Source organism: Gopherus evgoodei, chromosome 3 (assembly GCF_007399415.2).
Source record: "Gopherus evgoodei ecotype Sinaloan lineage chromosome 3, rGopEvg1_v1.p, whole genome shotgun sequence".
Taxonomy (NCBI): Eukaryota; Metazoa; Chordata; order Testudines; family Testudinidae; genus Gopherus; species Gopherus evgoodei.
Genome location: NC_044324.1, coordinates 156,254,741 through 156,326,829, shown reverse-complemented (window position 1 = coordinate 156,326,829; position 72,089 = coordinate 156,254,741).

Genomic DNA, 72,089 nt, shown 5'->3' with positions numbered 1-72,089 from the left:
GGCCCTGGCCCTTAACACCCTGTGTGGGCTTCTCCTCCCCACATTCCCACCCAGGCTGGGCGGGGGGGGTGGGTAAAAACTCTGCAGATAAACTTTTGAACTCTGGGGTGGCACTGACCAGAGACTTTCGGGTTGTTGGACTTTGGGGTGATTGGACTTAAGACTCTAAGGGGGAAAGGACATTGCCAGATGTACTTGGAGGTGGGTTTTTTTTTTTGCTTATGGTTTGTGTTATAATCCTGTTTGTGGTATTTCTCCAATGTGATGCTACATTGTTTCCCTCCTTTATTAAAAGGATTTTGCTACATCAGACTTCGTGCTTGCGAGTGGGGAAGTATTGCCTCCTAGAGGCGCCCGTGGGGGGGTGGTAGTATGTAAGTGTCCCAGGTCACTGGGTGGGGGCTCGAGCTGGTTATGCATTGTGTTATTGAAACAGAACCTCTGGATACTGAACCCAGCCCTTGTTGCTGCCAACTCAGAGGGGCAGAAGGGTTACACACACAGATTCAGTGCTTACAAGTGGGGAAGTATCACTTCTTAGAGGTGCCTAGGGTGGTGGTTAGTTTTCCCAGATTGAGTGGGGGCTCGAGCCAGTTCGGTTTTGTAATGTTAAGAGGAACTTCTGAATATTGAACCTGGCCTTTGTTGCTGATACTACCTGGCAGAAGAGTTGCATCTACAAGGAGTTACCCTCTCATAAGACCCAATTTTATAAGTGTGCAGAATGCAGCTAGCTAAATTCTATCCTGAGCCAAGGTCCCAGTCTCCACCTAGACTGATGTCCTAGAGGCTGGAGACTAGCTGTATAGTTACTTGACTCCTTCATTTTGCTTCAGTCAGCAAGCCCCCTTCACATTTTCATACTGCATTCCTAGCATTAGATGGTGCTATATTAGGGTATAAATAGAAGCAATCAGAGGCACCATCACATGACCAGAATGGAGTGCCACTTAGTTTTGAAACAAAAACAAGCCTCTCCCCTACCTTAAAAGTTCCCAGGTCTCTGCTGTTGGAAAGAAAAACACAGCGCTGTATCCTGTACGCTGCAGTTGGCTTCTTCTCTATTTTTGCTCTTGAGGCTTTATATAGAGTTGCAGAAATTTTTTAAAAATATAGTCAGAATATCTCTTAATGGGTTAACATCAACAGATCTTCCCCTTGCACCCTCATTCTCCAGTAAGGGCTTGGCCAGGTGCAGAAAGACCAGTGAGAAATATGGAATTTATTCATAGACCTGTGTATAGCATCTATCACTATAATATCAGCTCACCTGGAATTTGCTTTTATCTTCTCTAAAAAGGAGAAGCCTAACAGATGTATTTATGCAACAGTGGTTAGTGAAGAAAGGGAGAAAAGACAATCATCATATGTGGCTCCATGGAAAGCTATAACGAGTAGAGAGAGCAGTCTTCTTCATTGGTCAACAGACCAAAATGTAAAGGGCTAAGTCTGTGGCAAATTAGGTTAAATATCAAGAAAAATGGAGTATAAATATTAGTCATGCAGGGGATATTGCAGAATCAACATCACTGTGACTATTCAAGTTTAGTCTTCATAACCACCTACTGAGGATGATTAAGGATTAATTAAATTACTCCTATCACACTGTAGGCAGATGGACTGGAGAATTCTTGAGGGGCTCAGAACTTCTCACAATCAGGTGAGAGAAGACCCACCGAGCTCAAATCACCTTCTTATTCTGCCTAGTGCCCAAGTCAAATGAATGTAAGCCAACTGCAAAGTGAGAGTCCAGTGGTGAAGGCAAGAAAAACAAAGCAAAAAAACCCAGCCCCAGCAACATGCTTTAGCCCAGGGGTTCTTAAGCCTGTTTTTGCTAGGACCCCCTTTGAAAATATTTCAGGCTGTGATGACATCCCCTACCACCATGCCACCCTTACTTCTACGCTGCTGCTGGTGGCAGTGCCTTCAGAGCTGGGTGCCCAGCCAGCAGCTGCTGCTCTCCAGCCACCCAGCTCTGAAGGCCACACAGAAGAATAGGTTTGTGATCCCCTTTTGGATCAGGACCCCCGTTTGAAAAACACTGCTTTAGCCCATTACATTTATATTTATTAATTTACATTTATCTAATTCATGAGTGTAAAACCTGTGTAAATGAGAGGTGAATCAGGCCTCTGGAGCCCTGAAATTCCACTTGACTTGCAGCAAGAGAGGTATTTTTAACTTAGTGGTATTCAATAAAATTCACACTAAAAGAAATGAAGTCTCCTGCAAGACAGTGGAAATGTATGGCTTAAGGACTATAGGTTTCAAAAGGGAATCTCCCCAAGAAAGCCTTTTGAAGTGAAGCCAGAGGATAATTAGCAACGTCTCTCATACCCCTGTTGGAATGCAGCAATCTTCTACTTCCAAAACCTTCAAACACTACTACAACGACTGCTTTATTTGGGATGAGCTGCAGAACTCACTCACAGCTTCACCATGTTTGTAAGCTGGCCATCTAGAAAAGCCTTTATGCCATCTATATTTTTGTTACAGTGAATATATAAAGAGTGGTACTTTCACTCAAGAAAAAAAAAGAAATTTGGTTTGAATTCGTACACTGCTCTTCAGTGGTAGAGATAGAACAATAAGAAGCATAAAGCAATGTTATGTTAGTGCAAGGGTGTCCTCCAGTGGTGACAGTGTTATGTAACTCAAAGGATGCTATGGAAGGATCCAACATGGCTGCCTCCTGAATGTAACATGGGTCATGCCTGTCACAATGGAGAGGCTGAATGAATATAAAGTACAGGGTCTGATTCTTCATTGCATTTTGTGTAGTCATTTTCTCCTATGCAAAGTGAGCTCAAATTGGATATAAACCACCATCATTTTCATTTTGTGGTATTGTATATCTATTTTACATTAACTTTTCAGAGGGGTAATTTCCTACACAAACAACAAAGCAATAGAGAATAACATCTATATTTTTACTAATTGACTTAAAAAAATCTCTTATCTGTGCTTCACTTCTGAGGGGGATGCAAATAGAATTTTGCAAAAAAACAACTGCAGTCTGTAGAACACAATATCCAAATCTCTACTGGCCTGCTGGTCCTTTCTGGAGCTCTCACAGCTGTGCACCGATGGGACACCCACAAAGCCAAGAATCTCTCTACCTGTAATGTTGAATGGGGTACAAAGAATAATCTATGGGGAAAGATTTTTCTCTCTTCTCCTCACCCTCCATTTCCCTTTCACTGTCATTTAACTTTGTGGATGATGGGAGTTTCCCTTTTAAAATGTTACAAAGGCTGCCAAAACTTACAATTCTCTTAATCGCCAGCTGGCTTCTTGTGCCAAACCACAGCTTTCCACCTCTTTCCCCACTCTCCTCTTTCCTAAATTCACAAGAGTGAAACCAGATCCCTAAATCAGCTCCTTAATTCAGGTCCAGTTTAGATTTATTGTTCCCAATTGTGAAAAAACCCACCAACAGCAGCCAGGGTAAAGGAAAACTATGAGGTTCTCTTCTGTCAGGGGGAAGTTCAGGGTTTGGCCTGCCCTTCACTTGTGTTTAAGGTGTCCTCATCTGCTTTCAGGCAACTGTTTGCTTTTAGGAGCTCAAGTAAAAGAGGAGTCTTTAATATACTGGGAGTCTGACTTTAGGGATGCTATGTTAGCCATGAACAGCTATATTGAAGTAGCTTCTGGGTCCTGCTTTAAGTGTTAGGGTTTCACACAGGGAATGTGGGATATGGAAGTGTAAAGTAAAGTCAAAGTAAACAAGAAAATTGATGGTTTTGGTCTGTTTGCCCACTGACAGTCAGCTGAGGGTTCTGAGTCTGTACAATTACCTCATTCAAGTTTAAGCGTATTTGCCTGTAGTAAAAGCAATGTTATCCAGATGACTGAAGGAGATATTGATAAAATTGCATTAAGCTCTTCTCTTGTTTTGCCCAGTTATCTTGAATTTGACAATCTAGGTCATTCTGGTTATCTCATAAATGTCTCAATTTTGTGACTGAAGACTTACTTGCAGGAGCCACCATCTATCAAGGGAAAAGATGCTTTTATTGTGATATGCAGGTCCTCAGCAGGTGTAAATTGTCTTGAAGTCAATGGAACTATGACAGTTGACTGTTTATACTGAAATATACCTATGATGTTCATGTGAGCTTATCAGGAGGCATTTTCTGGCTTTCAAACTAGGTTTAGATAAATTCCAAGGTTTATTTTGATAAAGTAAATGACTTTAAATGTGTCACAGAACCATAGAATATCAGGGTTGGAAGGGACCTCAGGAGGTCATCTAGTCCAACCCCCTGCTCAAAGCAGGACCAATCCCCAACTAAGTCATCCCAGCCAGTGCTTTGTCAAGCCTGACCTTAAAAACCCTTAAGCATGGAGATTCTACCACCTCCCTAGGTAACCCATTCCAGTGCTTCACCACCCTCCTAGTGAAATAGTGTTTCCTAATATCCAACCTAAACCTCCCCCACTGCAACTTGAGACCATTACTCCTTGTTCTGTCATCTGGTACCAATGAGAACAGTCTAGATCCATCCTCTTTGGAACCCCCTTTCAGGTAGTTGAAAGCAGCTATAAAATGCCCTCTCATTCTTCTCTTCTGCAGACTAAACAATCCCAGTTCCCTCAGCCTCTCCTCATAAATCATGTGCTCCAGCCCCCTAATCATTTTCGTTGCCTTCCGCTGGACTCTTTCCAGTTTTTCCACATCCTCCTTGTAGTGTGGGGCCCAAAACTGGACACAGTACTCCAGATGAGGCCTCATCAATGTCGAATAGAGGGGAATGATCATGTCCCTTGATCTGCTGGCAAAGCTTCTACTTATACAGCCCCAAATACCGTTAGCCTTCTCAGCAACAAGGGCACACTGTTGACTCATATCCAGCTTATCATCCACTGTAACCCCTAGGTCCTTTTCTGCAGAACTGCTGCCTAGCCATTCAGTCCCTAGCATGTAGCAGTGCATGGGATTCCTCTGTCCTAAGGGCAGGACTCTGCACTTGTCTTTGTTGAACCTCATAAGATTTCTTTTGGCCCAATCCTCTATTTGTCTAGGTCCCTCTATATCCTATCCCTATCCTCCAGCATATCTACCACTCCTCCTAGTTTAGTGTCATCTGCAAACTTGCTGAGGGTGCAGTCCACACCATCCTCCAGATTGATCTGGAGGGTCATTTCCGCTTTCATTACATATTTTAGATGCATCAGAACCAATCTAATAAAATGGGCTAGATTCTCTGAAGGCTGCAAGAACAAGGAGGGTCAGCAAAAATGGGATATATTAATAATGATTATTAATGTGTAACATCACATTTTTAGCATTGAGTTAAACTGCATACTCTTTCAACCAGTTTTGGGAACACCTAAAATGCATATTAGAGTAACAAGTTATTATTTAAAATAGGAAAGTGAAACTGTTCCATTGACTTTGATACAGAACCATGCTAGACACTATCTGTTGAACCAAGACATAGACCCCAAAATTAACCAAACAATTTGCTGGAATAATAGACATTAACCAAATGATTTACTGGAATACGTAATTGGGAATATTAGGATGGGCTTCTGAAGATGTTTATCATGTCTAGCCCCAGAAATGTTACAGATGCTCATCAGGGCTGGCCTTAGCATGAGGCAAACTGAGGCAGCCACCTCAGGTGCCAGACTGTGGGAAGAGGGGTGCCACTAGGACCCAGAGTGTAGAAAATTGTGTCTGCTGCTGGTGCATATGTATTCTCTCTGCTCTAGATGCACAGAGATGGTGGAGTGCTGTGCTGGAGGAAGGAGGGCATAAGAGACATAACAGGCAGACAGGAGAAAAAGTGAGAGGGAATAACAGAAAGCAGCAGGAGCTACAGGGAGGGAGAGGAGGAGGAGCCTCTTATGTACCTCTCTAGCACCCCCAGGAGCCTGGACTGATTAACAGCAGCTTCTCAGGGAGCTTCCTGTTTGCTGCTGCTTCCCTGAACCCACTTGAGGAGAACAGGCAGTCAAGTGAAAGTAGAAGGAGCCAACTAGGCCCTTAAGATACTGATATCTTCCCTCACTCAGGCCCTGCTACCAGCCTGCTTATTTGTCCCCTTCAAGACACTGAGCCACTATAGATGGCACAGAACAGCAGTCATAAGTAAAAGAAGAAAACGCCCCTGTGGGGCAGCATTCAGAAAAAGAAAGAAAGCAAAGAAAGCTTTTCTATCTAAGCAGGAAGGAGCACTCCTGAGATACATAGACACAAATGTTCACGGTGAGCCTTCCGGCCCCAGTGAGGATGTGAGTGGTGAGGAGATGCCTGATCTTCCAGTTAGTCAGAGTGAAGGTGACCTGGCAGCTACTGCAGCATCCTTATCTCCATCTCAAATGGATGTAACCATGCACATTCCTGAAGAAAAGTGTAGATCAGAGAAGAGTGTGGTGGAGGCACAAGAAACAGCTGCTGCTGAGTTTAGTTCCTTAAATCTAGATGATTCAGGACTGTGGACCCACTTGAGCAGTAGCCTGAGGAAATTCCTTGTACTTCATGGGCCAGAGCAAGTGAAAAACTTCATGTTCCCCAAAGACAATGAAAATAGAAGTTTCCATCCAACACTTTACTGGTGTGAAATCCCCAGTGGTGACAAAGTGGAGAGGCCATGGCTTATGTACTCAAAAACCCAGAATGCTGCATACTGTTTTTGTTGCAAACTCTTCCAGTCTAATGTTCCAGCCACATTGGGTTCTACAGGAATAAAAGACTGGAAAAATCTGGCTAGAAATCTGGCATGCCATGAGAAGGCAGCAAATCACCAGAGAGCATTCCATAGGTGGAAAGAGCTTGAGATGAGACTAAGGTTAAAGGTCACCATAGATGATCAGCATCAAAAGAAGATTGCATCAGAGTCTCTTTACTGGCAAAATGTTCTGAAAAGGCTCATTGCTGTTGTGAGAGTGCTTGCTACCCAAAACCGAGCACTATGTGGCACTTCAGATCAGCTCTATGTGCCAAACAATGGAAACTTCCTTAAAATTGTGGCACTGATGGCTGAGTTTGATGCTGTACTCCATGAGCATCAAAGAAGAGTCACCACCCTCAAGAAATGTATACACACCACTTCCTTGGAAAAACAATTCAAAATGAGATCATACAGTTACTGGCAACAAAAGTCAAACAGAAGATTGTGGCAGATCTGAAGTCAGCAAGATATTACTCTGTTATTCTGGACTGCACACCTGGACATCAGCCATACGGAACAAATGACTTTTAATGGTGCGTTTTGTAACAACAGAAGCTAGTGAAAATGTCCCTGCAATAGTGACTGTCAGAGAGCATTTTCTAGAATTTATTGACATTGATGATACTACAGGAGCTGGTATGGCAAATATGCATCTTAAAAAGCTGGAAGATGCGGGAATTGTGATAGCTGACATGAGAGATCAGGGCTATGATAATGTGCGAACATGAGAGGAAAGAACAGAGGGCCACACGATTGGAAAGTTTAGTGGAGGCGATAAAGCCTACCAAACACCAAATTGGGAAGATAGATGATGCCACAGTTGCCATTATGGAGGATAATGCTTTGACAGGAACTGTTCATGAGAGAACAGTGGCAGAGGGAAACGGAACCACCAAAAACATAGATAACTTCAAATTTCTGTGTGGCTTAGTGTTGTGACATGACATACTGTTTGAAATAAATGTTGTAAGCAAGAGACTTCAAGGTGTTGACCTTGATCTATCTGGATCAATAGAACAACTGGACAAAGCAAAGTCATACCTACAGTCTTACCAGTCAGAGGAGGGATTTCAAAAGGTTCTGAAGAGTGCACAGAAGTTGGCAGAAGAACTTCACACTGAAGCTATTTCCCCATCCATTCAAGAATACAAGAGTAATGGAAGAAGACAACATTTTGATTACAAGGCATGGGATAATCTCCAAAGAGACCCCAAACAACAGTTCAAAGTTGAATTCTTTAACCAGGTGCTAGATTGTGCAATACAGTCAGTTGAAGAACGTTTCATGCAGCTCAAAAAACACAGCAGTATATTTGGGATGTGGTATGCTATTCCAAAATTCCTCACTATACCTGAAGAAGACCTACAGCAGCAATACAGGGCACTAGAGAGAGTGTTGACACATGATGACATGCACGATATTGATGTGAGTGATTTAGGTGATGAACAGAAAGCACTTTCAAGATCCAAGTCAGCAGAATCAACTCCAGAGGCTGCTCTGGAATATATGTTCGCAAATAAGATGACCACCCTCTTTTCAAATGCTTTAGTTGCTCTGTGCATACTTCTAACACTTCCTGTATCAGCTGCCAGTGGAGAATGCAGTTTCTCCAAGCTGAAGTTAATAAAAACACATCTACACTCCACAATGACACAGGAGAGGCTGGTCGGCCTTGCAAATATCTCAACAGAGCATCAGCTGGCCTAGACTGTGGATCTTCAGGAAGCAGTTCAAATCTTTGCAACCAAGAAGGCACGGAAAGCACCACTTTGATTATTCAAACAGAAAAAAATGCCAGTGTTTACTGTGCAGACAAGAAAAGTTACATTTGCTTTTCAGGCCTTTAAAAGTTAAGTGTTACTTAAAATTTTTGAACAAGGCATTTTAAGTTGTTAGTTCTCCTTTATTGGGGCAGGTAGCAGAGGAGTACCATGAGAGGAGTAGAACAGGAAGAAGGCAGAATTGAGACCTTTCAAAGTTTTGGCTCAAGCGAAGGGATATGGGGGCATCATTTGAACTCCATGCCTCAGGTGCCAAAAATGTTGTGGGCCGGCCCTGATGCTCATGACTGGTGAAATATTGAGATGTACTCTCTGGGCCTGCCAATCAGGGAGACCCATAACTGTTAGTAAAATAGGCTGAGTTTGATGGTGTCAAATGGCTTGAAGTTGAGCTCAATGTTTATTCATCGAGGGACCCTGTAGGAGGTGCAAGTGGGAGAAGCAACAGATCTTCACTGAGAATGACTGACTGCTTCCATCCCCCAAAACATTGCATCTGAAACCAGAATTCTAGGATCTGGTGGACAGCCACACTAGTACTTATGAGCCAAATAACACTTGAGTTTGAGAGGAAGAAATTGGAGATAGGATATAAAAGTCTGGCCAACTTGTAAGGACAAAACAATCTATGAAGCGTTTAACATTCCATCTTTCAGAGGTCTGTTTCAAGAGAACTCCCCCTGCCAAGATCCAGGAACAACAAAACAGCACCACAGAGTTATACATATCACTGTGGAAGAAACCTGAACTGTCCTTCCCTATCTGAAGACCTAGTCACTGCCAGCTGTGAAATCCAACTCCGTGAGACATCTACCTAATAAGTACAAGGGACTTTAATTCATTTTCTTTTGAGTAATGGCTCAATTAATTGAAGTTAATTGAAGTTTTCCAGATGTATTCCTGTGCATATTTATAGGAAAGATTTATTTAGATTACCAATGCCATAATTAGACTTTGGTGTGTGATAAGTGCCAGCAATGACTATTGTACTCTGTAAGAGGGAGTTTTGAATTGAATGGGTATCTTCAGTAAATAAGTTATTGGCTGGAGACCTCAGTTCTTCAACTTGTTGCTTGTGGGCAGACTATGGAGCCCACATGGAGCTGGACTGACGTCAATGGGGCACAGGTCAGCCCATGTGCACCAAATTGCAGAATTGAGACCTAAGCTTCTTTGAAGTTATTCGGCTGATTTGGCGCAATAAGACCCATAGCTTGGAACTGGCATATTAAACTGGAGTGGCAAATTAGAAAAGTACTTGTAATAAGGATTCATCATTTTATATTGATATTGACATTATTTACCTGAATAGTTAAGTTTTAGCTGGGATAAGGCACTGCTATCTCAAAAGATTTGTGATAAAATGTTTATGGAATTGTCATAAACAGAGAGTTAAGGGTTTATGTCTCTTTTACCTGTAAAGGGTTAACAAGCTCAGTGACCCTGGCTGACACCTGACCAGAGGACCAACGGGGGGACAAGATACTTTCAAATCTTGGTGGAGGAAAGTCTTTGTTTGTGCTGTTTGTTTTGTTCTTTGTTTGCTCTTGGGGCTAAGAGGGGCCAGACGTGCAACCAGGTCTTTCTCCAATCTTTCTGAAACAGTCTCTCATGTTCAAAATAGTAAGTACTAGCTAGAAAAGGCGGATTAGTCTTATGTTTGTTTTCTTAACTTGCAAATGTGTATTTTGCTGGAAGTATTTTTACCTCTGTTTGCTGTAACTTGAATCAGGCTGGGCGGGAGTGGAGGGAAGTCCCTCTAGTCTATATGAGCTGAATACCCTGTAAACATTTTCCAACCTAATTTTACAGAGATAATTTTTACTTTTTTCTTTCTTTAATTAAAAGTTTCTTTTTTAAGAACCTGATTGATTCCCCCCCCCACCCCGTTTAAGACCCAAGAGGATTGGGTCTGAACTCACCAGGAATTGGTGGGGGGGGATAGGAGGAGGGGAAGGTTAATTCCTCTCTGTTTTAAGATCCAAGGAGTTTGGATCAGTGTAGTCTCTCAGGGTAGCCCAGAGAGGGGAAAGTCTGGGAGGGGGGATGGTTTATTTCTCCTTGTTTTAAGACCCAAGGGGTTTGGGTCTTGGGTTCCCTAGGGAAGGTTTTGGGAGAACAGAAATTGTGTCAAACTCTATATTTTGGCTGGTGGTGGCGCTATCAGGTCTAAGCTAGGAATTAAGCTTAGAAGAGTACATGCAGGTCCCCACTTTTGGACGCTAAAGTTCAAACTGGGGAAAAAATACTTTGACATCGTGTACAGTGGTGGGATTTCTAGGACCAAAAGCCAGTGAGTTTTTTTCCCTCTCTCCTTTCTGGCTGCTTGAAAGCAGGCTGAGAGGATTGGGATTTAAAAATCAAAGCTAGTGAGTTTTTTTTTCTCTACTTTCTGGCTGCTCGGATAGCAGCCTGAGGGCAGAGGTGTTAAGTTTTTTTAACAAGGGTCTTTGTTAAAAAGGAGGATCAAGCTGTGAGCCAGCAGACACCAGCAAAAGGCATTTACAAGTGAATTGGTTTTTTTCTTTCTAACTCTTGGGCATAGCTAGTTAGAAAATCTCTGTTAACCAACCAGCCCTGAGGAAGCAGCCTGAGCTGCAGCATTCCAGTCAGTAAGCTGTAGAGGGGGCAGCCAGCACAAGAAAGCAGGAACCATGAATTCCAAGGAAGCCATTAAACAGGAACGGGCAAGGCTGGAAGCCATAGAGAAAGACAACGAACATAGGAGACGGATGGAACAAATTAATGCAGAAATAGCCAAGGAAGAGGTGGCCCACAAAAGAGAAGAACAAGCCAAAGAGGCTGCCCACAGGAAAGAGATAGAGATGAAACAAAAAGAGCTGGAGCTCCAAAGGGAGGCCCACCAGCAGGCCATGGAATTAGCAAAGGCTAAGCAGAATGACACAGCCAACCCTAACAACCCTTCTTCAGGTATTGTTCCCCATCCCAGGAAATTTCCCACCTACAAGGCAGGTGATGACACTGAGGCCTTCCTAGGAAATTTTGAAAGGACCTGCCATGGGTACAACATCTCTGCAGACCAGTACATGATAGAGCTGAGGCCACAGCTCTGTGGACCCTTAGCAGAGGTGGCGTCTGAAATGCCTAAGGAACACATGAACGATTATAAACTTTTTCAAACCAAGACCAGAATCAGAAAGGGGCTAACACTTTGAGCATACCCGTCGGCGGTTCAGAGCCCTAAGGTGGAGACCAGAGGTGTCATTTACCCGACACGCCTACCACATTGGAAAGAATTATGATGCCTGGATATCAGGAGCCAATGTTAAATCTCTGCCAGAGCTGTCCCTCCTCATGCAAATGGAGCAGTTCTTAGAGGGTGTTACTGAGGAAATAGAAAGGTACATTCTAAATGGGAAGCCCAAAACTGTAACCGAGGCGGGGGAGATTGGAGCCAGATGGGTGGAAGTGGCAGAAAAGAAAAAAGCTACTAGCAAGGGGAGTGAATATCACAGGGGGCAAACAGAAAATAAACCCTATCACCGGGGGCAACCCAAGACCCCGCCTACAACCCAAGGAAAGCCCTAGACTCCCAATTGTCCCACTTCACCAGTCTCCAGCAACCCACCTCGGCCCAGTGACCAATGAGTGGGGCCCTGCTTTAAATGTAATGAACTGGGACATATAAAGGCCAACTGCCCCAAGAACCCCAACCGAGTGCAGTTCATTACACCGCCATCACACCAAAGATCCCCAGGCCCAGATGCCTTTCAAATACTCTCGGAGCGAAGGGAAACTTTGAGAGAGGGTGGAAAGAAGATTATCACATGGAGAGACACGGGGGCACAAGTATCAGCTATCCACCAATCCTTAGTGGACCCCAAATTCATCAACCCAAAGGCCCAAGTGAAAATTTACCCCTTCATGTCAAAATCTGTAGACTTACCTACAGCTGAACTGCCTGTCCAGTACAAAGGCTGGTCAGGAATGTGAACTTTTGCAGTCTATGACAATTATCCCATCCCCATGCTACTGGGGGAAGACTTGGCCAAGCAGGTAAAGCGGGCCAAGAGGGTGGGAATGGTTACACGCAGCCAAGCCAGGCAAGCTTCCAGACCCATCCCTGTTACTGAGCCATCCACAAGGGCCCCGTCTGTGTTACCAGAAAGCCAGACAGAGGTGGTGGATCCGGATCCCCTGCCAACGACTGCAACAGCCACAGTGCATCCAATCCCAGAACCTGAACTGGAAAAGCAACCAGCACCAGAACCATTGCCAGCATTGATGCCAGCGCTTGCAAACCCATCTCCAGCCCCAAGGCCAGAGGGTGTCAGAGGGCCTGAACTGGCAGAAGCAGCAGATAACCCTACCAAAGAGGCTCAGCCACAGCCTGAAGTATCGCATAGTGCACCAGCAGAGAGCGGTTCACCATCAACGAAAACAACCCCATCACCTACATCTCTTCCAGAGGGACCAAAGCCAAGTCCACAGTCTAAGGAGGAACTGGTGTCTCCAGCCTCAAGGGACCAGTTCCAGACTGAGCAGAAAGCAGATGACAGCCTTCAGAAAGCTTGGGCGGCGGCACGGAGCACCCCACCACCTCTCAGCTCTTCTAACCAATCCCGGTTTATTGTAGAACAAGAACTTTTATACAAGGGGACTCTTTCTGGTGGACACCAGGAAGACTGGCATCCTCAAAAACAGTTGGTGGTTCCAACTAAGTACCAGGGAAAGCTCTTAAGCTTAGCCCATGATCATCCCAGTGGCCATTCTGGGGTGAACAGAACCAAAGACAGGTTGGGGAAGTCCTTCCACTGGGAGGGGATGGGCAAGGACATTGCCAATTATGTCCGGTCTTGTGAGGTGTGCCAAAGAGTGGGAGAGCCCCAAGACCAGATCAAGGCCCCTCTCCAGCCACTCCCCATAACTGAGGCACATTTCAGCAAGTAGCTGTGGATATTCTGGGTCCTTTCCCAAAAAAGACCCCCAGAGGAAAGCAGTACATACTGACTTTCGTGGACTTTGCTATCCGATGGCCGGAAGCAGTAACTCTAAGCAACACCAGGGCTAAAACTGTGTGCCACGCCTTAACAGACATTTTTGCCAGGGTAAGTTGGCCCTCTGACATCCTTACAGATTCAGGAACTAATTTCCTGGCAGGGACCATGAAAGATCTGTGGGAAGCTCATAGGGTGAATCACTTGGTTGCCACCCATTACCACCATCAAACCAATGGCCTGGTGGAGAGGTTTAATGGGACTTTGGGGGCCATAATACGTAAATTCGTCAATGAACACTCCAATGATTGGGACCTAGTGTTGCAGCAGTTGCTTTTTGCCTACAGGGCTGTACCACATCCCAGTTTAGGGTTTTCACGGTTTGAACTTGTGTATGGCCATGAGGTTAAGTGGCCATTACAGTTGGTGAAGCAGCAATGAGAGGGGTTTACACCTTCTCCAGGAACTAATATTCTAGACTTTGTAAGCAACCTACAAAGCACCCTCTGACACTCTTTAGCCCTTGCTAAAGAAAACCTAAAGGATGCTCAAAAAAAGCAAAAGGCCTGGTATGATAAATGTACCAGAGAGCGTTCCTTCAAGGTAGGAGACCAGGTTATGGTCTTGAAGGCGCAACACGCCCTTAAGATGGAAGCATCATGGGAAGGGCCATTCAGGGTCCAAGAGCGCCTGGGAGCTGTTAACTATCTCATAGCATTTCCCACCTCCTCCCTAAAGCCTAAAGTGTACCATGTTAATTCTCTCAAGCCCTTTTATTCCAGAGACTTAAAGGTTTGTCAGTTTAAAGCCCAGGGAGAAGATGACGCTGAGTGGCCTGAAGGTGTCTACTACAAAGGAAAAAGTGACGGTGGCATGGAAGAGGTGACCCTCTCCACAACCTTGGAATGTCTGCAGTGGCAACAGATCAAGAAGCTGTGCACTAGTTTTGCCCCATTGTTCTCAGCCACCCCAGGATGGACTGAACGGACATACCACTCCATTGAAACAGGTAATGCTCACTCAGTTAGAATCCCACCCTACTGAGTGTCTCCTCATGCCCAAGATGCTAGAGAACGGGAGATCGAGAACATGCTACAGATGGGTATAATCCGCTCCTCTATCAGTGCATGGGCATCCCCAGTGGTTCTGGTACCCAAAGCAGATGGGGAAATATGTTTTTGCATGGACTACCGTAAGCTAAATGCTGTAACTCGTCCCGACAACTATCCAATGCCACACACCGATGAGCTATTGGAGAAATTGGGACGTGCCCAGTTCATCTCTACAATAGACTTAACAAAGGGGTACTGGCAAGTACCGCTAGATGAACCCGCCAAAGAAAGGTCAGCCTTCATCACCCATGCGGGGGTGTATGAATTTAATGTGCTTCCTTTCAAGCTGCGAAATGCACCCACCACCTCCCAAAGACTTGTGGATGGTCTCCTAGCCGGACTGGGAGAATATGCAGTTGCCTACCTTGATGATGTGGCCATTTTTTCTGATTCATGGCCCGAACACCTAGAACACCTGGAAAAAGTCTTTCAGTGCATCAGGCAGGCAGGAATAACTGTTAAGGCCAAAAAGTGTCAAATAGGCCAAAACAGAGTGACTTACCTGGGACACTAGGTGGGTCAACGAACCATAACCCCCCTACAGGCCAAGGTGGATGCTATCCAAAAGTGGCCAGTCCCAAGGTTAAAGAAACAGGTCCAATCCTTCTTAGGCTTGGCAGGGTTTTACAGGCGATTTGTACCACACTGCAGCCAAATCGCTGCCCCACTAACAGACCTGACCAAAAAGACCCAGCCGAATGCAGTTAAGTGGACTGATGAGTGTCAGATGGCCATTACCTCGCTTAAGGCGACACTCATGTCTGACCCTGTGCTAAGGGCCCCAGACCTTGACAAACCATTCCTAGTAACCACAGATGCATCTGAGCGTGGTGTGGGAGCAGTTTTAATGCAGGAAGGACTGGATCAAAACTTCCATCCTGTCGTGTTTCTCAGCAAGAAACTGTCTGAGAGGGAAAGACACTGGTCAATCAGTGAAAAAGAATGCTACGCCATTGTGTATGCCCTGCAAAAGCTACGCCCATACGTTTGGGGATGGCAGTTCAAGCTACAAACCGACCATGCTGCGCTAAAGTGGCTTCATACTGCCAAAGGAAACAACAAAAAACTTCTTCGATGGAGTTTAGCTCTCCAAGAATTTGATTTTGAAATTCAACACATTTCAGGAGCTTCTAACAAAGTAGCTGATGCACTTTCCCCAGAATCAACTGGTTAAAAATTGTCCTTGAAATGTGGAAAATCTTGTAGTTTTACATAATTAGTAGTATATGTAAAGGTACATGTATTTATTAATCTGTTTATTCTAAAGTTCTAGGAAGGGGATGGTTTATTTCTCCTTGTTTTAAGACCCAAGGGGTTTGGGTCTTGGGTTTCCCAGGGAAGGTTTTGGGGGAACAGAAAGTGTGCCTGTCATAAACAGATAGCTAAGGGTTAATGTCTCTTTCACCTGAAGCACCTGACCAGAGGACCAATCAGGAAACCGGATTTTTTCAACTTTGGGCGGAGGGAATTTTGTGTCTGAGGTCTTTGTTTTCTGTCTGCCTGCTTTCTCTGAGCTTTGGAGAAGTAGGTTCTGCTTTCTAATCTTCTGTTTCTAAGTGTAAGGACGAAGAGATCAGATAGTAAGTTATATGGTTTCTTTTCTTTGGTATTTGCATGAATATAAGTGCTGGAGTGCTTTGATTTGTATTCTTTTTGAATAAGGCTGTTTATTCAATATTCTTTTAAGCAATCAACCCTGTATTTTGTCACCTTAATACAGAGAGACCATTTGTATGTATTTTTTCTTCCTTTTTATATAAAGCTTTCTTTTTGAAACCTGTTGGAGTTTTCTTTTCTGGGAAATTTCAGGGAAATTGAGTCTGTACTCACCAGGGAATTGGTGGGAGGAAGAAATCAGGGGGAGATCTGTGTGTGTTGGATTTGCTAGCCTGATTTTGCATTCCCTCTGGGTGAAGAGGAAAGTGCTTTTGTTTCCAGGACTGGGAACGGAGAGGGGGAGTCACTCTGTTTGGATTCACAGAGCTTGTGTCTGTGTATCTCTCCAGGAGCACCTGGAGGGGGGGAGGGAAAAAGGATTATTTCCCTTTGTTGTGAGACTCAAGGGATTTGGGTCTTGGGGTCCCCAGGGAAGGTTTTTCAGGGGGACCAGAGTGCCCCAAAACACACTAATTTTTTGGGTGGTGGCAGCAAGTACCAGGTCCAAGCTGGTAGCTAAGCTTGGAGGTTTTTCATGCTAACCCCCATATTTTGGACGCTAAGGTCCAAATCTGGGACTAGAGTTATGACAGTGCCAAACACTATATTTTGGCTGGTGGCGGCGCTATCATGTCTACGCTAGGAATTAAGCTTAGAAGAGTACATGCAGGTCCCCACTTTTGGATGCTAAAGTTCAAACGGGGGGGGGGGGGGAATACCTTGACAGGAGTCTACACAAAGTTCTAGTACTTCATATTCAATTCATTATTTTAAAACTCTATATACACTCATTTAACTATTTTTATTTTCCATTCTTCAACTTAGCACCATAATATTTTGTATAACAAGATTTACAAATTTAGAAGAATTCTTGAGTCTGTACTTTAGATTGGATTAACCAAACAGCCATGAAAACTATGATATGGATAATTCATTAATTCAAATTACTTAACCAATGTGTGTCTAATCCCATATGTAGTCTATTGTTCTTATCTGGGTTAAAATGTAATTTAAAAAATAATTTAAAACAGTTACCGCTAGTCACTTTCAAACTGTAAGAGTGTTTGTGACAGCTATTAAATTTCTGTATTTATAGAAAAAGCTATCACTTGATAAATATCAAACTATACAATTATTTATAAATATGCCAGTCTTACAGAACAATAGAAATATGGCAAATGCCACTAAAACTATTCACTAAAGTTAAAAAATAAATAATGAATAGGCATATCCTGTCAAAATTGAGTGACAGATTAATGAATCCAGCCAAACAGCTCAATATAGTTGAAATACTGTATATTTTCACTGAACACCTACGCACGACACATCTGTGTAGGATGCATTTTTGAAGACATGAGTCTCACAAAGAATAACTTGCAGAGTAATAAACCTATTGGATTGACCACTGATCCATCCAGTCTTGTATCCTGTCTCTAGCAAAGTCTAGAGTGTTCTTAATGTTTTCTCTGAACACTGTGTTGGTGCCTCAGTGTCCCCATGGCAGTTCTTAAGTATCTGGCAGAGCAAAGGGCCAGTGCACCTAAATGCCTGACACTCTGTCTCCTAGCAACTGATGGCCTGGGCCCCTCCCCTGCAAAGGTGCCAACTTAAGGTGTTGGAAACAAAGAGATCAGCTGACCTCGTGGCCCGGGAAAGGAGCTGAGCAGAGAGGAGGGGCTGGAGGGGGTTGTTAGTCTGGAGCTGGCTGAGGGCAGACGTGGGGGTCTGGCTCACTGCCCCCCAGAATGGACCCAGCTGAGGGGACTGGTTCGCTGTATCTACAAGCTCTGTTTTAGACCCTGTTCCTGTCATCGAATAAACCTCTGTTTTACTGGCTGGCTGAGAGTCATGTCTGACTGCAAAGTGGGGGTGCAGGACCCTGTGGCTTCCCCAGGACCCCGCCTGGGTGGGCTCGCTGTGGGAAGCACACAGAGGGGAAGAGGATGCTGAATGCTCAAGGAGAGACCCAGGAGGTGAAGACGTGAGCTTCTTGCCCTGAACAAGTCTGCTCCAAGGGAGAGGAGGCTCCCCAAAGTCCTGACTGGCTTTGTGGGGAGTAGTTCCAGAGCATCGCCCGGGGACTCCGTGACACTGAGTAAGGTGCCAAAAAAACCCACAGTGGACAATTATGGGATGAGCTACCTACTGAAATTTCATCATAAGACCCATCAGTTAGATGTTGTTTTATTCTCAGAGGTAGAGGAGTTTATCTCTTTTAAAAATAACCTTACGTAATGCAATTATAGATGCTTTTGTACCAATATATTTTTATTAGTTTCATATAAGCTATTAAAAAGGACATATCTAAGACTCTAGGCACCTTAACACATTAACTACATAATACAGTAATCCCTGCATCATCAAAATAACCATTCCAACAGGAACTCAGCTGTCCAGAGCTTACATGGAGTGGGACTCCTCTCTACCCCTTGAGTATTATGGGATAACATATACCTCTCTGAATGTTATGGAAACTCTTGGCCTCGTGATATCTAGTGGCAATGAGTTTTACAGTTTAGTTATGCATGGTGTAAAAAATATTTCCTTTGATAAAGTTACATTTATCCCCTTACAATTTCATTGAGTACCCTTGTTCTGTTATTGAGAGGAGTCAAATAAAAGCACTCAACCTATTTTGTCTGTATATTTAATTATTTTATACCTCTGTCATATCCATTTATTCATGTAAAATAATTTTTAATTTGAATCCAGATTTTCAATCTTTCTTCCTGTGGAAATCTTTCTAAGCTTCTAAGCATTTATGTTGTCCATCTCAGAACCTCCCCACTCTATTTCTGATTATATTTTTTAAGACATGGTGATCAGAAGTGAACACAATGGGTGAATTCCTGACAGAGAAGCGGGGTGTGATGTACTCGCGGAGGAGGGTGGAGGAGGACAGGGGGTATCAGGAGGGTTGCGGAAGAAGAGGTGCAGGGGAAGGGGGAGGTGTGGGAGGAGAGGGCTGGGGGAGGGCATGAGGGGAGAGGTGCGGGTGAAGGGAGAGTATAAGGGGAAGGGGTGTGGCGAAGGAGTGATGGGGGAGGTACAAGTGAAGAGGCTGCGAGCAGGATGGGGGGGTGCAAGGGCTGAGAGGGGCAGGTGTTGACAGCTGCTTTCCCAGCCCCGTGCAGGCAGAGCCGAGAGGACGGACGCTGATCCCCAGGTGCCCAAGCCGCAGGGGACCCCTGGTGGGGCAGTGTCCCCTGCTGCCACACTCGGAGCTGGGCTCTGCCTCTCCCCATCCCTGGTGCTGTGGGGGTCCGGGGCAAGCAGTGCGGGGCTGAGGCGGGGGAGGTGTGCGGCGGGCTGTGTCCGGGGGTTGGAGGGGGCAGTGGCAGCTCCCTGGCAGCTTGGCAGGGCCGGCTCCAGGATTCTTGCCACCCCAAGTGAAGAAAAAAAAAGCCGTGATCAGCACCTGCTCCACCGCACTGCTTTCTTCTTTGGCAGCAATTCAGCGGCCAGTCCTTCCCTCTGAGAGGGACCAAGGGACCCACCGCTGAATTGCCGCCAAAGAGCCTGACATGCTGCCCCTTCCCCTTGGCTGCCCCAAGCACCTGCTTGCCGAGCTGGTGCCTGGAGCCGGCCCTGCTAGTCTTAAATCTATTGACATCTTTTCCTCTCAGCATCTATTGTGTCAGAACCTCCAACTTAGACAGTACTTCATCTTCATTACCTGATAAGAATAGGTTTAAGGACTCTGTTGTGAAAATGGATACAAATAAATCCTTTATCTTCCTGCAATGCCGTTATTCTCCTTAATTATGGATAGTCCAGCAAACCTACTGATTTCCTTACAACTTTCCTGCTTCTATTGTATTGACAAAACGCTTATTTATTTTTATATCTTTGGCTACTTGCTCTACAAATTCCATCAGTACTACACATTTTCATCTTCTTACCACGATCCTTTCTACTACCTTCATTTGAGCTAGATTTCCATTTTCTGAAGGCTGTTTGGCTAGAACAGCCACTTGGGCTTTGCCATTCAGCTATACTTTTTTTCTTGCCTTCCTGTTTCCTTTATTTTAAGAGTACCTTCTGTGACTCTATTTTGCAGTACTCAAGTGACCTCCATAATGATTCTAAGCCTTTTAATTTCTTTGTGGTTGTCTACAGGGACTCTTTTGACTAGCTTCCTTATTGTTTGAAATATACCTTTCAAAAATGTAGTGTCTTGTTGACAATTCTTTGTAGTATGATTTTGGTGTCTCATGAGTTAGTATTAATTCACTGCTTAGGAACTCGCAACAAGATTTTCAAAAAATGGGCATCTAAATTCAGGTTTCTGAATAAGTAGGTTGATTTTCTAAAGGGCTGAACACCCAGTCATTTCCACTGGAGTCCACTGGGGTACAGCAGATTGTACAATTAATTTACACAGCAAATCTTTTCCCCAAAGGTCATCAAGTAAACAGGAAATGAGGAGGAAAGCATAATAGTTAGACAGAGGACTGACAGAAGCAGTCAGAGATGGGGTGAGGCACAAGAACATTGCCCACCCCTACCGCTTGTGGAGAGGCCAGGGTGGTAGGGACATTCCTTTTTCCAATGGCCCATCTGTTTGCAGTAGTTACACACGCCAGCACTGGGTCCCTGGGGAGGTGGACGGTGGGGACCTTGGTTTGGCCTTTCCCCTCTACCCTGCAATGGGTGGCTATTGCAGGGTCTCTGCATGTCCTGGAGCTGGAGGGTCATTAACTTAGTTTCAATGTGGCGGTGATAGTGTTGGGTAGCTGCTAAAATTTCATTTAGATTCTTTTCATTACTTTGTTTACAGGTGCTAATTTTGGCCCAATCTGCTATCTTTTGGCAGACTGTGAGAACTGCTTCCCACAGCCTGTTTCTAATCCTATTCATTGTGTCCTGGTCATGGCCTGGGTGCTCCATGGGCCACCGGGCTGCCTGATAAAGGCAATTTAATGTTTTCCTGGGCAGGACTCCCTCCAGGAGTTGGTTTAAGTCTGCCCAGGAAGGGGTCTAACAGTGCATAACAGTTTTTAATTTTTTCTTGAAATTTAACAGGGTCTTCTCTTATTTTTGGAAATTTTTTAATTAAATTATACAATTCCATGGGAGATCCCTGACCAAAGCGCCAATGCCCAGGTATTGGCTCAAGGGGAACATTTCCTCAGTATGGGGACTTAGACACAGACAGACAAACACAAACCAGATGTGCCCTTTTGGCGAGATGGTGATCCCACACCGCCTCCCTTTTTCGGTTCCTGGTGGGTAGGGGAATCACCTTGGATTCACCAGCCCCTCCAGTAGACAGATCAGATCACTTTCACTCAATACTCTCACACAGGGAAGGCTTGTTGAGAGTGTCCACAACTATCTACTCCCCCTTCCAGCAAAGAGCATCGACTTTTGGTAGAGTGCTTGGAACCGTCAGTGGCTCATTTGGCCACCCTGAGGTGGAAAGGAGAAGGGAAGCAGATTATGGAAATGGGAATCTCCTTTGATCTTAGTTCTGGAGTGGATAATGCACCTTACTCCAGTCCAGAGGATCGAACAGAGCTCAGGGACCATCTGAGGATGGGAGAAAAGGATAGGGTCACACAAATCTAGACCCAGGCAGGCCCCTTGCCGGGTATGCCATGCAGAGGAAGCCTTATCCTGGTCAGGGCCTTTTACTGACCCACTAAGGTGACAATACTCACACCGGTCCAACCAACCTTCACTTTCACACTGACACACAGAAACAGTACTGAGGCCTATTTAGCCACACCCAGTGGCTTTTCCTGGGGAACAGAAGAGAACGGCATCAGGCTTATCTGGTAGCAAAAGGTTCAGATCCAGCAAGCAACTCACTCAAACCTACAGCCTATGATCAGTCCTCCACCGGAACCCAATATAGAGATTTTAAAAGGATCTCTTACCTTTCAGATGGGCCCGGGTACGGTGGGGAATGGTCCACAGTCCTCCAGTCTGGGGAAGTCTTCTGTAGATCCCGGACGAGCCCCCAAAGCTTGGGAGATATAATGTACAGTTAACAACCAAAACAAACTGCTTCATTGGTTTGAGAGGCTTGTGATGGCACCATTTCTTCAAATATGGAAATAAAAGTGAAATAATTAATGTAAGGAGTAGTGACAGACAAAATGCAACAATGGCTAAATTTCAATCCTAGTCTTGAAAACCCTAGGAAAGGTGCTAATCTTCAGAGATCAAGCAGCACCAGGAGCAGACTGCAGTCTAATTACTCTCTAAAGCTTTTTACCTTCTTTAGGGGCCTGGCTCTGATTCAGTATTCCATCTCAATTCAGCCAAGCACATAAGCATGCGCTTACTTCTCATTCAAGTCAATGGGACTTACACACATGCTTAATTCTTTGCTGCGTAGTGGCCTACATGTCGCTGTGAGATGATTTCTTTGTTCCTACTTTCATATCAGAACAGCAGCAGCAAAGCGGCACAAAGTCCAGGAAAGAGTCACTGTCGTTTATATTTAGGAATGGGGAAAACAATCTAGGTATCTTACCCTATTTGATATTACGAACTTAGCATATTGTTCACATGTTCTAGCAGCACTATCAGCACTTTTATTATTGGTTATCTTGAACACTTGAACTATCCCATACAATATTAGAGATCTGATCAAGAGTCCTTGTCATAAACAGATAGTTAAGGGTTAATGTCTCTTTCACCTGTAAAGGGTTAACAAGATCAGTGAACCTGGCTGACACCTGACCAAAGGACCAATCGGGGGACAAGATACTTTCAAATCTTGGTGGAGGGAAGTCTTTGTTTGTGCTGTTTGTTTTGTTCTTTGTTCTCTCTTGGAGCTAAGAGGGGCCAGACGTGCAACCAGGTCTTTCTCCAATCTTTCTGAAACAGTCTCTCATGTTCAAAATAGTAAGTACTAGATAGAAGGCGGATTACTCTTATTGTTAGTTTTCTTTATTTGCAAATGTGTATTTTGCTGGAAGGATATTTTACCTCTGTTTGCTGTAACTTGTAATTTAGGCTAGGAGGGTGGAGTCCCTCTAGTCTATATAAGCTGAAGACCCTGTAAACATTTTCCATCTTGATTTTACAGAGAGAATTTTTATTTTTTCTTTCTTTAATTAAAAGCTCTCTTTTTTTTCAGAACCTGATTGATTTTTTCCTTGTGTAAAACTCAAGGGGATTGGGTCTGAACTCACCAGGGAGTGGTGGGGGGAGAGAAGGGTGGGGAAAGGTTAATACCTCTCTGTTTTAGGATCCAAGGAGTTTGGATCAATGTATCTCTCAGGGAAAGTCTGGGAGGGGGAAAGGAGGGGAAATGGTTTATTTCTTTCTGTTTTAAGACCCAAGGGATTTGGGTCTTGGATTCCCCAGGGAAGGTCTTTGGGGGACAGGAGGTGTACCAAACACTATATTTTTGGTTGGTAGCAGCACTATCAGATCTAAGCTAGGAATTAAGTTTAGAGGGGTACATGCAGGTCTCCACTTTCTGGATGCTAAAGTTCTAAGTGGGAATAATACCATGACAGTCCTGTCTTTCTGGTGGGAGAGCCTTCAGCCAAAGTTCAGAGAAGGAGGTAAGGGCTGCTTTAAAAGTGTATCCCCCACAATCCTTATATGCCAGCAGCAATAGCAACTTGAGCCCAGGAGCTACTGCTCTGCTGTAGCAGGTTTTTAAATAACTTGCTATTTATCTAACAACCAAAAATAATATAACCACAGTCCTCATACTGATTTTGCTCTGCTGTCTCCACATCCTCGTTCTAGGACTTCATCATCAGTGCTGATATATAGGACCATTGAATAATAAATAATTTGATGTATATATTTTGCTCCCACAGTAATGGATTATTTATCACAACCTACAAGATTCTGAGCTGAATAAAATAATATTATTGAGTATTTAGAGGTTGTTCTGCTGATCAACTTGATTGAGAACAAAGAAAGTTAATCAGCTAACACTCAGCAGACCACAGCTTAAAATTTAAAAAAAAAAGACTTCACCATGTGCCACCTGATCAGCACTGTTGTGACTAAACATATTTAGCTATTTTTATCTAACAGCTGGCAGCAACTTGTGCATCACTACTGAAGTCATCAATTGAGCTATTAAGAATGAAGAGACATTTAGTAACCACGGCAGTTCTCATAAAAAGCAGGGCAAAGCGTAATGGTGATGCAGTTCTTAACACCAGCACTGAATTGTGATATAATTTATTATTTTGTCCATTATTTTCCCATAGTTAGAATCTGCAGCAGACTTACAAAACATACACTTACCACTACAAATATGAGAGGTTTCCCAGTTAGCAGGAGTGGTCATAAGTCAGTATAATAATCTTCTCAGGGAGTACAGACAGAAAAAAAAATCTATGAGGTTGTAAAACTTGAGGTGGCTACAGGACCTACAGAGAAAATAATGGAGGCAGTCTCTTCCACTGAGCCTGACAATGGAATCTCACAGTGGCATGAGACATCTTCTCAGTAGTGTTGGAACAACTTTTATAGTGAACAAAACTAAAACCCTCTATGTGATGGAAGGCACTTAATGCCAAGAGGTGCTGCCATGCCCCCAGTATCCCTAGTTCCAATATCCCTGCAACTTCTTCCCCTGGTGTAAGCAGCTGGAGAGGATTGGCATGTTCAGAAGGAAAACAAAAGTCTTTTGATGAGGGAGTCTTTTATCCAAGGCTTTATTCTGGCTCTGTTATGTATAGAAACAACAAAAGATTCTTTCTTAAAAAAATTCAACCCAGGGTTACGCACAACTGCCAGGTTATCAGGAGCACCTGGAATCATTTGTTCACAGAGGAAAAGCAAGTGAGCAAGATTGTACTAGGGAAAAATAACGTGCCTCAAGGGACAAAACCATGAGTTTGGTCCCACCTCTTTCTCCCACTCCCAGATGCCCTCACTTACTTGATGATCCCTACCCTTGATGGGACCCAATGTGTTAAGCCAATGTATCTGTCAACTTTTCCAAAGATGATGGTAAGACAAAGGTTCACACAGTATATTGGCTCTTTACAAGAGCCTGAAGGCCAGGCATGTATTGCTGGTGCAGCTCAGATGCTTGGGCATCTTGAGGGATGCTGTCCGCAGGGACTGAGAAATTGTTATGCGGGGAGCATGTGACTGAGATCAGGTGGTTGCAGACTATATAATGCAAGCTGTTTGGTCAGTTGGCAGTACTGCCAACCCCAAGCATTTAAAAATCATGATTCAAGCCCTGAAAAAAACAAAAATCCAACTCTCCCACCCCAACTTCCACAGGATTAGCTTAAAATTGAGCTTTTTTTTTTTTTTTAAATAGGTTTGGGTGGGTTTTATTTTCTATCTGGTTTCTGAGTCTTTGCGTACACTTGATTCACATTAAAACTTCTCTGCCACCATAAGGGCTAGAAACTTATTTTTTAAAAAAGGTTCTCACAGAATCATTTGGCCTTAGGAGCTGAAAAAATAAAGTTGTTGATGTGGCAACACCGATTTTAGAGATACCAGGGATAAGGCAAGACCAGGAAAAGGGCTCTCCTCCAAAGGAGGGCAGCCTGTGGGGTCAGGCCTTTGGTGAAAAGGCCTATAAAGAAACCTAGAAGGAAGTCTACGGATAAGCAGGGGAAGAAAAAGGACCTCCAAGGAAGAGTAAAACACTTGATGGAAAAATCCTGGGGCATCACAATAATAGTGCTCACTTGAAGCCTGGTGTTAGCGTGTATGCTTGTTTAAGGCACCAGGCTGGAGTTTCCAGAGTTCTGTTGGCAGCTCAGCTATAAACAAAGATGTGAGCATACCTTTTATCCACAGAGTTTGGAAGAAGTCCTTTGTCACCCTGCCCCCCCACCCCCCACCACAATTTCAGTGAAAGCTACAGCCTGGGATGGGACAAGGAAGGTTTAGCAGTGCTTTAATAGGGCAAGAGACTATTTAGCCTGTGAGGGAATTGCTTAGCTTTGTGTCAGTGGTGTAAGAGACTGTTGAGCCTGGAGAGAGCTGAAGGACTATTGAGCTGAGGGAAAAGAAAATTTGAAACAGTCTCAAGGTTACGAACATTTACATTTTGCAATTGCCATGCTTTTAAGTATCATCTGAAACCTAGAATGTTGAAGGCTATGAAATGCCTTAGGTTTGAATGAGTCTTACTTTAGCTGCTGGATGCTTCAGAATTAAGTGAAAAAGAAGAGAAAAGATTGACTTTTGGTGAAGACATGGCACTCAGCTAGGAAAGCAGAGTTCCATTGCCAGCTCAGCTATAGACAAGTGGATGAGCATACTTTGCTTATAGAATTATTGATATAGGGTAGAGAGAAATGTGTATCTTCAATGACTTTTCAAAGTCCATCACGGAGCAAAGAAAGAGCAGTGCCTCCCAGACCCAATATAAAACTATATTCTCCACTTCAGTAAAAGTAACAAAAATACCATCATAACTCAAAAAAAATTCTCTCTCTCCAAACACAAATTTAATCAAACTCAGGAAAGAAGCTTCTGCTTAGTCTCAGAAAATGTCAGCGGAACAGTGTCCCTCTTGCAAAGAAAAGAATAAATTTTAAAAAATATCTTTCACATGTTATCTTTAACTTTCACTATGCTTACTTCTATAGTTATCAAATTCCTTGTTCCACATCAAACACCGTGTGAGAACCAAGACTAATTAGGGGAAGTTGAACAAGCTTTTACATTGACTGGCTGTTATGCATCCAACTCTTCCAAGGTTGTGACCCTACATTGATTATTGAAAGAAATGAGATTCATAGTGGGGTTTTCAAGAGCACCTACATACCTATCTCATAGAACTGGAAGGGACCCTGAAAGGTCATCGAGTCCAGTCCCCTGCCTTCACTAGCAGGACCAAGTACTGATTTTTTGCCCCAGATCCCTAAGTGGCCCCTCAAGGATTGAACTCACAACCCTGGGTTTATTGGGTGTGAGGTGCCCAGGCACTTTTGAAAACCCCACTAACAGTATCAGTTTTATAAAAAATCGCTTGATATGTTTTTTGTTCTTGATTTTTATATTTGTTCACCAAAACCAAGCTATTATTAATGTTAAACTAAAGTAAAAATGGAACAATACGAAAACTGAATTAAAATCAAATTGGCAAGTTAGTCTCAAGATTTGATTGAAATGAAATAATCAAATGAGTAAAAATCATAATATTAATCAAATTAATAATAAACATAATTCTAAAGAGGATTTTAAGTAGGTAACTGTTTAATTATAAAACCTAACTAAAGAATTTTACCAAGGTTAATCAAATCTATGATTTACAGCTGATCACAGGCTTAATACTGAAACCAAGTTATCTAATGTCTAAGGCCTGGTCTATACTACATGATTAGGTCAACATCAGCTGCCTTCATGGACCTAGCTGTGGAAGTGTCTTTACTTAAAATTGGCTCCTATTGATGTCAGTGCCTCTCTACACTGCTTTAGTAACACCACCTCCCCGAGTGGGGTAGAGTTCCGGTTGATGTAACTAGGTTGGCACAGTGACAGCGTAGACACTGTGTTGCTTACATGGACTATTATTTGCTTTCAGGAGTTGTCCCACAATGCCCCACTGGCAATACAATCAATACCAGAAACCCTAATAGGACACACCACTGACACAAGGAGCCAAGTGTGCACTCACAGGTGATTTAATAGCCACAGTGGGTGTATGTTGAAGTAAATTAGGTGGGCATAATTTTGTAGTGTAGACATGGCCTAAGCCACATCCTCAGAGCCAATTATAAAAGTGCCTTAGAATTCTATTCTTGTGTGGTGAGCAACCCTTTTCTCCCTCTTTTCAACAGAGATATTAAGGTCTAGACTTTAGCAACTACTTAAGCAGAAGTTAGACAACTCTTATTTATCAGAAATTACAGATAACAATCTCAAGTCTCTCAGGACAATTAACCACAGAACACACTTTAATGAATAATTTTATTAGACAATATTTTAAGCTACTAAATCTAGAGAACTTTCTGTCACCTTTCCGAGGTAGACTTTATGGGTATTCATACACACATGTTCACAGTCACACTTTCACATCCTAACGTTAAAAGAATACAAAAAGGCTGCGATGTCTCCCAGCTACAAAAATATTCAGACAAGAAAAACAAAATACTTAAGATAACAGAAGCTTTGCAAATTCTTCAGCAGAAGTCTGTGACACACATCCCCTCAAAATATAATAAATTCAGTTACATGAGACCACTTTTGAACAAGCTGGCACAGTCTTATCTGTGTGAAAGTTTTTACGAGGACATTGTGTCATCAGTTTATGGAAAGTTCAACATCAAAATCCTTTAAAAATACCTGACTGAAAAAAAACAAACAAAACCAAAACACCCTAACAACAGTCACTCAACATTCATCCATTAGTAAAATTAAAAATAAGTTCAAACAAATAATCAGTTTCATCCCTTCAGTTTCTCAGAAAGAACAGAGTAAATGCCTCGTTTCTATTTTAAAACTGGGCTATAAGTGAAACAGTCTGTCTTCTGCAATCTTCATCTTGAAGGATAAAAGTTATTGTAAAGCCTCTGAAGATGAAACCCATCTAAAACATAAATACCATAAATTTCATATAAAGGTAACTAAACCCATGAAGCTATTCTTCTCACAACGGTATTCCAGTCCTGTGATTTTTCCATTTTGTAGTTTCAGTAACTCTATTTTTTATGCCCTTGTTCAGAAAGTTTGTGTGTGTCAGAGTCATTGTCAGACCTACTATATGGAGAAGACAGGAACAAACAAAAGTAATCCTGATTCTTGTTTGCAGAATAATAATTCTACACACCACTTCAAATATAGATCGATAAAAAATTCTGAGGTGTACAACACTTAATTTTTATATTTCTTTTCTTCTGTGACTGGATGATTTCTTTGTGTATCAACAGACTGAGGTGTCAACTCACTTAAGGTTAGGAGTATGTATCACCCACCCCCACCATGCTTATAGATATACTTCTGGCCACAAGCTTTCTGTTTGATGTTGGGCAAATTATTTAGCATATTTGACTCAGTGTCCTCTCACTATATAACAAATACAACATTTACTTATCCACAGCCATACTTTAAAGCTTACTTTGTTAATATTTCCAAAGCTCTTTGAAATCCTTTGACTGAAGATGCTGTACAAGTACAATATTCAAAGTAATGAATTCAAAACTATGAGATGATAAATTTATCCCAGTGAGGATATGTGTAATGTTTCTTTAAAACTATAGCATGAAGCCAGAAGGGAAGGGCCCTGGAGAAGTTTGTAGGAAAAGCTCTATGGTGAACCAGAAAGACAGAATGGTTTCAGGGACTAATACTCTCATTCTAATAAAGTTCCTTTTTCAGTGTTAAAAAAAGATGTACTTTATCATTTTCACATGACAATACCCCAGTTAAGGTCAAGCCTGTAAAAGGCAAGCCTATCTTAAAGGAAATCATATAAATAACATTAAATATATGACATTTACATTAAATATTTCAACTTGCTTAGTTTCATTTCAGATTGAATCAGAGCTAGCGTGGGGTAGAACATTGGACAATTTCAGACACTAGCACATCTCAAACTCAGGATTACCTTAAACTCTGGATCATTTAAATAACTTCTCCAGTGGGAGAGCAACTGAAACAGGAACATATAAAAAAACGCTGAGATTTGACCAGCTCAAATTTGAGACCACCTCAACCTCCAGGCCATCAATTTGAAACTTCATTAATTTAAAACTATTGAACTGATTTTCTTCACATTTGGCTTGTTTTGTAGATATCACTGAAACAACAAGCAAGGCTGAAGGTTATAAGTACTACACTGTGATTTACTGTATGCAAGTATAATAGTTGGTATCATATTAGTTTTAAAATAACTAGAATTCTATAATGGGCAATACTTAAATATAAGCCTGGGAGGAAGGAGTTAAATTTGAGCCTTAAGCTCAGCCTTTCTTGATTATGTCTCCTGTTGCAGAATTACAGGCGGTTCAGAGAAGAGTGACAAATGATGATAAAGCACCTGAAAAAATTCTCATCTGCTGAGAGATTGAAAAGATTGGGATGGTTTATTTTAGAAAGGAAATATAAGAAAAGTATATAATATAGTGAATGATTTAGAGAAGGTACATCGGGAGCTTCTGTTCTCCCAATCTCATTACTCAAGAACACAGAGCCATTCAATGCAATTAAAGGACATGAAATTTAAAACTGATAAAGGGAAATACTTTTTCACATAATGTTTGATTAAACAGTGGAACTTTCAAAGATTAAAAAAAGCTCTTACAGAAAAATGCATCGTTCTTTCCCTCAAGTGTGGATTCTTCACCTTCTCATCTACAAAAATTACACTGGTCCATAATCAAGGATGGGCATTACACAACTAATTCCCAGGGATGAGGCAGATCAAAGCACAGTCCAGAGGTCAGAGTTCATACAAGGATCTGATAGCCGGGAGATCCACTCCTAGGGAAAGGTTCAGCAAGGCAGCAGAATGGTCCAACTAGCAACCAGCATGCAATGGCTTGTTGATCAGACAAGGACAGAAAGGAAGCAGGAAGTTGATATAGAGTCACTAGCCAATCAGGGTCAAGACCATGTGGCCAATGAGGGAGAAGGATGTTGACCCACTCAGCTCTGTAAAGTCCCTCATAGCCTGGTGCATGGGTGTGGTGTGATGAGTCAGGCTGTTTTCTGAGCGTCTAAAGGGCTTTGGTTTGAGATTACATTCCTGACAACAGCCCTGTTCCAGTGATAGATTAAGGTCCAATATCTTACATGTCTTCTTGGATAGAAATGTCAGTTCAGCCCTTAAGACTGAGGATATTATGGCTTTTCCAAAGGAACATATAACACTTTCTTCTACTCCTTGAACATCTCTGAACATACCTGGACTTACAAGGTGTATCATTTAAATGCATAGAATAGCTATTTTAGGTTATTTTCAGAGATTTCTAAAATGTCTTAAAAAGTTGCATTTACAATTTTTATTAAGGTACATTTCTGCTCTTCTGCTGATTACTGTGCAGTTGGATTTGTCATACTAAAGCAATCTGGCTTTTCAGGCAGAGGGATACAAAAAATAATCCTTCCTTTTCAAAACAACTTTCTAAAATACTTTTCCTGTTAAGTGTGTGGTGTAGAATTCACCATTATATGCATCTATATCATATCATATACACACACAAAATAGGACAAAGTTCATATAACATCAACATCTTACTATACCCATCCATATCTTTCCTTTTCCATAAATGTGACTACTCAATTGTAAAAGTGAGATGTGGCTGTATTTGCTTATTTAACTTTCCTTTTCTGTTTTTGATGTAAAAACCAACCCCTCTACTTTTAGCAGAGCTGTTACCCCAAAAAGGTAGACCTGCCAGTGATTCCATGCAGTCCAAGAGGCACTTTACTTATGCTTCCAATTTATGTGGAAGGTGCTCAGATACTACACTGATGGGCAACAGTATAAATCCTATGATGGATAGAGAGATTGATGTAATAATTAACTACATCATCTGTCCACCTTCTGGGCAATGTATAGTTATTATTAGTGTTTTACTCTTTCCCATATTGAAATAAAGGGGTTGCTGATTAATAAAAAAGGCAAGACATTGAAAAGAAATATGTTTTAACATTTTTCATAACCTAATAACAACAAAAAGATATCTTGTAAGGCTTTCATTCTCCAAATATTACTGATCTGAGACTCTTTTTTCCTCTAATTACATTTATGTGACCTGTTTTAATAATTGCTGAATCACAATAGCAGCTACCTCCTATGACTGAGAAGACTACTTAGAATGCTTTCATTCCATCAAAATAATAATTCCAATAATTGTAATCACCAGATTTCTGCAGATGTTTATTGCAATACAAGTGCCTGATTCATTGAAGTAAATGACAAAACTCCTATTGACTTCTGTAGGAGCAAGATTGAGCCCTTGATTTTCATTAATAGCAACACTATTGTTGAGATATTCCTTGCCCCATTCAGTTTAAGAAGAATTTGAAGACAAGCTTCCTTTGATCAAACAGTTTTGAATCTTTCCCAGAATCACAAGCAAAGCAAGTCTGGTCATCTCATACTTCATTTTATCCCAAGCTATATAAATGGTCCTCAGAGCCTTCTGATCATATTTTAAAGACTGACAAAAGAGTCTCACAACAGTTTTTCTCAATATCCCTTTAAGAAAATGTTACACACTAAATTCACGAACAAGTTCTTGTTTGGATCATAGATGTCAACGAATGCTATTGTCAGTTTATGAACTGCTCCTATTTGTAAAATTACATCTATTGTTACAAACTGACAAACTACTCAAGGCAAAAAATTACTGGGCACACTGGCTAATTTAGCTGCTTTATGTGGCATTTCAACCCCCCACCCCAGCATGATTATTGGAATTTTTTTCACTGATTGTTAAAATACTGGCTAATTATATATTATCAAAACTGCCCATAATAGCTGAGTTTGCCTCACTGCTGATGTCTATAAAAACAAGCTGGCTGAGTCAGAGAGTCAGGCTAGTGATGAATGTGTTGCATATGTTACTCCAACTGATGCCTGTGCTAGCATTTATTTTTGCCTCCCTTTTGTGTTGCACTCCTATTGTATTGTACTGCTGCACAGCTAGAATGAAAGCATCTAGAGAAGGTCATCATGTGTTCTTCTCCGGAAGAAGTGCCCAACACTTCAGAACCTTGTATCTTGGGTTATTTGAACTTTAACCATTGTGATAGAGATAACTGGGTGCTAACTCAGTTTTTTATTGGTGGCTGCTCAGTCAGTTATTTCCAAAAAAAAAGGAAAATCCCTGCTATCCCTCCATATTTGAATAGGTTCAACAGGCCTGGAACGTTGTGATACAAATCTGCAAAGAAGAGACTTTGAGAAGTCATATAACTCTGACACATATGATGTTCTTTTGCAAATTATTTATCAAAAATGAGAAAAAGACTGTGTAAGCTGGAAGGCTCACTTCCGAGGAAGCCCAGTTCATTAAACCTAACACCTTAGATTATGAAACCACAGAGTTTTTAAATTGCTATTTACTTTTTATTATATACCAGTTGTTTACTTCTTCCATTTCTCTCGTCTTAAGGAACGATGATAGACTTAGTCTATGTCTCCACGACGACCTAGGGATTTGATTCGCCTGCTCTTGTGTACGTACATGCACTAATGCTCATTAAACTGCCAGGAGTATAAATAGCAGTGTAGCTGTGGTAACACTGGTACTGGCGGTGAGGCACAGCTAAGCCATGTCAATACAAACCTGCCTGAAATCTGTGGGTAGGTACTTGACATGGCTTAGCCGTGCTGCTGCTGTGGCTACTCATGCTCCCATGACTACATTGTTGTTTAGACTCCTGCTACCTCTAGGGGAGCTGGTGTGAGTATGTGTACATGAGCAAGGGAATCACATGCCTCGCTTGTAGTGTACAGATAGCCTTATTTTCACTTTTGTGTCTAGTTAGCATCACTCCCCACATTTTAGTATCTTGCTGCTGCACAGACCAGTTTCAAGACAGTTTCTGTTCCTAGAAAAAGGGTTTATGTACAGAAGTATGGTAAGAAAATGTCCTACTACTTCCTGGCTGCAGCCTGCAACTGCCCATTCCTGGGTTCCTTTGTTTCTGCTCCCCAGCCAGAAGTGTGTCCCAGGAAACCCAAACACTGAATGAAGAATGTACATCAAGTGTGACATTGCCACACATCCTGGAGGACATATAAAACATGTATCTCATGTACCTGCAGAATGCTGCAATGCTTAGGTTGCTGGTGTTGCAAGCAAATTCTTATTTTCCCTTCAAAAGCTGTTTCCTTCTTAATTTTTTAATTATAAGGAAACAATTCTCTTGGCCTTCTGTTTTGTACAAGCTGGGTTATACAAACCCTAAAATCTGGAGTTAATTGGACATGATAGTGTTCCTATTAACTGTTTCATTGTATTTATATAATTCTTCATAATGAGAGTAATATGCAAAATCCCGAGAGGGTGGAGATTACCCATCCTCTGGCACCAGGCGGGGAATTGTTCAAACACGTTGCCTTTTCTATTCAGCTGTCACTATTCACAGAGAGATATAGTACTTCCAAAAGCGCACAACCTATAATTACCAGACCTGACAGTTTTGTTTTCTGCTTTGAACAAACTGAAAAAAAGTGTAGAAAAACTAAAAATTCAAAGAGCTCAGGTTATGGAAGCTCTTTCAGACAATGACTTATTCCATGTGACAAGGCACTTATTTTACCAATTATAGTATTTGAAACAAATAGTGGATATTTCTTCTGAATCTACTATGAACAGATTTTACACCTGAATCTGAAACTATTGTTAGCTTTTAAGTAAATTAGTGCATCCTTAATGTTAGAAATCTTTATTGCAGCATGTGATAAGTTTTTAGTTGGAATATCACTAACTAGGACTTGTTGAGCTATTGTTTTCCTGAGCATTAGCCACAAACATTTGCCCACAGTGGCAGAGGAAGTTGCATGGGTTTTTCCTTAATATCCTGCCCTAATTCTGTGGACACCAATTGTTCTCTTTGTGTGTTTAACAGAGATCGGCATCATTTGTGAATGCAAGTAATGCACTACACAATTACCAGAAACATGGCCTGGTTGTCTGGCCTCAAGAAATTCATCTTGCAGACAAAGAATTAAAACCTTTGGAATTGTACTTTCCAGTAAATGACACGGGAGATCTATTTAAACAATCAAGGTTGTCTTTACACAGTCTTCCTGCTTGCTATTAATGTGAAAGAAAAGAATTGATGTTTTTTATCTGTGCCATCCTATTTTCCCTATTATTGTAGATTCACATTAAAATGGAATATATTATACTTCATATAAAAACTCTATTCAAATGATATTTGTTAAGTGAACTACTAAAGTAAGGAAATGTCAAATTTAAGGTTACATATAAAACCGTAAGTCTGCCTCCTTGTGTATGAGGATTGCATCACAAACAAAAGAAAATAGGAATTGCCATACCCTATCAGATTAGCACCTTGCCTTTGAAAGTGAGCAGTACCAGATACTTCAGAGGAAGATGCAAGAAAACTTATAATAGACAATTTTAGAATAACTAATTTATCATTAGTGATTCCCTTGTGCCATAAGCAAATGGGTCTATATCTTTAATTATTTTTAATCCTATATGATGTCATTGTGGATGTTCTCACTGTATATGCAAACATCTAATCTTTTTCCAAATCCTCTACTAAGTTGTTGTTCTCCATGGTGTCTCATCGCAATGTCTTCTTGCTTCTGAATTCTGAGAGAAAGTAAACAGAAATTCCTGATTTACCTTCCCCCTACCATTCATTATTGTATATACTTCTTCTGTCTCCTCTTAGTCACTCTCCTCTCTAAATTAAACAGATCCAATCTTTAAAAAATCTCTTCATATGGATTTTTCCCCATACTTCCAATCTGTTTTTCAACTCCTTTATTTCTGCTTTATCTTTTTTTTGAGAGATAACATGAGAAGCAGAGCATTCCGGGTTTAACATTGATTTATATAATGACACTGTAACATTTTCAGCTTTATTTTCATCCCATTCTTTATACATCTCACATTTGTTTGCTTTTATGCCTGCCACTGTGCATTAGGCAGAGGTGTTTATTTAACAACGTGCGATGGCATTGATGTCTTTTTCCTGAGTAGTGACAGTTAATTTAGATCCCAGCATTTGCAAATATGAAACTCTACAGCTAGGTCCAGAAATTAAAAATAAAGAAATAAACCTAGGTGCATTCATTGACCAGAGACTACTAAAAAATGCATAACAAAAAGAGAGACTTTTCTGTGATTCATGGCTTTGAAATAAAAGTAAATTAGCACTGGAGAAAAATAGAGCCATAACTTCAGTTGGAATAAATCTGTGTAGCACTGTTGAAGTCAATGACTGAGCATCCGGACAGTAATGTGCATCCGAAGTAGCCACTTACAGCTCTGTTCATCTGGAAGCAGTCTGGAGAGCAATAGATCTGCACGATAAAAACAAGACACAGTTCATTAATAATAACATCTAGGTCTTCTCTAGTGCTTTTCATCATTAGATCCTAAAGCACTGTATAAAGGACGGTCAATATTTTTATTGCCATTTTTGTCTACAATAACGCACTGAATACATTGACTGAGAAAAGTAATGCTCACCTCTATTAACTCTTACATGACTTGACATTTGTATGGTGATGGAGCTTCAGCTAACGGGCTGAACCTAACACCTTAGATTAGAGGCCTGGCCCACACTGCCTTGCACCAAGGAACTTAATTATAATAAACAATAGTCTCAGCATTTCAGCCTGCTAATGGGAAAATTCATATATGAAAACCAACCAACCTCTAACTGATGTTTAAAATACAAACACGCATGTAATGTTTAATAAAGAGTAAGGTCCCCGTGCAGCAAAGCACTGAAGCACATGCTTGACTTTAAGCACATAAGTAGCCCCACTGAACCCCAGGCAACTGAAGTCAATGGGGCTACCCACATGCTCAAAGATTAGCACACACCCCTTACTGCTGTGCTGGCTCAGGCCCTGAAAGTGTATGTAGAAGTGTTTGTAATGGGCTTTACAAGTCCCATGCTGAGCATAGGTAGCAGCGGAGAGGAGAGTCTTCCTGGCTTACAGGCTGTCCCTGCACAACTGCCAGAACTGACGGGGGTGGAGGCATGTAACCGGAGCTGTGATCAATCAAGAGAATAAGCTCAGCTATAAAGGAGGCATAAAGGTCTGGGATAGCAGAGGGACAATAGTCCCATGTAAGGCTGCCTCTAAGAAACTGAGAAGGAGAAAACAGATGACTGTAAGCCCTGGAGTGTAAGGGCTGATAGACTCGATTTGGGTTAAGAATGTATGGAGCGGTCTAATTGTAGGCAGATTAAAGAGGACGTGTTAGGAGAAAGCTGGGACCCCTAGAGAGACCACACCAAGAACAGCTGACAGCGTCTTACCTCTCTTGTCAGTGCAACCCAGTGACTTCCCTTTTCTTCCACTTCTATTGTCTGCCTTTGTCAGATAGATACTTTGTTGTCAGGCAAAGTGGCGTGCCAGTGGGAAGGTGTAGTACTGGTGCACAGGAGTGTAGGAGGCTCATGTTGGACCAATAGATGGGTAGCTGAAACACACTCTTCTAGACCCTGCATTGCAGAGAAAATTTAATTCAGACAGTCACTCATTAAAGACATTCCTCCTGGGCCAAACAGAGTGTCAGCAAGTATTAGAATAATGGTCTCCATCACTTGTATACACTGTGTGCTTGGGTAACTGTTGACACTATTTCACACTGAACTGATACTCTCTGTGGGTTTTCAATACATGATGGGGGTCAAGGAGCTGTTATTCCAGCTGTTGATGGAGAAGTAGCGGAGTAAGTGTACACATATTGCCCATGCAGTGTGGATGTATTAATGTGCATTTTTCTCACTTCCCTAGAGCACTGTAGCAAGAGAGGGTGTGGATATGTTCAGTTACTGTTGTTACTGTTAGTTTTACAGTAATGATCTTTTAATATTTGCTGTTAAACTCTGTCACATAGTTTATTGCATCTTCAACAGGTGCTAATCTCTTTTCAGAAACAGCTGAGCATTTGGCTTTGCTCAACTGTTTCCAATTAGAGCCAAAGACAGTCATGCAGCAGCCATAGAATTTCATATTGAAAATTGGCTATGGATATTTAAAAGGAAATACTGCAGTTTTTCTACAGCACGGCCAAAAGCATTTCTCCCTCTGCATCAGTAATACCCACAACTCTGGCCTGAGGCCTGTTTGCTAATTTTGCTGTTTAAATACATGCTGAAAACTCAATGGGCCAAGAAGGAAGGAGAAAATAGTCTAGTGAGACTGCTCGTAAATGTGAACTCTTGCAGGGACCTCAGTTAGGTCATGTCTAACTGCAGTGAGGTATGGGGGAAAGGAGCATCTATCTATTTAGTTTTCATTGGTGTTGGTCCTGTTTTGAGCAGGGGATTGGACAAGATGACCTCCTGAGGTCTCCTCCAACCCTAATATTCTATGATTCTAAACTAGATCCTGTCAAACTAACTTGACACCTCTTTTTGATTACATTACAAGTTAAAGGTAATAATGCTGATATATTATACTTAGACTTCTGTAAGGTGTCGGCAGCACACAACATTTTGATTAAAAAACTAGAACAATATAAAATTATCATGGCATATATTAAATAGATTAAAAACTGGCTAACTGATAAGTCTCAAAAATTTAACTGTAAATGGGGAATTAGCATCAAACAGGTGTGTTTCTAGTGGTATCCTGCCGGGATCAGTTCTTGGCACTCTGCTAGTTAACCTTTTTATCAGTGACCAATAAGAAAACATAAATCATCACTGGTATAGTTTGCAGGTGACACAAAAATTGGAGGAGTGGTAAACAATGGAGAAAACAGGTCACTGATAAGAGAGCGATCTGGACCACTTAGGTCAGAGTTTCTCAAACACGGGTTGCCGCTTGTGTATGGAAAGCCCCTGGCAGGCCGGGCCGGTGTATTTACCTGCCCCATCCACAGGTGCGGCCGATCGCGGCTCCCACTGGCCGCAGATCACTGCTCTGGGCCAATTGGGGCTGCTGGAAAGTACAAAAATAGGGGAAACTCGAGTAGGAATAGAGAGATTATTTGTTTCTGTATTTGGTACTGGTATGACCACTGTGGGGATAGTGTCCAATTCTGGAGTCCACAATTCAAGAAAGGTGTGGATAAATTGGAGAATGTTCAGAGAAGAGCCATGTGAATGATTAAAGGATTGGAAAACATGCCTTATAATGAGAGACTCAAGGAGCTCAACTTATTTAGCTTATCAAAGGAAAGGCTAAGTGGTGACTTGATCACAGTCCGTAAGTACTTACATGGGGAACAAATATTTGATAAAGGGCTCTTCAATCTAGCAGACAAAGGTATGACATGATTCAATGGCTGGAAGTTGAAGCTAGATAAATTCAGACTAGAAATAAGGCATATATTTATAACAGTGAGGGTCATGGTGGATTCTCCATCACTAGCAATATTTAAATCAAGATTGAATTTTCGTAAAAGATCTGCTCTAGGAATTATTTTGCAGAATTTCTGTGGTCTGTGTTGTGCAGGAGATCAGACTAAATGATCACAATGATCCCTTCTGGCCTCAGAATCTATAAATCTATGAATCTCACTGACAAATAAGGTCATCTGTACAGATGTGAGGATGACATACATGATGTTATAGAAGTCGAATTACATGTTTGACGCTAATAATTGTAGAATCAATTACCCAAGAAAACATCTCTAATATTCCTGAAAGTTAGACCTCAAAATAGTAAAGAATACATTCTGTATATCCGCTAGGGAAACAAATTCTCAAGGTATAAATTCATACTATGTCTGCCTCCCTCACAGCTTGTGACTGCCTCTCTCTGACTCCATCACAACTTTCTTCACCAAATCATCCTGTTTCCTCACAGAACTTGTCTACGCTTGGAAATAACATCCTATTATAATGCGTTAGCTAACAGGTTAAAGACACTTCAGCATTCAGTGTAAAGCAGGACAGGTGTATTTAAAACCACCTCAGACATTCATGGTCCACCAGACTTGCTAAGTGTAATACATGTCAAGTGACATTCATGCATTTGACAGGCCTGTTATGCCTGCTCACATCTCAAGTACATTTTTTATTGGGGGGGAGGGACTTTTTCCATTGGAGTAGAGCAGGGGTAGGCAACCTGTGGCATGTGCGCTTATTTTCAGTGGCACTCATACTGCCTGGGTCCTGGCCTCCAGTCCAGGGGACTCTGCATTTTAATTTAATTTTAAATGAAACTTCTTAAACATTTTAAAAACCTTATTTACTTTACATACAACAATAGTTTAGTTCTATATTCTAGACATAGAAAGAGAGTTTCCAAAAATGTTAAAATGTATTATCGGCATGCAAAACCTTAAATTAGAGTGAATAAATGAAGACTTGGAACAGCACTTCTGAAAGGTTGCTGTCCCCTGGAGTAGGGGAAAGGGCACTAGGCTTAGAGCCAGAAGACCATAGGTTCCAGTCTCACTATTTTTACTAATATTGCTGTGAAGTTTACAACTCCTAAAACTGATCAGATCTGCAGATCCCTACATCTACATTCCTCCTGATGTAATGATGAGTTGCACAAGGTCACTTCAGCAGGAGATGGAAATAGAACCCAGGTCTTTGCTGTGGCAAAACTAGGTCTCATCCACTCAGTCACACTGTCTTTCAGATTGTGCCATATATATGTGTTTGGCTGTTCTGCCTTTGACCGATACTCTAAGCACTAGATTACACTTTCCTCCCAGAGTCAGGAATAAACTCTGGAATCATTCCATTGCTGTCTCAAAAACTGCTGTGAAACCCAGTAGCAAAGTGCATGTCATGACCCACCTCTAGGGAATGGTCCACGTACAATATAACCGCCTAATTGTGCCAACAGTGGTTCCATTCACTTAATTAGAAAAAGGTGCCAAGTTAAGGTTGGAAGTACCTATTAGTAATTTAGGGAAAATACATTATGTTTAGGGGAAAAAATTAACAGGATTCAGGGCTGTAATTTTCAAAAGAAAACTAATAATACTTATAATAAATAATACCTAGCTCTCATACAGTACTTTTCATCTGCAGATCTCAAAAGTAAAGATCTTAAGAAGTAAACCTAGGAAATACAAACTTAGGAAATTCAAATACGTAAAAGTATGGAAATGCATATGTAGGGCACCCAAACAATGTTAACTCTACCCTGTAGTGACACCAAACAATAACAATGGGACTTACTAACTGTCAGGGTAGTAAAGCACTGGAATAAATTGCCTACAAAGATTGTGGAATCTCCATCATTGGAGATTTTTAAGAGCACCTGTCAGGAATGGTCTAGATAACACTTAGTCCTGCCATGAGTGCAGGCAGAGGTGAAAGTAAGCCGGTATGGAGTACTGGTAAAAAAAAGTGCAGTAGTGTACTGGCAAATAAGTGGAGCATTCAGTACTGGCTTACTTTCACTTCTTTTGGCTGCATAACAAAAAGTTCAAACTCAAAGCTAATAAAAGCTTGGGAAGGGAAAACTCACTGTCACATTTGTTTGTTGTTTCTCTCCCTCTCCTCCTCGAGCCAGGCTGCCCAACACAGCTAGGCTCCCTGTTTCCCCACCTTCCCACTCAGTAGGGGCTGCAGGAGCTCCTCTCTAGCTTGTAGCAGGGAGCAGGGGGACTGGCTGAGGGATAAGCCTCCCCAGGTAGCCTGCTGCCTGCATAACAACAGTTTAAATTTAGCTGTTTACCCCCTGGTATGAACTGCGGGATTAGGGGCTATTTCTGGCATCCTATTAATTTCACTGACGGTTGTTGTGGGGTGTGTGTGTGACCAAAGCCGGAAATAGCCCCGAATCCTGCAGTTCAGACCACGGAGTGAACAGCTAAGTTTAAACTGTTCCTATGCCGGCAGCAGGCTACCTGGGGAGGCTTCTCCCTTAGCCAGTCCCCCTGCTCCAGGCTAGAGGGGAGCCCCTGCAGCCCCTGCTGAGTGCGGGGGTTGAAGGAATGTGGAGCCTAACCCCATCAGGCATCCTGGCTGAAGGAGGAGGAGGAGGGAGGAAGATGTGAAAAATGTGACAGTGAGTTTTCAGTTTTTCAGGCTTATTCCAATAGTAAAGTTTTATTACAGATAGTACTGGTAGTAGTAATAGTAGCTTTATTTTCTATATCTAAGTCATGCAATAGGAGGGATCCATGAAGTATGTAGGAGAGGTGGGTTGCTTGTGTTTGGACTGTAGAGGTAAGAAATGTAATTTACTTCCACCCTGGCCTCTCCCCTTCCATCTGAGGCCCCACCCCTTGAGGGGGGGCACAGTGGGACCCCTACCAGTAAGAGCTGTATTTTACTTTCACCCCTGAGTGCAGGGCACTGAACTAGATGACCTCTCGAGGTCCCTTGCAGTCCTATGATTCTATTAGTTTATGATTAAGCAGTTTAGCATTTGTAGTCCCAAAGGGGATTAAACTGATTTTTAAAGGCACATTACAATTTTTCCTTTATCTTTTTTTCCTCATGGTGTCACTAAAAGGAAAAAGAAAAATGAGTGACTCAGGTATTTAAAAATCATTTTTAATTAAAATCAGTTAAAACCAAACCTATCAGAACTTTTGATGATTTTATTTACAAAAACCTATTTGAGGCGCAAAGCAGACATAATCAGCTGAGGATTCCTCTTGCACAGAGAAATTCTTTTGCCATAATGCAGGACAATTATGTATTTCCCTTCTTGTATTCACACCCTACACACTATTGTAGTAATCTTTGTACAAAATATGCCTTGTGAGGATTAATTGAAAACTAATAACTCACTGATCATTAATATTGTGATGTATGTAAGTGGGGGGTATTAAGAGTGATGAATATATGCTGGAATGATGACTAAAGTGTGTTTAAACTGGGCCTGTCAGAGGGAGTTGGTAAACAGGTCTGCTTTAGACAAATGAATGAATATTTGATTCTCTGACCCACCCTATATTCATGCAAAGACAATGAAGGTCCATTTTGTACATATTAGGTAAACAAAGCTATTAAGATAACAAGTGGGTGAAGAAAGAGCATGGAGTTACCTTCACCACTGGACTCAGTGACGCCTTCCTCACAGCTTGAATAAACTTTACTTTGGGAGGTAAACCCTCAGAAGAATCCATTTCCTGGTCTATAAAGACAGGGGGTTTGAACCGCAAATGATAGGCAATCGAATCGACTGGTTGTATACAATATTACGGTACTATAAAATTACATAGAATGAATGCCTATGGCACAGTGATAATTAATATAATTGTGAATTGTATGTATTATCACTATTATGGATACTCATTGATATTAGGCTTTCCAGTCTGTGACCACACAAAAGGAGACACAGGCCTTCTCTCAGATTGGAGCAAGGGTACCTGTCTCCAATGAAATTAGGCAAGGACCAGAAACAATGGAAGCTCCATTACATAAAAATCAGCAGGGGGGTGAGAAGCCCACAGGAAGGGGAAGAACAGCGTGAGGTCGTCCTGCCTCTTGAAACAAAGTCATTGACCTCTGGAAGATATAAGCAAAGACAGAAACTATCTCTGGAATCCATCACTAGATAGGCACAAGGGAACAGAGGTCTTGCAAGCTGTGAAAGATGGGTCCTTCAACCAAGGAGGATGTTGAAATCTTTGGGAACTGAATATAGGTGAGAAAAAAAATCTTGAACAAAGTCAGAATCTTAGACTCTTAGATGTGTATTTTCACTTTTATTTACTTGTGACCCTTTCTAACTTTATTCCTTGTACTTGGCATCAGTAGGCATCACTATGTTCTGTTGTTAATACATTTGTTACTCTTTTTAGTATAAACCAACTCAGTTCTGTGTTTGGAGGCATGTATTTACTCCAACTAAGAGAATAGCTGTGATGTGTTTTTGTGCCTTTAGAGGAACAAACAAATCTTTTTATTTATCTGAGCTCTCCAGGAGAGGCTGGACATTAAAGAACACACGGTTTTAGGAAAATTCGGGACTGGAAATATGTTGAGGTCACCTTGTGGACCGATGGAAGCCAGAGTGGGGCTGTGGGACTATAGACAGGCTGATGAGGTTAGAGCTCTTGAATCAAGGCTGGCTACCTAGCACACAGACACTCAGGGTGTGACCTGTATGCAGTAAGCTGGCTGTAAGAATCCCAGGCTGGGAGCAACAGGAGCAAAGCATTGTAAAACACCAAGGATTGCAGTGCAAGTGGTAACACAATCCTTTTCTGATCTAGATTGCACCCTGCCACTAGGCTTCCGGCTCCTTGGCAGTTACCTTTCCTGGCCGGAGATCCATATCTCTCTCCCCCAGACCAGGATCTCTCCAGGCTGCACAGCTCTCTGCCTACACTGTGAATTCCCCAGCAAAGTCAAACTACCTAACCAGGCCTGCTGTCCTTTTTCCCTTAGAGATATAAACAGTGTAATTGTCACAGGTAAGTAACTACACAGCTCTTTCTAAGCATTACAGAGAAAATACAGTAAAAGATAAAAGAACAAACATGCTAGCTAATAAGTTTGCCAGAGCTCACCCCAAATTCCAAAAGGGACTCTGGCTGGTGAACAGTTCTTCAAACTCTACCCAGGGGTTTTTCTTTGGTTACAAATTCATACCCTCTTTTGCTCAGAAGAAGAACATAGACTGAGCCAAGTCCTTCCAACCTTCCCAGAAAGTATTGGGGCCCTCCTTGGACAGAAGGTCCTGTCTGTTTGTTGGATCAGAAAGAAGTCCCTGAGCTGGTTTAAATTCAGGCTATTTATTCAAAAGTCCTTTCTCTGTCTGTTGTCCTCTGGAGAATCTAGGTATGAACTAATATATTGGAGCATCCCCAGGAGGTGGTACCTCTACTGAGGTATTACAACTGAGTGAATTTGCCTAATCACCCTACACTGTTCTTAGCTCCTGAAAGGGCTGTGGTCAGCTTCCCTCATGGAATTACATACACTCCCTGGCCCACAATGATACACAGACTTAATACAATAAGATCTCCAAAGATATTGCAGGAAATTGCCATGTCTGTCACTTTTCTATTAGCCAGTAGCTAGTCCTGCACTAACCCCTGGGAGCCGTTGACACGGTGGGAAAGTCAAGGGTGTGGCCAAACATCTGCCATGGTCTGGTGACCCTTCATTGCTCGAATGGCCCATGGAACTATTGCAGCCAGGAGAAAATTAGAACAGCTCTGAGTCTGCTTTAGTATATATCATCTTTCCCCAGCTCCCAGGTCCTGAAACAAGCAGAGTCTGGATGGACCTAAAACCTAGCCTCATATTTTTGAATACATATATTTTAAAAGTCTTCACTCTAAATTTATTCCTATGCTACAATCTGCCACTCTTGGGAGAACATGTCCCCAAACTTCTATTCTTTCTTCCTGCTTTACAAAATGTTAGTGCTACTGGGAAAAAATCTCATTAGGTCCTGAGATGCAACCTAGATACTGTAAATAAAAGATTAATAAGCTCACATTTTTCCTCACAGTGGGAAACCGATGTGTATTACGCAATTATATTAGATGAAAGCAAATGAAATTGGTATAATAAGGTTCTAGGTATTTGCGAGTTGGCAGTAAAGCAATGCAGAACAGCACAAAAATTACCTCAAATATTTCAGTGTCCATGTTTGAGCGGGTTGCAATCAGTTTTCTTAACTCATTTAGCCACTGGTCTTCTGCATAGCACTGAGGTATGTTTCAAAATGCATGTCCAGTTTAGCCTAATGTATGCAATTCATGCTTTTAAAATGCTGGCTTTCTAGTGGAACATCAGTTCTTCAAGGAGTGCATGCAAAGCTCACTGCCACGCAGCTGCAGCAGCAATCAGCAGGAAAGCAGTTTAAAAAATTCATCAAATTGCTATACTTCAGAGTGATGTTGTTGAAGAAAACTGCAGTATTGTTCTGTAACTGGGTTCTGAAACTAAAGATTTCTTTACAAATATCTGCAAATCCCATCTGCCAGTGGAAAGTAAGCTGTGTTCTTTAGATCAATACCTTATAATGTGCCAAAAGCTGGAAAATAACTGCGCTGGATAGAATACATCTTAAAGTCTTCATACTTTAAGAGCACTTCTGATTACTAAGAGAAAAACACAACACTGTAAAGATATTCACTATTAGTCAAACTACATGCTCCTCATGTATCATTTTTATTTGCTAGGTTCTACAACTTGGAGATGCAGAGCTAAAAAAAATAAGGGAATTAACAATTTTCCTAGAACATGTGACTGGAAGAAGGGAAGCTGAGTGCCACAGTGGTTTAGTAGTACAGTTATTTCATGTCTTGAGTTCAAATTTATCTTGGGGACACTTAGGGAAAATCCTGATAGAGATTAAACAAATAGGGTTCTATAAGAGTTGGTCTAAAAGCCTATAGAATTTAAAGGAATGACATCCTTTCTATAGTATTTTCAACTTGTACTAGTGGTTGATTACTATAAGTCAACGTCTGAAATGCTGCCTATAGGTGCAGAGCTCTTCTGCTGACTCCACCAGATCAAATGGGTTTCATTGGCTCCAACCACGGAGTACAAAATTTGGAGAGTTTCTCTGAAGCAAGAGCAAACTAGAGGCAAGGATGGGGGGGTGGGTGGGGAGGGAAGAAAGCTTGGAACAGCTGTACTGAGGTTGAGATTATGTTTGCAATTGGTTAATTTAACAATAAAGGAAATGCTAGGAGGGAGATAAATTTGGACCTTATTCAGCCTGTATGTGTCAGAAAGAATAGGGTGGGAATACTACCTGCTGCTTGTAGAATTTAGTACAGAATTATATCCATGCTCTAGGATTCTATAAATAGGTTAAAAAAATTCTCTAGAGAAGCTAACATTCTTTATTAAATTCTACAACATGTTTCCACTGTGAAATGTGGCTGGACACCTGCATGTTATTCCTAGGTAACATTTGTCAGCGTCAGAAAATTAACACACAGTTTGGTACAAAACTAAAATGCAGTTCTTGCCCATATCTTGATTCCAATGACTTCAGTAAGAATCTTGCTTATGTCTTCAATGGGATTAAATTTTAGTCCTTTTAGTCCCTCACTGCTTGAGACTGTTGCAGGTATTAGAACAGCAGGGGTGTTGTAGGTCCATACTGCAATTTAACCTTAACTTCTTCACCAACTCATCTGTCTTCTTTATGCCTGGTTCAAATCCATGTTATTATCTCTTCATGGAGCATTTAAAGTTGCCAAATTCATGGGGAAAAAATTGAGTGTTGTCGACAAATGTTAATGGGGAACTATCCAAAGACAATCAAGCACATTTTACTTTGGAAAATCCTATAAAATTGAATATAAAAACTTTCTACAGAATTTTTAAACCATCCTATAGAATTATCCCAGAAAATTACTCAGAAAAGGTTACTTTTGATAAAGTGTCAGGAGAAACTACCTTATTCAGAACATTTTTCCATCCTTATTTCTGCTAGATCAGTGGTTTTGAACCTTTTTTTCTTTGTAGACCCCTAAAAATTTATGAATGGAGGTGCAGACCCCTTTGGAAATCTTAGACATAGTCTGTGGACCCCAGGTTGAAGACCTCTGGAGCTTTTGTACTTACACACATTACATGAGAAGAGTGTAAAAATTATAGGCAAAATACTTTTGTATTAAGGGTCAAGGTACTGGGAAAAAATGCCTAAGTTTAGCTTGAATAATGATTCCCTCTCACCTCCCTTTGGCTGAATAGAGACGTTCATTAGTGTTATTGATACTGCTGATGCCCTTTGCAAAAATATAAGAACATTTCCTGGCTCAAATAGTATTCCAGAAATGGTTCTAAACAACGCAATGTGTTTACAAATCAGATCAGGCTTGAAGAAAAAGTACAGAATGTCCAAGAAGTAATCAGACAGCAGTACGCAAGAAAGAGTGTTGTTTGCAGAAGGCAAGTAGTGCAGTAGCACCTTCACATTTTGTTCCTGTTTAGTGTAACTTTAGAGAACATGTACCACTGGTAGCTCATTAAAAAACCCATAAGAAACAGCGTCTAAAGTAAAATATATGATTTTGACACCTAGCTTAGCATATAATATACACTTCCATGTGCTGGAATATGCACAACATCTTAAAAAAATGAACTGTGGGTAAATTCCTTGTGCCCTGTTTCTCCCCAGCATGAGCAACTGGGGAAGGGTCAGGCACAATCAGGCTCCATATGTAAAGATTATTTTACCTATCTGTGGCCATGTCTACATCTAAAATTTTGCAGCGCTGGTTGTTACAGCTGTATTAGTACAGCTGTATAGGGCCAGCGCTGCAGAGTGGCCACACTTACAGCAACCAGCGCTGCAAGTGGTGTTAGATGTGGCCACACTGCAGCGCTGTTGGGCGGCTTCAAGGGGGGTTCCGGGAACGCGAGAGCAAACCGGGAAAGGAGACCAGCTTCACCGCGGTTTGCTCTCGCGTTCCCGGAGCCACCCAGCAAACCGCAGGGAAGGAGACCTGCTTGCTCGGGGTTCCTGGAATGAGAGAGCAAACCGGGAAAGGAGACCAGCTTCGCCGCGGTTTGCTCTCGCGTTCCCGGAGCCACCCAGCAAACCTCAGGGAAGGAGACCTGCTTGCTCGGGGTTCCGGGAACGAGAGAGCAAACCGGGAAAGGAGACCAGCTTCGCCGCGGTTTGCTCTCGCGTTCCCGGAGCCACCCAGCAAACCGCAGGGAAGGAGACCTGCTTGCTCGGGGTTCCGGGAACGAGAGAGCAAACCGGGAAAGGAGACCAGCTTCGCCGCGGTTTGCTCTCGCGTTCCCGGAGCCACCCAGCAAACCGCACGGAAGGAGACCTGCTTGCTCGGGGTTCCGGGAACGAGAGAGCAAACCGGGAAAGGAGACCAGCTTGATTACCAGAGGCTTCCTCCTTCCACGGAGGTCAAGAAAAGCGCTGGTAAGTGTCTACATTGGATTGCCAGCGCTGGATCACCAGCGCTGGATCCTCTACACCCGAGACAAAACGGGAGTACGGCCAGCGCTGCAAACAGGGAGTTGCAGCGCTGGTGGTGCCCTGCAGATGTGTACACCTTCAAAGTTGCAGCGCTGTAACTCCCTCACCAGCGCTGCAACTTTCTGATGTAGACAAGCCCTTAGACAAAGTGCCAGAAATGAGTAGGTGAGCCTGCACTCTGGTCTTTTAGATGCTAATTAGTGGCCCAGGAGATGCTAATGGGGGTAATTATCTGATCAGGCTGGTGATCTGGGTGGGGATAAAAACTCAGTGGGCCCCATCAGCCAAGGGCTGACAAAAGAGACACCTGAAGGCAGCAAAAGGGAGGGAGGGAGAGAGAGGGAGGAATAGGACTAGCTGAGTCTAGTCATATAGAGACCTCAGAGTAGGGAGACCTCTGTCCCTTTCAGGCCCTGCTGAGAGGGCCTAAAGCTCAGCAAATATAGTAAATAGGCAAGAGCATTTGGGACTTTGGTGATTCTGGAGAAGGAGAATTGAAATAAAGTGTCACTCAGAGCACACATGGCAGGGTCTGCATGATTTCTGCAAGGAAGAGGATGGGGGCAGTGAAATGCTGCTGTTACGCCATCCCTGAAGTGTAGCCAACTCTGGGTGAAATGCAGCAATTGTTTAATAGTGTATGATAAAACGCTACACAAATTTGTCAAAGGAAGCACTGACACTTTAGTTCAGAATTTAACTACCTGATCTGGAATTTGGCCAGGACAGAGACCTCATCTCTTCTCATTCAAAATTTACCATAGGGTCTTTCATGACCATCAGAAGTCAGGATGCCTTTTATCTGAAAGATGGTAGGGGACTTGGTTCAGTACTGTTTTCGAGTGTTATACTGCTATAGACCCAGTATCACTCCTTGCAGCAGCTTTGTGGTTCCATTGAGGTATCTCTTGCAATTACTCACTAGGCTTGACTCTGTTTAATGTCAGAGCTCTTAGACGATCATAGCTATTGTGTCATATTTGTGCCTCTGGTAACACTCATTTTTATCCAATATTTTGAAGACACAAATATATATTGTTGGCCAGATTATACTTGGTCCTGCACATGTGAGAGAGTTTAAGGTGGAGAAGAATACTAGAAGCCTTTCTGTTCTTACACTCAGGCGCAGGTGCTCGGTACAATTGCAGTTCTTGGGTTCAGGGAGTTCAAGGACCATGCAAGTCTACTGACTTCAGATGTTCTAAACTCTTCAAAGGGAAGGGGTAGAGGAAGGAAGAGAGCAAGGACCATGGAATCATTCCTTACCTCCACACAGATTAGCAGACCAGGAACTACAAGGATGGGATCACTTGTTACAACCTTTCAAAGGGAGTTAAACTAACAGCTTCTCCTTTTCATCTCAGGAGCTCCTGTTGGGACAGTGTAGCTCTGCACTCATTCCAACACAGATAGTAGGCTCTAGGCTTGATCTAACACAAGGCTACGTGTACACCCAGCCACTCCTGGTGGATTTAATTTTTTTTTAAAACACTGTTTGATTCTGTCCACTCTAGCTAGTTAAAGACTTCTTGCAACTATTTTTTCCTGATACATTGTAAAGTTGTGTTGACTTGAAACCCCTTCAGCTGACATTGGTGTAATGCAAGTGTAGATGAAGCCAAAGACTGTCCACATTAGAACTTTCAGTAGTTTTTGACAATGGGTGTCAAACATGGCTTGCCCTGTTCTCCTTCTTTAACTGTTCCAGTGGGGTAAACAAGGTCAATGAAGTTCATCAACCCTTTAAAGGAAACATGGTTGACCAATTGTTCTAACAGGGGAAGCAATCCAATACTTTTGCACAGGTTCCTAGAATCCAGTGATAGCTTATGTGGAGGAAAGCTGAGTTTTCCCTTCCATTTCCTCCTTCTATTCCTGCCCCAATCCTCTTGTCCCAAAACCAATCACATTGGATTGACTCTACTACCTGGCCTTCCTCCTGCACAAAAGATGCTTGCCCAGGTCAGGGGAACTGATGCTGCTAGAAACTGTGGAGTTAGCGCATTCACATGAAATTATAAGATGCAGTGAATTGCCATAATATCAGTTTGTGATTCACGATATCAAGCATGATTAACGAGTTAGCCTGTCAGATGAGAAGGACAAACATGGTCTCGCTGGTTTAAGTAGCTCTTTCTTCAGTCAAAAGAAAAAATGAAACTTTCAATAAACTAGGCTTTGGGGTTGCAAAAAGCTATTAAAGTTAGAATTTTAAGGCCACACTTATCAATAAGAATCATCTTTATGAATCATCATGGGATCTGAGATCTTCCATGATACATAGTTTTAATACAAGGACTGTGTTATTCATAAGTGAATTGATTTTTTTAAAACTGAAAATAAGAAATGTGTTATATTAAAATAACTTTAATTTTAATAAAGTTGTCACTGAAACTTCCCTCATTCAGTCAGATTTATTCCCAGAAGTATCTTTGATAAATAACTGCATCTTGCTAATTCCCCCTGAGTACTAGCCATAATCCAGATGTGCAATATCAAATTGTTATCAGCATAACACAAATGATACTCACTAGAGAAAAAAAAGTCTTAGAGGTGTGATTAATAAGGCTAGCTGTTCAGTATGACAAACAATGAGAAACACCATGGCTTTGTTATGGCACAAAATTGCAAACTTCATCATTTTAGTTAAAAAAAAAAGACAGAAAAGGAAAAGTCAGAACACTGAAAATTTTAAATAATCTGAAATTGTTTGGCCAGGGAAATGAGAAGTCAAATAGCCTTTATTTTGCAATGAAAAGATTTGGGCATCATTGGATAATATTTAGCTAATTCTTTACAACCATTTTTTATGTATTATTTGTAGTGTGCTACTATCTAGGAATCCCAGCCATGGATTAGGACCCGATTATACTAGGTGGTGTATAAAAGGATGGCCCCTGTGCCAAAGATCTTACAATCTAAGTAATTAATTAAATAATAAATTATAGTAATATAACTAGTAATTAATTTATGATGCCACAGTCCATGATATCTGACATAAAAAGAGCCAAATTGTAAAAATGCATGACAGTCTTGCTTAGTAGCAGGCTGTCCCCTATGACAAAGATCATGACTTTCCACTGAAATACCATAAAAGTCACTTTTTGTAATGGAAGTCTTGAGCATGACAGACTTACCTCCTTATGCACCAATGCTGCCATAATATATGTAAATCCTAGTTATGCCCATGTGATTTTAAAAGAATTCTGTATTTGTGTAAGGCTCTGTGCTAGCAGATCATTTTGGGGATTGGAATCTTAATGAATAGCTTTTAGTTAGTTTGGTGCTTATTTAAAGAGATAGCTAATAACTTTTGGAGGACTTTTTGTCTATTATATGCTGCTTATAGAAACATTTCCACAATAATAGAGCTGCTTCTTATCACTGAATCATCACAGAAGCAAATAATTGGAAACAGAAATGAGCAGTTGGGTCATTCAGCACACTCATCTTCTAAAGCAAAAATATTTCCTGTAGTACATATGTTTAAATGACTGAAGTCATGGGGATTCTACCTACTATCATCTATCAAGTTGTTAGGAAAGTTTCCTTAATATTCATCTTAAATTTACTTTTACTGAACCATTACTCCTAGCTTTACCACCTTGTTGTATTCTTACTTATTGTTAAAGATGAGTAGGAGGCAAATCAGTATGAAATAAGAATTAGCATTTCCCAATGCCCTGAATCTAACTTTTTTTGAGGTATGAATATGTTTAGTTGATTTTTCTTCTTACATATATTTTCATTTTTACATGCTTTGAACTTCCTGGTTTTGGCCAGGATCAGAAGCAGAAATTCTGAAATATTGCAACAAAGGCTTTTCTCATGGTATTTAAGGAAGTAAGGAAAACCAGAATTCTTTGAGGAAAGACTCTTTTAAAGTGATTCCAGCCCAGTTTTGCAGACACAAAGGATCTAGTGGAGCTTCATGATCTTCAAGACAACCAGGGGTGTATCCCAAGTGGTTTTTGGCTCTATGCATACAGATAGATATCCTTTTCATCTGATCTTCAGGATCAGCCTGAAAAATTGAGTGTAAAAACACAGCCTTTGGCATGGCTAGGTCATTCACTCCAAGATAAATTATGGGCCTGTTACTTGTTGAGTTGGAAGACGTCTTTTAATGGTTTATCCTAGAAGGCTAGTGCATTCTAGATATGTTTAAGAAAGTAAACTGCACAGTCACTGAACCACTCTGCTAATGGTTTAGTGGAAAAGTCTGACAGTTTTCTACTCATAGTATCTATGGACCTATAGATCTTCAGATTATTATAACAATCCACTGATGTATTCATCTGTAGTCAGGTGATTCTAATCCTTATTACCACTACTTGAATTACTCTATTTCAACCTAGCCCAGCCATTCTGATCAAGGTATAGACAGCAGCTGGCATTAAGGGCCTGATCCAATACCCATTAAATCATGGAAGTGTATCTATTGCCTTTAATAGACTTTGGATCAGGCCCTAACAGCAATATTTTCAAAAGTGCCTAATCAGGTCAGGCACCAAGGTACTTAGGTATCTAAGTCCCATTTTTAGACACCACTGTGACAGTGGTGTCAATTCAGACATTTCTTGATGGGGTGGGGAACAAATTCCTGTCCCTGCCTCACCTCTCACAGGGACCTTGTTCTAGGTTCTTCTCATCCTTGCTGGCCTCCTGCAGGGGCCCTGGGTCTCCCTCAGTCAAGGAGTCTCTTCTCTCTCTTACCCACACCATGCATGAGCTGGTGCCACCAGGAGTTGAGTTCTTGGTGGACTCCCCTGTGCTCTGCTGTACAGAGACTGACTCCTGTATATCAAGTCACACCATTACTCACTGAAATGTGGCCAGACTAGCTCTCTATATGAAGAGGTAGCCATGTCAGATTTCAGTGACATGGCAACCATGCAGTCAGAGTGACTCTCTGGACTACTCTGGTGGCAGTTGTACTGAATTAGTACAGGACCACTGCTTGAAAGTGGTTGGGGCCATGGCCTTCTGACTTTGCAGACTATGGAACTTTGAACAAATGCAAAAACTGTGGGAAGGATGTTTACCTCTCCCTAACTGGCACCACTGCAGTGTTTGCCACAAAAACTCCTGCTTGGCTGCTGCCCAACACTGTAGGTGCTTAAACTCATTCAGGACATTCAGGCGCCTATCTCTCGCCTGAGCATTCACACTGCTGCCTCAGGATAGACATCTGGATGCCTGCCTACATCCCAGAGCAATTCACAAATTGGGAAAGATAGGCATTCAGCTGCCTAGGTTGGGTGTAGGGGCCCACTCTGGTAGGCATCCTCTGAGCACACCTCCCGGATCAGGTCTCTCAGATGAGTCCACACAAAACATAGCTGGGGTGGGAAAGAGGGAGGACTTCCCTTATAACCATTAGACTAGTGGTTAGGGTACTCACACAGGACATAGGACAATGGTTCTAAGCCAGGGATCTGTGGCCCTCCAGGAGGCTGCAAGTAGGTTTCAGGGTGTCCGCCAAAATAAACCAGAGAGCAGGGCCAGTATTAGAGCTGGAGCCCAGGGCAGAAAGCCAGGGCTGGCTCCAGGCAACCAGCACACCAAGCGCGTGCCTGGGGCAGCAAGTTGTGGGGGGCAGCCTGCCAGTCACTTTGAGGGCAGCAGTCAGGCTGACTTCGGTGGCATGCCTGCAGGAGGTCCGCCGGTCCCATGGTTTCGGCAGCAATTCAGTGGTGGGTAAGCTGAAGGTGGGGGACTGGCAGACCTCCCGCAGGCACATCACCGAAAGCACCCTGACAGCCGTGCTTGGGGCGACAAAATACATAGAGCTGCCCCTGCAGAAAGCTGAAGCCTGAGCCCTATCACCCAGGGTTGAAGCCAAAGCCTGAGCAACTTAGCTTTGTGGGCTGCCTGTGGAGCAGGGCCCTGGGCAATGCCCTGATTGCTACCCCGAATGTTGGCCCTGGCTTTTAATCTACTGGATATGCAGAAAAACAGTTGTGGCACAGGAAGGCTGTGGAATTTTTATAGCTCAGAAAGAAAAAGATTGAGAACCCCTGATGCAGGAGACTCCTGCCCCTGTTTACATCATCCCTCCTCCTGAGGGGAAGAAGGGATTTGAATAGGGACCAGCACTGCTCAGTGAGTGCCCTAACAACTAGGCTATGGGGTAGGCTGATGTGGGGCTCCCTCAATCTCTCCTGTTGAAGTTGTTCCACTTTAATTAAATAATTGACTAATTAAATATTAACTGGCCAAGTGAAAGAGCTAGAACCACTAGCCTCATGGTTAGTGTCCTTACCTGAGAGGTGACTGATCCTTGTTAAAATCCCTCTCCCCTGGAGGCGGGGGGACTTGTACCAGGCAGAGATGACCCATAGCTGTGATGGGGAGGGGAGATTGAGGACAGTGGGTTCAGCAGATGTTACTGAGATATACTCAGTCTGTGTGAGCATGCTCAGTACAAGCCAAGCAGCAAATCTCGGTGGGGGGGGGGATGTGACCTCACATGCGCCCCCACCCCCAACATCACCTCTGGTACCAGGGTTCTCCCACATTCTGGCTGAATAGCCTTGCCACTAGGCTGAAGGTTATAAAGGGAAGTCATTCTCCTCCCCCACTCTTTGTTCTGGGCCCTGCACATGACTTTGGCAGCTGAACACCTATTTTCCACTGGTTGGTGGATCATAAACAGAGCTAGGCGCCTCCCTGCATTCCAAATTTAGGTGCCTATCTCTGTGGGAGGAATGAGGATTAGCACACACCCTCTGTGGTCAGCATCTCTCATTGGCTAGCTTAGGTGGCTCCCACCTAGTGTGCTGGCTCTGAATCAAGTCACAGTTTGAGGTGCCTTTCTCTCCCTATTCATTGTATAGAAGCCTAGGCTCCTAACTCAAGCTGTGTGGCTTGCAGTGTTAGTTCCTGTGACTTTCTAGGAGCCTAAAAGTTAGATATCATGCCGCTTAGTCCCTTGGTAGTTCTGGACCCTAACTCCCACTGTGCTTGGCTTTTAAGGTCTGAATTTTTATACATTTACAAAAGAAGGAAGCATTTCTTAGATCCCATTTCTTCACCTTTCTCCAACTGTCGAATTTTATTCAATCACATATTTGAGAGGTAGATTCAAGGGATGAAAGCCTTACATAGATTTATCTGAAATGCCTTAAGTTCTTTAAAAGGATGGACATTTGCCACAAGCAAAATATTACATGAAACTAGATCTCTTGTTAGACCCGAGACCTGGGAGGATATCTCTGGACAGAAAGTAATACAGGCAATCCCTAAAATTTCCCTTGCAGCTGATATTGGAGAAACTCAGTACAAAATGATATACAAGTTCAATATCATTCCTGCTTTCAGGGGAAAGTGTGTGTGTGGTTTTGATTTAACAGGTTTGAAATGTGGTATACAGATGGCAGACTGAACTCATTGTCATTGGTGCTGCCCAAGGGTGGACTTACACTGGGAAATAACTTTTTAAAATTGTATAACTTCTTCAATACTTCCCCCCCACACCCTGTCAGATCCAGTTATAGGAAACACCTCCATATTCAAGGGGATTCACTTGACAACAGAAAACTGGCAGGGCCTGACTGCTCTAATTGAAAGGTGGAGTAAATGCCATTAATTCAGTGGTAGTTGAATTACCACCTCATTGGAAGTGTTCTGCAACTTGGAGGATTGAGTCCTTTGAGACTAGGTGGATGAGGTAATATCTTTTATTGCAGTGGTTTTCAACCCATGGTCCGCAGACCATGTCTAAGGGATCCGCAAAAGGTTCTCGTTACCATAGAACAGTGGTTTCCAACCTGTGGTCCACAGACTCCTGGGGGTCTGCAGACTATCTCTAAGATTTCCAAGGGTCTACACCTCATTCAAATTTTTTTAGGGGTCTGCCAATGAAAAAAGGTTGAAAGCCAGTGTTTTATTGGACCAGCTTCTCTTGAACAGGGAAGGACCAACTTCTTTTGAACAGGGAAGGAGTCTGAAGCAGTTAGTGGAGAAGATAGGTCTGGGTGGGGGCTGTTTCTACTATTTCTTGGGTACAAGCCTGGGTATCTAAAGGGACAACTTGGGCCAAAAAGTGAAAGATGTGTGTTGGTGGCAGAAGAGGCAGGTTGTTTTATGCAATTCTAGTATGTTCAACATATTTCATACCCTTTGTTTAAAACCTGACATTCAGAAATCTTATAGTCCTCACTCAGGCCAAACTCCATTGAGTTCAATTCTGACTAAGGACTGCACACTTGGGCCTCGTGTTTGAATAATTCATCAACGCAGTTTGGTTTTTCCTTTTTCCCATGAGTCTGCTGTTATGCTGAATGTGGGGATCTGACATGCACAACGAGTCCTGCTTAGACAAGGTGGTTCTCCCATTCAACTCCACCGTCCTTCATGCAACAGCTCTGTCTTTTGGGACAGAATCAGGACAACAATTCCTTTCTTTAATTCAAACACACTTCATAGTAAGTTGGATAAAATTTAATGGAGGTGATAATGACTTTTCCCATTTATAGTATTCTTAGTTTTAATTTCATTGTTGGCTAATGATCTGTCTATTCTTTTATCTTGTATATCTGCAGGGCTGAAGAAACTGCTCCTCAGACTGTTCCCAGATGAATAGATTAGCAAGAGGCTACTTCCTCTGCATTTTATATTCCTCCAAAACTAATTACATTTATTTCAGGAGATGTAAATCAGGGAAGAGTTTATCTTATATTGTGTATCTGAAATCACCTTACAAAGATTGGGAAGTATCATTATTTAATTTTGTCTTCTGAGGCCTGGTCTACACTAGAAACTTACATCATCATAGCTACATCTTTTAGGGGTGTAAAAAATCCACATCTGTGAAAGACTTAGCTATATTGACCTAATCCCTGGTGTAGACAGTGCTAAGTTGATTGAAAATTTTTTTCATAAACCTAGCTAGTCCCTCTTGGGGAGATGGATTACCTACGCTGACAGGAGAAGCCACCCTGTTAGACTAGGTAGCATCTACAATTAAGCACCACAGCAGTGCAGCTGCACCCCGTAGCTTTTAATTGTAGACATTGTCACATTGTCTAGAGTGGCTTATGACTGCAAGTGCCTACCTCAGGGCAGATAGTGAGAAAACAAGGCAGACACCCTAAGCTGGTGGTCTGTTCTACAATTAGATTTCACCAAGCCAGTAACAAATGTCAACTCCTGGATCCCCTATACTAGGATTACCATGAAGTCACAGAGATTTCCCTTAGACTCTCCAGTTTATCTTGTGGCCCAGACAAACTGGACTTAATGATAAATGGTCACTTACACCAAAAATCACACCACATTAATGCTGCATCCAGTCCCAAGAGATCAGTCACTTATCCCAGATCAACTTGTAGTCTAGATCCTACACCAAATACAATGCCTGTAACCAGTCCTGTAATAAAATATCTAAAGGCTTATTAACTAGGGAAAAGGAATGAGAGTTATTTACAGGTTAAAGCAAGCAAACATGTCCACACAAATGAGTTATCATCTAAATCCTAAGAGTGACAGAGTTGTATTGATCTGTCTATTCAAAATGTCTTTCAGGGCAGACCTAGGAGGCAGCCCATGGGGAATCTCTGGCTTCAGTTTAGAGACTCTGGCCCTTCAGAGTTCAAACAGCTAAAAAGGTGCAGTTTCTTCTTGTCAGGAATTTTTATTCCTTTCCCCCACAGTTCAAGATAATGAGATGAGCTCAGGTGCATGTCTCCTCTTCATGGGTGAGAGAAGGGAGCAATCAGCAAAGTGTTTTGTCCTCTGAAGTTCCACAATGGTTTGTCTGAGGTCTATCGGCTTTCTTCTGTTGGGCCTTCTATGACAAGCTAGTTCACACTTGAGAACATTTCTCTCCTGACTGTGGGGATTTACAGTTTCAGAGCAAACACTTCTACAATTATGGAGCAAACACTTATGTTCTGGCTATACTAGAGGGTTTGCAGTGGTACAGCTGCATCGATGCAGCTGCACTGCTGTAAGCACCGTACTGTTGCTGCTCTAAGCTGACGAGAGAGAGCTCTCCTGTGAACTTAATTAACCCACTCCCAACAAGCGGGGTTAGCCATGTTGGCGGGAGAAGCTCTGCTGCCGATATAGTGCTGTCCACACCACTGATTAGTTCAGTGTAACTTATATCATTCAGGGGGGTGACTTATTCACACCCCTGAGTGACATAGTTTATACCGACATAAGTAGTAGTGCAGCCATAGCCTTAAATATTACCTTACAGCATGGGATACAGTTATTATAAGTGAGATGAATACAAGCAGCAACATACAAACATTTTACAGAATCTAAACACTAAATACATTCTTATAAGACCTATTTTGAGCAAAACTAACACACGGGTGACCTGATCATTCAATTCTCAGCTAATGCCTGCAGCCTGGGCCAGAGTTGACATCTGGCCTGCCAGTATCACAGACATACGGTTAGACTTCTGTTAAACGCTTTGTTTTATTCTTACATCATCTTTCCAACCAGCCCCATATATCTGTTTTCATCCACCTGTTTGACATATAAACTGTAAGGTCTCTGGGGCAGGGACTGTCTTCTTTGCTAGTTGTCTATCTAGTGCATAGCATAATGGGCTCCTGGTCCTGGACTCAAGTATCAGAGGGGTAGCCGTGTTAGTCTGGATCTGTAAAAGCAGCAAAGAATCCTTTGGCACCTTATAGATTAACAGACGTTTTGGAGCATGAGCTTTCATGGGTGAATACCCACGTGGTGCATCTGACGAAGTGGGTATTCACCCATGAAAACTCATGCTCCAAAACGTCTGTTAGTCTATAAGGTGCCACATGATTCTTTGCTGCTTTTACTGATCCTGGACTGTGGTTCTAAGGCAATAGCTTAGCACAAATAAATAATAATTAATAATAATAATTTATAGATGAATAAAGCGAGGCATAGAAATGCTAAGTGACTTTGCCAAGATCACAAAGAAAGTCTCTGGCACAGTCAGGCCTCCTGGCTCCCTGTCCTGTGCTTTGACCATGCCATCCTCCTTCCTCATATCTAAGCCATCATTTTTACTTGTATGTTTACTGTTGTACTGAGAAAACCTTGTTCAGTGTCTGTTTCTGTAGTACTTTGCAGATAGAGTGCAGTGTGTCTGAAACTGGACATTTCTATTAGTGAGCTTTTAAAGGGCGGTATGCGCTCCAATCTAAAATGTTATCTATCAGTCTCATACGCTCATCTGAGGCACAGAGAAGGTCAGTGTTGACAGACGTTAGCTTTGTCTTTAGGGTTCCTCAGCCGGAAAACAGAGAGGTTACAAACTAAACTTAGAAATCATGTGATCGGTTAACTGGACCTTTGACTCCCCTCCTTCCATGGGTCTTCCTTGAGGACACCCACCTATGGACTCTGGCTACCTAGTCATCACCTCTTTCAGGCAGAGACCTGCATCAGTTTTCCTAAGGGGGAGTAGATTTGCAGTCCCTGTGCACCTCACTCTGGGGTCCAGTACCTGAAGCTAACCTTTCTATGCAGGCTATGACAGTGTGTACCAGTTAACCACCAGCCTGTACAAAGCATGATACATTTAGTCTTTGGATAAAAGCATTACAGAGAAAATATTAAAAAAATCAACAACAATAAAAGTTCCTACACGATTACTAAACATACCAGGACTCACCCATCAGTATTAAGGGGCCCTAGTAAACCAAAGTCGTTCCAACCTTTCAGTAAAGATTGGGTCCTCGTAGGACCCAACATTCTGTCTGTTTTTTGAATATAAAGGCAGATTCCAAGTTTCCCCAAATTTGACCAAAAGCCCTTTCTCTCTGAAAAAGCCAGCCTGCCCTCCCTCCCACACACTGTTTTTAGTTCCTGGAGGAGCTGTGGTAACCACCCCTCCGCCTGCCTGCCCCGATAGAATGGCACACAATCCCTGGCCCTCAATGAGACATAAACCATTCATAAACTTAATACAGTCCCCCAAAGATACTGCATGTGGTTGTGATATCCATCACATACTGTCTACAGTGTTCAAAGGACATCTAATCATGCCCCGGAATGAAGATATGGATCTAGAAAGAGGCTACCATATTGGAGCTCTGTGACACCCATCAATTAATTTGCAGTCTTTAGTTTATGCCCCAGAGTGCCTTGAAAGACTATTAATCTTTTTTCTATGATCACTTACATGGTGCCATCCGACTCTTTTTCCATTTCCAAGATCAGCAATTTTCTGAGATTGTGTGTGTCAGCACACACTGTTCTAAAAAAAACCAGTGCTTTTAAATCTAAAGAGCCAGAGTTCTGTCCTTTTCAGTATGCTGCTGGCTCCTCCTCCAACATGTTAATGGCATCCTATCTGTCCATCTGGCATGCTTCCTTATAAACACATAGGATCGCCTTTTCAAAAGAGCTCTGCTCCATTTTAGGCATCTAAAGGAGATGGCTACGTGTGGGAGCAGGCTACATGCTAAGCACATTTGAAAAACTGGCACATAATTTTCTACTGCCTAGAATATTTTTGTTATAGCTCTAGTTAAAGATAACTGCATGCTCAACCTGTCTCTTTAGCCTCAGTGCTGAGCACAGAAGTTTCGTGACTGAGTGTCTGTGAGCCTGATAAGGCATGACCAAAGGAGGTTGGGCCCAGGAGTTTGAGTATGCTGTTGAACTAATCGTTTTAGACACATGAAAAGGGGAGTAAATTGCAGCTGTGCACCACTTGACCTTCTGAGAAACCATCAATTCCCCATGTAGTACTGTGACAGAGGGGCTGGTATTTGTCAATTAGAGATATTTAGTGTGAAATATGTGTATAGTAAAAACAGAGTTATTGACATTTGTAAGTTACTTTTGCAATCTCCGAGAGATATAGAATGGGGATCAGGAAGTTAAGCATTTGAAAGGAAGCAATTTAGCAACACTCAAGGCCCTTCTTTGCTTCCCTAAACAATCTCCTGGAGGATGGGGGTTGGGGGAATACAATGCATATGTTTACCAATATCTATTCTGTGTCTTATCTTCAGAGGATTTCTTGGGGAAAGTTTTGCATCGATAATGAACTCTGGAAAAAAAAAGCTGAGCATCAAAGAACTTGATAAGGACAGAGAGACTTGAAAAACTGAAGCCTGGAACACAGGAGAGATCTCAGAGACACAGCAGGGAGGCCAGCTGATCAGGGAATGGTCAGAAAAGGTTGATTGCAACAGGTGTAATCTTTTCTTGCCTCTGAGACAAAGTTAAGAGGAAGCCTTTCTCACTGGGCTTTGCAAAGTATCCAGATAAGGCATGTTATACAAGTTCTTTTTTTGCCTTACTACCACTTTCTTTCTGTTTTAATAAATCTTGTTTTGATGAAGGCAAGTGTTGCATTTGGTCATTTCACACAGGTGGCTCTCCTAGAGATGAAAGCCCCTCAAACACTATGTAGAGATGCTGAAGAGTAAGGCATTTTGGGAACCTCACCCCACACTAGATATCTTGGCCATAGCCATAGGTGTTCTCTCCCATTGATGTGTGTTGCCAAAGGACTGTGGTCAGATGTGCAATCAAGGGAAGAAGCCTAAAGACCAAGGAAGAAATGAGTGTTGGCAGGGGTGCAGCTAACAGTTGTGATCAATCACTTCTTTCTATAACTGGTGCTAGAGGATCTTCAGGACATTTGGTGTCTGACTTCTTTACTTTGGTTTAAATTTCCAGTTGAACTCACAGGGTATAACATTTTTTGGGTGAAACCCAAGTGCTGTCTTCATATGGGCCATCCCAGTACAGAACTTCATATCCCTTTCCCTCCTGTCATATCCCAAAACATCCATCCTCCCCTTCTCCCCCTTCACCTTCCTCTCAGCTCTTCTTTTTATTGAAAAATGGGCCCTGTCCCTGCAGGATCTGGCATATGCTCTCCTCTTTCTCTCAGTGCCTCAGAGTGAGTGTCTGACAGTTTGGATATAGATGGGAGGGAGGCTCAGTGGCTGCAGGAAGCTGCACTGTAGGAGACATTGTGGAAGGTTGTAGTGGGGATGAATGAGAATGGGATGTTCACATAGTACAGTAAGGAACAAGAAAAGAGAAAACAGTAGTTGTCCCAACATGTTCTATTTACCATTTTCTTCCAGTGCTGGTATCTTTACTGTACTTCCCATCTTATCCTCTAAGCCTCCCCCCCTTAATTTTTTCTTTTTAATAAAGGAATGTGTCTTGCTATAGTTGTGTGAGAGCCATGGTCATACAATGAAAGGGGGGGGAGGAAGAAAAGTGAGGAGACCACTGAAATGTAAAAATATATTATTCTTAATTGAAGTTCCCACAGGAAATGAGAGTTTAAATTCCAGAAACAGCTGCATAAGAAATCCTCTTTATAAACTGCCCAATGAAGGGGGGAAACATTTTAACTACAACCTTTCCTAAAGTTTCCTACTTTCCCAGACTGAAATAAGCCTCTTAAACTCAGACAAACTCCTGAGCTAAGTTACAACTCCCAGATGGAATGAAACCCTTAAACCACCACAGACCTCTACTAAGGTGAGTTCCCTAACCATAGAGCAGACTTTATAATTCCTGAGCCTCGGCCCTAACAGGTTCTGTCCAATCATCCCCCAGCATCTGACTCACACAGGAGTTTTAACTCTGAGACTCAATTTAATCCATTTAGAAACCAATCCCTCAGTAATGCCCCACACCTGCCTTGAGTCCTATAACCCTACTTTAGTGCTGTCACCAGTCCTGCTGTTTAGTTTTTGTTTTTCTCAGTTTTCTATTATGCTGTCTTTCTCTCTTTTCATTTCTTCATGTTTCCTTTACAGTTTTCTTTCTTTCTCATTGCCCCACCAATCTGTCACCTGCTGATACCCCCCTCCTTTTTATTATATCTCTTCTTCTTCCCTTGCTCCTCCATTCCGAATACTATTTTCTCTTCTTCACCTCATCTTGTCTCCTCTTCAGCCAGGCCATCTGGATGCCTTTCCTCCTAAATCATCCACTGTGGAACAGCAGCAGCATGGGTTTTTAAGGTGGAAGGGGGTTGGAGAGCTGGAGATCCTGCAGCTGAGTCTGTGAGAGCAGACACCTACCCTGAACTCAGCAGGTGTAGCAGTGGTCCCTAAAGAAAGTGGGTGCATTATGATGGCAGGATTTATGTATCCCAAACCTTGCTATGTGATAATATGCAGAATGATAATTAGATCTTTTAAATTCACCCAATTCACTGAAACACTTTAGCCCATGCTTTAAGTACATTCTTATTCAACAAAGTGTAGCATGTACTGAACTTCAAGCATACATAAATCTCCCTCTCTGCCCCCATGCACATTAATATTTCAGAATCTCGGACATTATCTGCACTACCACTGCACCAGATTTTATTTCTGATGGGTAGAAAATGTGAAAAAAATTATTAATGTTCTGGATATCTGTGTAAGACTACATGTTGATTAATTGAAAATGAAGCTATGATTCAAAACAGAGCAGCCACGTCTTGTCAATCCACCCCAAGGAAAAATCCACTCTGACCTGTTCTTTCAAAAACTTCCACACTCCAACAGGATTAATATAATCTATCTATCTATGTATCTGTCTAAAATATGGAATGTTTGTGGAGACTTGGTTCCATTTATGACCAAAATATAAAAATTCTGGGACGTCATTTTTAGTGCTGGAATAAAGAAATGACAGAGATGGATGATCTACCTGATGATCCACTGGTGATGCTATTGATGCATTTGGCTAAAATGAAAAGATGAAAAGAAAAACATGAATCTGATATTTCACATGTTGGTGGTTGCATACTGTGAATGCATGAAAAAGAGGCCCCAAGCATAAAGAACTGGTTAGAAAGTGTTTGGGAAGCATTAATAATGGGAGAACTAACAGATGCAAAAAACAGCTTCTTTGGAGTCCATCACGCAGTTTTTTTAATCCCTTTATATGTTTGTAAAGAAAAACAGACACAATTAATAGTTAGACTCTCCCTCTCCCTGCAAAAAACCCCAATAACCAAATGTTAAATATTTTAAAAGTATGGTCTAGTTTTATATATGATGGATTATGGAAACACGACATACATGAGTATCTATAGCTGTTTGAAGAACTCTGGTGACATGCTCTCATAATTTCCTCATTCACTTTTTTGTTCTCATCTGAAATTGTTGCATTGCAGTATTGAATCCTGTTAAAAGAAAATAATCAAAGTAATATAATGGAACAATAGTAAATGAGATTTATTAGGTGTTAGCATAAAGTAACTCTACTAAGATATTAAGTTTATGACTGTATTAAGAAACAGGGAAGTAATTATAGAAAAAAGGCCTCCTGAAAACTCTACATATGTTATAAAGGAGCTTGGAATTAAGACAAAGCTAAGCCATGAGTGTACTATGTGTCTTAGAAGGCTTATGGATCCCTGCAATGAACCTTAAGAAACCCATGATTCCCCTTGTGAGTCTCCAGAGGCACTTTGGTGATCTCCAGAATCAACATCACTCCCCAAAAGTGATAGGGACTGCTTGGCAGCTTTGGAACACCCACCTGGACCTCTTTGGCTGCTTTAGCAGCTTCATCAACCATCAGATGATCCAAAAAGTAGTGCAGGTTGCAATTTTCTGTGAGAATTCCCAGGATACTTGCTTGAAGATGAAAGTAATGGTGGTTTACACAAAACTTGCTATGAAATTTATTGGATTACTTATTGTTTTTGTTGAAGAATCAGTTGGTTGACCTAAAATAAGCAAAATATAGGCTCACACTTTAGTTTAAGTGCCTGTGTAATTGATGGTACATTGTGTATCTTGGCATGCAGGCCCTTAAATACTTTAATCATATTGTTAATCATGGATAAAAAATTAAAAATTAAAGTAGATTCCAATAGAGATCAAGGAGTTTTAATTGGATGAATAATCAAGAGTGGTTACTAAATCCTTTAGAAATGTGTCTTTAAAGGGTATTTTTCCCCTATTTTCATTTAACATCTTTGGCCTTTGTACACACTTTGTTGAAGGTTTATGCACTCTTTTTACAAATGAAAGACTGATTCAGAAACTTGGACAACTGAAAATAATTGCACAGGCAATTTACCCACATTACTTTAAATGAAACTGAGCTTTTGCCATCTAGCCTAATAGGCTGGTTAGAGAAAAGAAGAAATATTTTAGTATCTCATTTATATAATGAGTAAGAGTTGAAATAAGCTTTGTTGCAGATAAGAATTCTGGAGATACTGTTTTTCCATAATCCATAAGGTATAGGAATCCAGGAACCAACTACTGTTCTCAGTCATAGCAGCATAAACATAGAGTAACCCCATTAAAGTCAATAGAATTTCTTGAGAGTTAAACTGGTGTAACTGACAGAAGAATCTGCTCCTACTATTTTAATTTGGATGTGCGCTTGCAGAGAAGAATGAAAAAAAGAAACTCAATTTACTAACAATTTGCATGGCACAATTTCCATAAATTTTACTAATAGAGCAATTTATAAAAATTGTGCTGGTATATTAAGGAGCCCAATTTACCAAATGCATTTAGAATCATAAACTGAGGTTTGTAGGTAATGCAGCTATATTTTCAAATAGTGATTTATGTATAAAACAAATTCTCTGTTTTCATTCATGCTACATTATGTTAATACCTAGTATAGACAAGAGTAAATAATGAAATACTCGGATTTTTTGTTTATCTACAGATTGTAATGATGGTAGCCACATATTCTGGAAGCATTAGACCTTGTTGCTATTGAAAATCATTCTTAACTAGGGCACTGTGGATATTTTTGTGAAAATTATTGAAAAAATTATTTTCTAAAACGAATAACTCAACATATAGACGTGAATACATTAGCACCTTGCTAATCCACTCTTAGCTAAACCTTATGATTTAAAAATCCATTTGCAAAATGAGCGGTCTCTGCCTACCTATCAGCAAAGATTTAACAGCAGATGTTGTGGTGAGGTCTTTTATTGCTAATACTGCATTATTTAAAATATATACTCTATTACATTTACTAATATGTTATGAACGATCATAAAGAATGAATGAAAAGGATACATCTGGTGGATGCACTATCTTTGTTCATTTAGGAGCAAATCCTGCTCCTATGCTCTTTGGGCATGGGTGGCAGTCCACTTGCAGGGGATCCTATGTGGTTCTCCTACACAAGGAGGAAGGGCATAATGTAGGAAAGCCATGGAGGATGTGTGTGCATTCACTGTGCAGAATACCACTAAGCTCCATAGGTGCTTCCTCTGTGCTGTTTACAGGGTAGGGGAAATATGAGGTGGGACTGAAGGATCCACTAATGCATTGGTCTTCCAGTTCTTACCCTTGCAGGGCATGTCTGTGCATATGCACACAGAGGTGCTACAGTTAGGCTGGAGCAGCAGCCATGGAAAGTTTCCTTTGCCACTACTGCCTGAACTGGGAGAAGAAATTTTTACCTCCCCCGCACACATACACTGCAGCGTTCAGCAGTACCCAGACAAATTAGTTGGTTTGGGTACTGAGGAGAGGATTTTAGCCTCATTTGCTAATTCATAATGTTTGTCCCATCCGATGCTGTGACTCATTGAGCTTCTACTGCATATTAGCCTCTGATGAGTGGCAACTGCTAATAACAAACACTGGGAGATGAGAAGGAAAAAGAAAAAAAATCAAATATGTCTACATTGCATGAGAAGTCCTCGTATTTTAATCATTTTAAACCCCTTAAATATTACTGAAGTAGACGGTCTTCTTATTATGTTCTAAGTAGTTAAATGCAGCTCTATTTAGGATTAACCATATTTTTTCCCTCGGCGCCATTCTCCCACCAGCTTCCCCCAGGTGGCATAGCAGGGAACTTACTCCAACATGCATACAATCAAGTTGCATTTATAAGCCAATGCTCTACTGGGCTGGTGGCAGTGCCTTCTAATGCTGTATTTCTCTAGTTCAGTAACAATGCTCCAGGGTCTTATTATCCTGGAAGAGATTGCTAAGCTTAATGCTGGTAGAATGTTATTAAAAATAAGTTGTGAAAATTGTAGTAAAGTAAGGAAGGTTTGGACTTTTCTAAATTTTAGTGAATAGATGACTGTCTTACTTATGTGCTAATCTCTGTATTTCTCATGTTAAGAATAATCTCTCTACATTTGTGTTTCATAACTTTCACATGGCTGGGAAAGATCCCATGTAACAAGGGACATTAATCATTGCTGAGTCTCGCCCTTACAAAAGGCTACACCCTGTGGGAGAGAGAGTGGTCAATTAATATCCATTAAAAAGCAACAGGTCCAGAGGAAACTCCTCATTCTCAATGCAGCACGTAGAAACCATTTTACAGGACAACAGAGAAGAGGAAGATCTTACCCAGGGATGAGTCACAAAGAATGACTTCACCAAAGAATTACCTCATGACCTTTGCCCTGCCCCAGGCCTTTGCATCTGTGAGCCTAGGGGTCAGAATGGCCACATGGCAGGGTTTTCAAATAAAAGCCATCTAGTGGAAGGGAACAAGGTTCTTTGTACCAGACTGGATCCTAAGAGGCGGGGACTTTGGCTATGTTTATACTACAACTTATGCTGGCATAACTTATGTCACACAGGAGGGTGAATAAATCACCCTCCCTCTCCACCCCCCGAGCGATATAAGTCACACCAACATAGGCATCGGTGTGGACAGTGCTATGTTGGTGGAAGAACTTCTCTGGCTGACATAGCTTCTGCTGCTCACGGGGGTGGGAGTAGTTAAGCCAGCAGTAGAGATCTCTTCCATCATTTTTGAGCAGCTACATTAGAGAGCTTACAGCAGTGCAGCTGCGCGGCTGTACCCTCTCTAGTGTAGCCATGTTCTTTGTCTTCCAGGTAAAGGACTGCTAGCTGGGATAAACCTCAGAAGCTGAACCTATAAGACTTTTGTTACGTTGCACAGAAGTTTTATAAGACAATAAACTTAAGTTTATATCTGTGTCTTTAGTATTCTTGGCAATGTGCAATTATCTCTGGGTACATTTTTACTGAATTAAGCCTACCAAAGTTCATTAAAGGACTGGACAGAGCACTATCCTGCTGGGTGTAGGAGGGAGCTCTAAGGAGGAACTGATGTATGGTATGAATCTGGTCCTTTCGGAACAGTGGAAATTGGATTTTCTGAGGCATTGTGGTAAAAGGGCCTAATATGACAGGGAGGTTCACTTACTTGATGTCAAGAGGGACTGGGCTTTCCAAGGGAACTGTTTAAACTTTACTTTGAGGTGGGCAAAAGCCTCAGGAGTTAATAAGCAGTGCTGTAGCAGGTGTGTCTAAGGGTTGGAGCCATAGCTGGCACAGGGTTAACTTCACTATTATTGAACAGTCTGTGCTGCAGTGGAACCCATGGCCCTGAGATACCAAGGGGCCTGACAGGTTGGCATCATGTACCACAGGTCAGTTCAATCTAAAGATCGAAATTCCCAATGCTGTTAAAATTGATAGCTAAGAGATTCTGATGTGCTAATTTAGAGACCAGAAAAGACAGAATGAGTAGGGTAGAGTCTTTTGACAAACTGAACAAGAAAACCCTTGAACATTGATGCTTACAATTCAATTTACTCCATAAAGGAAAAATCATGCTTACTGAGAGGAGATGGACCCAGGGTTGGGAAGCCAGCCATCCTTTAATCCCACAGAGATGGCTACTCAGGCAGAACTAGCCAGACTACAGCACCTACGGGACAATGAGGATTGTGTCCACCAGGTCAAATGGCTGAACTGACAATCCAAGAGAGGCAGAAGCAGCAGTGCAGAAGAAAGCAGCCGCAGCCTGTGAGAGAGAAGCAGCGATGGAGGCTGATGCACACCAACAAAGGAGGAGGAGGAGGAACAGAAATCCTTGCAGCTCCTGATTCTACTTGCAGAAAAGCAGCCTGTGCCCATGGATAACCCCACACTGAATTTGAAGTGAGACAGCATTTGCTGACCACCAAAAGATGCTGATCTGATCAAAGACTATTTAATGACTTTTGAAAGGCTTTGCTGTGCACCCAAGGTACCCTTTGGAAAACAGATGTCAGTTCTGGCTGTCTTGCAAAGCCATGCTAGTCTTTAATGCAATGGACCTTGAGGAAGCTATGGACTATAATAAATTTAAAGATGCTGTATTAATACCTTACCAAATTAGTCTGGAATATTATAGACAAAAGTTTATAAATTCTAAAATGCATTATGTGATGTCTCATGAGGAATTTATGCATGAAATGTGTAACTACCCAATTAAATGGGTTTTGGGGAAAAGGGGCTCATGGAAATTACAACCAATTGTTTGGTTTAATTGCTCAAGACCTTTTTTTATTCCCTCATGTTTTGATGAGGTGAGGGCCAATGTCTGGGAAAGAAAGTGAAAAATTGTTAAAATATCAGCCACTGCTGCTGATTCATATGCACAAATACAAACACCGATGGGACAGAAGGTTCTCAGGGCGGATTACATACCACAGTTTATTCTAGGAAGGGTGGAAATGGAGTAAACCTAACCTCAAGTTCAGCAAAAAGGCCCAAGGGAACCGGGGGTATAGATCACCATTCCAAAGGGATAGATACAGAGACGCTATAAATGCCAATCCCCAATCATATAATACCTGGATTGTCCATTGCTCAGGGGACCCCAGAAACCCACAACCCAGCCAGTCATGGTAAAAGCCACTACTATGGATCGAGGGATAATAACAGAGGCTGACTCACTGTGTATTTGAAAGCTACTGCTTTGAATACCATGAAACAGTGTAGGGATTTCCAGAGAAATTTTGTCAGACTATGGAGCTGGCTCCATTTTTTTTTGGTAAAATTGTGGGCGCTGTTTGGGGTGAAGCATTTATTAACTGCCCCTTATTACCTAGAGACTAATGGTTTGGTTGAGAGGTACAATGGAACACTAAAGTTTATGTTAAGAATGTACATTTCCAGAAGAATGACTGGGATGTATTATTGTCTTATTTGCTGTTTGCCTAAAGGGAAGTACCCAAGTCTCTACAGGGTTTGCTTCCTTTCATCTTCTGTATGGAAGAAAGGTGAGGGGTCCTCTGGATCTAATCTGAGGTAACTAGAAAGGTAGCACTGAAGAATCAGGGCAGCTGGTACTCAAATGCATAACTTGTTTTAGAGAAGATCTGAAGTCTATGACAGATTTGGTGGAGCCGAATCTGGGAAAGAGTCAGAGTTCACCAAAAAGAGTGGTATGACAGAAGTACTCAGAGAGATGATTTGAAATAGATGACCTGGTGTTGGTATTCATCCCAGTAAAAAAGCAGAAGTTGCAGGACTCCTGGGATGGACCTTTTGAGATAGCAGAAAGGCTTAACAAAGTCACTTATAGTGTAAAAAGGCCCTGTGGCAGAGGAATTTTGCTAACTGTGCATATCAACTGACTAAAAGTTTAACAGGGAAGAGAGGTGGCAGTGCATATTATCTGCTGAAGTGATGAGGGAACATTTACTGTTCATTTGATTGACTTAGTTACTGAAAGTAAGAAACAAGACTCCCTTGGAAAATATTGAGATCTATGAGGGCCTAAACCCAAAACAAAAGGCAGAGATGAAGGTACTGCTAAAGATCACAGGCAGGTATTTTCCAGTCAGATTTAACTGACAATATGGCACATTCCACAGAAATATCAGGGCCCCATTCTGGGCTGAGCCTAGCCTACAGAGCCAAGAGAGAAATGCAGAGGCAGATTCAGGAAGAAGTACAAAGCATGTTAAAAATGGGATGGTCACTAAATCGGGGAACCCATGGGTTTCTGCTATTGTAATGGCACCTGAGATAGGATGGGACCATGAGATTCTGCATGGATTTCAGGAGGATAAATGCTATTATCATACAAAATCCTTGTTCCACACCATGGGCAGAGGACTTGTTGGGGAGCACTAAATGGATAGGTACCTTAGATGTGACCTGAAAGTACTGGCAAATTCCATTAGAAGCAGATGCCCAGACAAATCCACTTTCATAAGGAATCTGGCCTATATGAATTCAAAGTTATTCCTTTTTGTTTGATCAGTGCAGGTGCAATCTTTCAAAGCTTGGTTAACGATGAGTTGCAGGTTTTCCAAATTTTGCCCAAATGTACATAGACCACAGGGCCATTTTTAGCGACACATCGCAAGACCACTTGACCCATGTGGGTGCAGTGTTGCAGAGATTTAAAACAGCAACCGACTGGTCAAGATGTCCAAGTATAAAATAGGAGAGGCAGAGGTGGCTTACTTGTGACATCGAGGGAGTGGGGGATGACTGATCCCAAACTAAATATTTTGTTTCAGGTTTCCTAAAGGGAAATTTTGATTTTAATGGAAATTGTATTTTCCATTGAAAAATCCTGCTTACAGAAAATTCTTGACCAGCCTTTGCCAGTAGATTGGCTGTGATGTGGAAATAGTATGTTAAATTCTATTGATGGTGCAGAAATTCCAGACAGGCAAATTGAGGGGAATTTTGGTCATGAATCAAATAAATTCGTCTCTGATTTATCTCCTTGTTCAACCCTACTGAACTGCAACAGGTTGCAAGTCAGAGCAAAATTTATTCCTCCTCCTT